The sequence below is a fragment of the Gymnoscopelus microlampas genome (assembly GCF_963454915.1).
Source record: "Gymnoscopelus microlampas genome assembly, chromosome: 11".
NCBI classification, from domain to species: Eukaryota; Metazoa; Chordata; class Actinopteri; order Myctophiformes; family Myctophidae; genus Gymnoscopelus; species Gymnoscopelus microlampas.
The window spans coordinates 5,560,595-5,611,730 of NC_139948.1; the positions used below are offsets into that span (position 1 = coordinate 5,560,595).

General features: G+C 41.2%; 1 protein-coding gene across 1 annotated transcript; it reads left to right on the forward strand.

Annotated features, from left to right (window-relative positions):
• Window positions 1-9,102: 9,102 nt before the first annotated feature.
• On the forward strand, window positions 9,103-43,512 carry LOC311055170 (sodium- and chloride-dependent GABA transporter 2-like). Its single transcript, XM_084071262.1, has 14 exons — window positions 9,103-9,228; window positions 9,319-9,453; window positions 15,109-15,249; window positions 18,879-18,966; window positions 19,367-19,499; window positions 19,592-19,726; window positions 19,837-19,940; window positions 20,184-20,308; window positions 20,555-20,667; window positions 24,536-24,673; window positions 28,699-28,801; window positions 28,904-29,004; window positions 29,938-30,108; window positions 43,203-43,512. The coding sequence occupies exons 1-14, from the start codon at window positions 9,108-9,110 to the stop codon at window positions 43,359-43,361; spliced, it is 1,767 nt and encodes a 588-aa protein (XP_083927388.1). The 5' UTR covers window positions 9,103-9,107; the 3' UTR covers window positions 43,362-43,512.
• Window positions 43,513-51,136: the final 7,624 nt, after the last annotated feature.

Sequence of the window (51,136 nt, forward strand, 5' to 3'; positions counted from 1 at the left end):
GAATACCGAATGGCCGAAAAGGATTCATTTATTTAAATATATCAATTTGTTTAAACATTTTTGTACCATTATTATTGTAGAGCTACGTGATTATGACAAAACGTATCATCACTAAGGGGTCCATATTGAGATCAGTTATTGCAGCTGGGCTTGGAGAGATGCAGTGTGTAGTCTTCCATACGACTGTGTGTTACCGAGAGAGACCCTGCTGATGTATACTTTCCCCTACAACGGTGTTTTGCTGATTCAGTTTGTGCTGTAGCCTATGTGTAGTATGACTTCTGAACGTTTTTTAGCAGGTCTAGGAACCAATATGCAGAACCAAAATTATATTATTTTTATGGGTACCCGGTAACCGCCATTTTTTATTTGGTTCCTACTTGGAACCGAATTTCAGTACCCAACCCTAAGTATACATGTATGCAAATGATGTGTATAAAAACTCATGTCATCCTTTTTTCCTTGAGACTGCTTTTAGCTTCGGATATTCATACTTGATTTACATTGTTGTGTGAGGTCCCCATGCAATAGACTCGCTGACCCTCTCCACTGCAGCGTCGTCAATCTGGATGGGGGAGTGTAATCTAGTGGCCTCCTGTAGTCTACGATAAGCTCATCGTCATTTGTGATCAGACTTATCACTGTGTTGTCATCAGCAAACTTGACCACTTGGTTGGAACTGTAAAGGGCAGGGCACCTGTCATTTAGACCAGTTACTCTGCCCTTGTTCACCAAGGAATCACTATTGATTATTTCCCAAACTTCCAGATGCAAGCCTAAACACTGAACTGTAGGCTCTACTGGCTGTATAGTAATAAGTGGCTGATATCATTTTCCATGGACAGTTACCTTGCAACAGTCAGCTCTCTGTGAAGTTATGACACTGAATCAACATCATCATCATCATCATCATCAATATTTTTCATCATTTTTAAATTTTATTTCACTGTTAAATACAGAGAAACATCAAATAAGTAAAAAGAGGGGATGGTTATGAACTGAACATCCATGTGGTCATGACCATGTTTTAATTCAAGCCACCAGGATGCCCCAGTATATTATAATAGTTACACTTTTAATATAGACACTGTCAAACAGAGCTCTCAGACAGTTACATTATGTATCAGTTGTCTGGTTAACTGTCTTACATATAATAGTCCACATCTTAAAATCTAAATTGAAAAGATGTATTAGTTATTATTCTAGTGGGAGAATTGCGTCCCCCATCCTTTTACACTGAACTACAGTACAGTGATATGCATACATAGTATCTTAACAATGCTCACACATCACTAATGATGTACTCACATGCTAACGTGAGCTTTGTATGCTAACGTTTATAAACATTGCCTATGGAGCTTGGTCTTGTGTTTCACTGTACTGTATGTAGCAGTGTGAGCTTAAGTTGTGATTTAAATAGCAGATTGGTCTACTTGTGTGGTGACAGACATACAGATAGATACACAGACAGACAGACAGACAGACAGACAGACAGACAGTGAAAATGAGACCGTCTGGCCCCTTTGACACCATGCTTGAAAAACTGTGTCTATCACAAGTTGCTGGACTGGAAGATCTGCATCATCAATGCTGTACATATCCATGTCATCTATTTTTTAATTTTCTTATTATTATTTTTGGTGGCTTTTTCTGCCTGTTATTGATACATAAAGTAGGCTGACACAAAGGTGACACACAGCAAAGGTCACCGGGATCGGGAGTCGAACCCGCGGCACGCTGTCAAACTGGATTACCAGCGTATGTGGTATGCGCCTGCACCGCTAGGCCAGCGGCACCCCATTGTCATCTATTTTAACCACACATTGTACATGTACACCAGAAAGGCTACAATGGTAATAATGTACATTACCAAGAACAAAATATCTATGTATGTGGCCAGTGCAGTGTAGTATCCACACTTCTTCTTGTCTTGTCCTGTCCTAGCAGCAGAGAAGCAGTCCTGACGAGCCTCTTTCACCTCCTTTAGGATCAGTTTCAGCAGCAGAGCATGACTCACTGTTCTGTCTTCACCATTCTCACCATCTGCACCAGGTTCTGAAAGGATAAAATAATTTATCCAAAATGTATAATCTATTAAGATGATATATCTATGAATTAATCGCAGATGAACAAACAACCATTGTTGTCTGTAGTTTTTATCCAAAATTTGTTTTGATGGAGTGACATGAAGCGAGTATCTTTTTAGAGTGTGTGAAATACCTTTGTGAAGGTCAGTTTCTTCCAGAGTCTCCTCAGAGGCGTTGGTGGCGTTCAGAGCATCCTGACTGACGTAACCATCCATGTCCACCAGGAAGTTTACCATAATGGTCTTCAGGAGACTTACGGTCATCAAGGTGAAGATGACAAGGCAGTACAGAGCTACAATAAGAGCAGAGTGACACCATCATTGATAGTGAGGGGAACAAAGGACAATGCATGGCTTTATTCCCCAGTGTATTCTGTAGACCAAGGTGTGAAAGGTTCCCTCACCTATCCTAGGCACGTTTTCAGTGGTGGAGGGCAGAATGTCTCTGAGAATCATCAGTAAGAAAGAGACAGTGGAGACAGAGGACAGCACAAGGGTGACTTTGAAGCCCAATTTGTCTCCTCTGGCATTGCTGATGTAGGAGGAAGCCACGTCCAGAATCAGGAAGTAGGTGAGAGGCAGTATGACGCTCGTTACATACAGCATTGGTCTCCTAGCTATGGTGATCTGGATTTGTAAGGTCACAGAGATGAGGCAAGAAAACATATTGAATTTGTTACACATACACGCACGCACGCACGCACGCACGCACGCACGCACACATGTTTTGTGTGTGTGTGTGTGTGTGTGTGTGTAGCAAATTCAATATGAATATATATATATATATATATATATATATGTATATATGTATATATGTATATATATATATATATATATATATATATATATATATATATATATATATATATATATATATATATATCATTGTAATACCTCATAAGTAAGCCTTGTATAACCTGTTGCAACTTCAAAGGTAATATAACTTGTATTAATGGTAATCTTCTTGAGATCCCATTCCCCTTTGGTAAGTATATGTTCTGTTGACATCTGGGTAAGTTCAGAGCCATTAGAGAATTGATCCAATATTATGCCTCGGTCTGAGAAGATGAAAACAATTTCAAAATAAAAAAAACAATGACCTAATTAAGTATTGATCAGTATTGAAACAAACATGCGTGCATGCACACACAATCTTTAGCAGTGTTAGCATGACTTACCTGAGTGGATAATGGATATAAAGGTGATGCTACATTTTTGAGTATCAAAAGGGAAGTCCATAGGATCCATCTGACACATGGTGGTCAATCGGCGAAATTGCGTTGCTTGTATCCCACCATTGGGATACACAATGACATATGGATCATTGATAGTAGCCCCACGGTCAGATACACTGATAGGGCAGAAGTGAGATTATGTTATTTTACATTTAACACTCATACAAGCACACACATGCTCAGACCATGTGAGACATCCCTTTTGACTAATATACACTGCTCAAAAAAATAAAGGGAACACTTTGATCCCTTAATTCTTTTGATTTTTTTTGTTAGCAGTATGTACACAGTTCATGAAAAAACTCAAAAGGATTAAGGGATCAAAGTGTTCCCTTTATTTTTTTGAGCAGTATACATTATTGGAAGTAGAGTGTCATTGCAAATTACCCTGCAGTGACAATGGACAATAAAAAAATAAGTAAGTAACATGCTGATTTTGACATACTCCTCAATGATAGCTATATCTGGGAACCACAGCATGTCTCTTGGGACGATAAGATGATCTATTCCACAAAACTCATTTGGATCCCAGGAGAGGAATTCATTGTTCCAGCCCTGTGTATAGAAAGGATTAGTTTAGTTTAGTCTCTAAATTAGGCAACAGGAATTATCCAAACAATAATTATGAGGTAGCACAATCATAACACCAACTTGGTGATATTTCTAGCAATGACCGTGACAGTTTAAACACTATCTATCGTAATACCATCAACAGGTGTTTCATTAGTGTCTCAATTCTCACCATCATTATCCGGGAATTGCAGGTGAGGGTTTGAGACATCGCATTCTGCACAGAGTTATTTTAGAAGGAACAGTGAAAGTGACGTTTTACAATAAAGTGGCACAAAATCGTCATGCAGTTTAATCAAAATCATAAAGGGTCCTTACCGCCTCCATGCCATTTATCATAAACTCTATCCTAACAAGGGTGGGTGTTGTCCAGTTTCTCACAGGCCGAACATTTGCGTGCACATCACTTTTGCTTGTCAGGTTTAAATGATCCAGTAGACCAAAGTATGAACAGTCAACCCTCTGACTATTAGAAACACCAGCTATGGACAAGGAACAAGACGCACAATTATAGAGCACATCCACAAAATGACTGGCAAAATAGATAATAGTCAACTGGTGACCTGTGACTACTGTGAGAACTGCCTCAGTCAAGCATCATCCAGATGAACCATTAACTCACAGCAGCAGTATAATACATAGTAAGCTAACTTAAACAAATAACTTCTGAAACTGTATTTAATAAGAACCAACTAACTAATTTAATCAACTCACCCATCAGGACGAGGAAAGCTACTGCCTGTGGAAACAGCATCGCAGTGTGCCTGTGCAGAGGACTGGCCACATGTTACTATATGTAAGTGGACCGTCAAGATTGGCACATGTCCAAACAAAAAAAAAAAACTTGTAACAATAGGACAGTGTGTGTACAAAAGCAAAAACATGTTATAAAGGTTAACCTGGGAACCTGATGAATCTGCCAGCTGGCTGTGCCAGGCAAAATAAAGGTATCAGTCATGATCTGAAATTCGGCCCTGACATTTTGGCCCAGACCGGCCCACAACAACCAGCACACAGATAGCAGATACTATACCGCCCGCTCCGTCGAGGCACACACAAACACACAAGCCCTATAATACCATCACTTTTACTGAAAAACCTCCCTCCATGTTCTGGAGTCTTGAGTAAAATAAATGATAACTATGCAAATGATCATTGCGATGCACCAACTGCACAACCTATAAATATGATTGTTGACCTACAGTACTCACTATCATACAGAACTACACAACCCATGAATATGATAGCTGGCCTACAGTACTCACAAACAAGGTGAGTGTGTTGCTCATATAAGGATGCTGGCTAAAGCACATCATGGCTCTGGCAGCAAGCTACCTTACTCTGGGGAGATCATCTCCACTGGAGATGACGTATTACAAACCAGAAGTAGAGGGCTATTATGAATGGGTGAAATATGCACATGATTTCATGCACAAATAAGTCTGGTATGGAATCAGAACTTTGACTAGTTAGCTAAATAGAAAACAAGGGTTGGCTAATGATCTGATCTGTTAAAGGCTAGATCTATAGGCTGTAAGAGGATGGCATAACAGCCAGGAAATGCTTAACTTATACTTGAAGGCTGTAATGTGCGACTGCGTACAGTGTGTATGCAAATACGTTGTTTTATTGTAACCGCAAAGTCATTTAGTGTATTTAACTCATTCACTGACATTGACGTGTTTGATGTGTTTTTTCCCAAAGGCCCAGACTGTCTTTGACGGGTTTGACGGGTTTTGTTGTTTTCCGTGTTTTTTCCACTAGATGGCGCTGTTCGCTGACACATGAGTGACTATTTCATCCTCAGACACACAGGAGATCACTTGATCGAAAGATTTCCTCCTCCATTCACTCCCTTGTTAATCGATTTGGAAAAAAGCCTATATCTCGCCTCTCTGCATTGTTTTTTTTTTTTTTGTATAAAACAGGGCTTAAAATTTCGGACTAGCCTTTTTATTACCTTTATATGATATTATTATATCCTATGACGAGTGGTACAGTAGAAAAATGTCATAACTCCATCCCGAGTCCACCGCAGCTAAAAACCAGAGCGGACGGTCCATGCGCTAGATCACATACTTTTTTTTGTTGATATCTGACGTTCATAATGACAGAAACCTCGCCACAGTGTTTTTGTCCCAAATGGGCCGTCGTAGTGTTTACGAGTGGACTTGATGAAATCACGGGTGAAATCTCATATTGCGAGACTAGACTTCCGGAGGGGCGCATTGAACACAAACACTGTGGAGAATGTTCTGTCAATATGAATGTCAGATATAAAAAATAAATTAATACTCAGGTTTTTAGCTGCGGTGGACTCGGGAGTTATGACATTTTTCTACTGTACCACTCATCCTAGGATATAACAAAATCATAGAAGGGTAAGAAAAAGGCTAGTCTGAAATTCTCCTTTGAGTAGTTAATACAATCAACTAATCAATCAATTAGGTTGCAGCTTGTGTATGCTCCTAGCAGCAACAATGCCCCCATGGAAAGATGCCACATTTGTCGTGCAAACATTGCAATAAGGGAAGTATAAGCTGGTGTTCTGCTAACACCAAATATTGTGTAATCTGTGTAATGAAACACCAGCTTCCACTTGCCCTTTTTGCACGGGCCTTATATCCTGAAGGGGCGAACGTGGCATCTTTCCATGGGGGCAGTGTTGCTGCTTGGAGCATACACAAACTCAAGTTCAAGGTCAAGTTTATTGTGTCCTATGCAGATGGTTCACGGGCCAGGTTCCGGTCCTCAGGCCGTATGTTGCCCACGTGTGTTCTAAAGGCTGCAGGCCAAGGTCAGATGTACCACATCAGCTTAACCTGCTTGACTTAAAAAAAATGTTTCTATTCTACGATTAGAAACATGATTGCCTAAGGAAATGTTATTAGTTTTAGTCTTTGTCAATAGCCAATATGTTTCTTGTGAAATGTGAAAATAACCAATCTACCAGATCACAACACACCCGGATGTGACACGTTGTGAGCCGGTAGATTGCCTATTTTCACTTCTTTTCTGAGCTTTTATTAATTTTGCCCTTAGTCTAGGACCTGGCTAAGATATGTATGCACTTAATTTAGGAGAGAATATCTCAACTGTTCTAGGCTAATATGACCCCTGAACAGATCACCTCCAGTGTGTCTGTGGAATTAAGAGACACTATGACATACTGCTTCAGTGAAGACTCAGGGCCAAAACAGTAAGATATAATCCCCCATACAGGTTGGTCAGTAGGACCAGAACTCAATTCTGTTTAAAGAGCAGAGCCACAATCCAGCTGTCTACGCACCACAGATGATGACTCATGGTTCCAGTAAGACAAACCATCCACCGGTTTCCACTGTCCCAGTTGTTTAATCTCCAGTCTACCAGTGCAGCGTCTGGTTCCTCCCACCGACCTGACATCATCAGGCTCCGTACAGAAACAATAGAATGTGCTGCTGAAAATAAATATTAATTTGTTCGTAAAATAATAATCCAAAAGTGTAATTTAGCTTTTTCCTGAGCAGGTGAGTCCAACAGTCTCTTCAGGTGAGCAGGTGTTTCTAGTTGAGTCTGAGGTTCCATAGTCCTGGAGAACAGACTCATTGCCTTCACATTGGAACTCTTCCGCCCAGAGCCCCAAAATTGAGCAATGATTATCGAAAGAGTGGGCAAAACCAAACCTATATTAAATTGTTCATAGGGTCAATACGAGTAAATAAATATATGATAACTTTTCCACAGGAGTAGCTTTTTCATGGTTATCATATCACACATTTTGTTATTTTCCCCATACGTACATGACAGGTGAAAAAATTACAAAATGTAAAAAAGAGTTATCATAATGAAACTTCCTGAGTTGATTACTTACATGAAGACAATGATTTATCGTATTACAAGTTTTCTGAAATCGTATATTTAAATATGCAAATTAGGCATTAGGAAAATATGCCCAAATTTGCATACTTTTCCTGAATCAACATTGGAACATTGGACAAAGCCAGAGTCAACATACTTATTTCATTTTGTTAAGATGTTGGAGTCAAAGGTTTTTAACGATGGAATATTCAATATCTGGCTCAATTTTGGGGCTCAGGCTCATGGACTAAATGCCTAATTTGCATATTTAAATATACAATTTCAGAAAACTTGTAATACGATAAATCATTGTCTTCATGTAAGTAATCAACTCAGGAAGTTTCATTATGATAACTCTTTTTTAAATTTTGTCATTTTTTCACCTGTCATGTACGTATGGGGAAAATAACAAAATGTGTGATAACCATGAAAAAGCTACTCCTGTGGAGAGGTTATCATATATTTTTTACTCGTATTGACCCTATGAACAACTTAATATAGGTTTGGTTTTGCCCACTCTTTCGATAATGAAATCTTGTCTGGCTCATGGACTAACATTGGCACCTTCACTTCGCCATAGAGCACCCCCTGGAGGACTAAAGGAGCCCTACAGCCAAGCTCCCTACAGACCACCTCTGCATCCTGCTGGTCAAAGTCACCTTCACACACTGAGACCCACGACTGATTAGACTCTGGAGAGAGAGAGAGAGAGAGAGATAGAGAAAGAGAGAGGAGCATGATCCCTGTGTGAATTGTGCAGCCGTTCTTTTTTTTTTTAAATCTGTTTTACTCAACATTTTCATAACATTATAGTATGTTATTATTGAGCTTGGCTTCAACTCACTTTGGTTTGTTCGTGTTGGGTTTACATTTTCTGGTCCGTTGAGAACGATAATGATAGCAATTATTCAAAATATACATAAATGTATTATACATGATAAAGATATGATAACTTAGACAGATACGAACGGGATGTGTAGAATGTGTAAGCTACACATTTTAGAGCCTTGTGGTCTCAGACTGTGCCTGTCTTGTCTAGGTCTTGTATTTCTATGTTATGTTCTTCCCCAGGTGTTTCATGTGTAATCAGCCCTCATGTGTTTATTAGCATTGTTCCCCAGACAGTCTTTGTCAGCCTTATCATGTTTGGTGTCACATCATGTTTAGTGTTGTGATTGTGATGTTTTCCCTTGTTATTTTGTAATAAATTACCCAATCTTGGGCTTTTTAAGGCACACTGTAGATCTGATAGACACCAACAATCAGAGAGAAAAACCTGAACAGAGAGAGGGACTATAGGAAAGATATAAACCAAGACCTAGACTACGCTTCTGGAAATGTTGAAAAGATGCACAGTTGAACGGGCAGAAGAGGTAATGATTGAAGAAAGAGGACATTGGGGCAGCAAAGTGGAATTTTTCCTGGCTGTAGCGGGGAATATTGTCGGCCTAGGCAATGTGTGGCGATTCCCATACCTCTGCTACAAAAATGGAGGAGGTAAGTCTGTTGAGAACTCATTTGCTAACAGTTTTTAAATGTTTAACCCTTCATTATTCATTCAAGGTAGCACTGCTTTGTGTATTTCAGGAGCATTTCTGTTGCCATACCTGATATTTGTGGCAACATGTGGTGTACCCCTGTTCCTTCTGGAGACCTCCATGGGCCAGTTCACCCAGGAGGGGGGTGTCACTTGCTGGAGGAAGTTGTGTCCACTGGCAGAAGGTAATTCATAACGCGTGCAATACGTTAGTCCGACAGCGCATTCCTCCGACAGCGCATGCCTCCGACGTTTTCAATACTAACCCTATACCAAACCCGCACCCTAACACTAACCGCACGCGGATGCCACATAGTCGGAGAAACGGGATGTCGGATTATCGTATGCCTCCCATTCATAACGATAGCAGCACCAATTCGGGACATCTACTGTGGTTTTCCACAGTCAAGATGAAAAGGGCTTTGATGGTGGCATTGGTGGTGGTCAAGGCATTAACACATTGACTGCCAGAGTGAAAACCTCGTTCATAGCTGCCCTTGCCAGCTATTTTGAGTATTCTGACCAATCTTCGCAGGCCCACAGAATACTTTGTGCTAGGACTATGAACACTTGGAATATCTCAAATCGAAGAATAGAATTTTTTAGCTAGAGCTAGTTGAATACAGCTTGTTTTCACCAAAAAAAGCTCTTTTTCTCTAGAAAGAGAGTTATGGCCATTTTAGTGAAATGGACACATGCAGGCAGAAAAAGGCAGGCATACCTATGATGTATAGGCATGCCTATACATCATTACAGTGCAGACTGGATGTATGGAGACAAATTGTAGTACAGTGAACACATGGAAAGTTAACTGGTGACTGGTGTCATCACTAGGGCAATGTTTGTGTGTGTGTGTGTGTGTGTGTGTGTGTGTGTGTGTGTGTGTGTGTGTGTGTGTGTGTGTGTGTGTGTGTGTGTGTGTGTGTGTGTGTGTGTGTGTGTGTGTGTGTGTGTGTGTGTGTGTGACACAGACAGACTGGCTGTGTCACACACACACACAGCAAATGTGAATATAGAGATGAATTACCTTCCCCAGGACATGCAGATGATCCTCCTGCTTTTGCTGCCGTCTTTCTCCGCAACACTCTCCCCTTCTTCTTACCTCCCCTGCCTGTGATCATAGAAAAACATCAAATAATGTGTGAATACATGGAAAGTGAACTGGTGTCATCACTAGGACAATGTTATAGTGTAAGTGCAATACATTTCTGTGTGTGTGTGTCACAGACAAGACTGTCTGTGACACACACACACACACACACACACACACACACACACACACACACACACACACACACACACACACACACACACACACACACACACACACACACACACACACAGCAAATGTGAATATAGAGATGAATTACCTTCACCAAGACATGCAGATGCTCGTCCTGCTTTTGCTGCCGTCTTTCTCCTCAAAACTCTCCCCTTCTTACCTCCTCTGCCTGTGATCATATAAAAACATCAAATAATGTGTGAATACATGGAAAGTGAACAGGTGTCATCACTAGGACAATGTTATAGTGTAATACATTTCTCTGTGTGTGTGTGTGTGTGTGTGTGTGTGTGTGTGTGTGTGTGTGTGTGTGTGTGTGTGTGTGTGTGTGTGTGTGTGTGTGTGTGTGTGTGTGTGTGTGTGTGTGTGTGTGTGAGACAGACAAGACTGTCTGTGTGACACACACACACACACACACACACACACACACACACACACACACACACACACACACACACACACACACACACACACACACACACACACACACACACACACACACACACACACACACAGCAAATGTGAATATAGAGATGAATTACCTTCCCCAAGACATGCAGATGCTCGTCCTGCTTTTGCTGCCGTCTTTCTCCTCAAAACTCTCTCCTTCTCCTTACCTCCCCTGCCTGTGATCATAGTAAAACATCAGATAATGTGAGAAATATAATGTACAATTATGTTCACAGTCAGCATGTCTCAAACACTTTGTCTATGACACCAATCCATTGGGGTCCTAGATATTCCATTCAACATATAAACATATGGTGCAAATGTGAAGGTAGAAATGAGTTACCTTTGCCAAAAAAGACAGATGGTCTTGCATCCTTTGCCCTGCCTGCCCTTTCTTCATCTTCATCTGAAACCAAATATCAAATACTTTAGTAAACAGGATCAAAACGCTGAATGTTGTTTACATGACCTGTCCCTTAGTCGCCTTTGAAGATTTTGACAAATGACAGTGGATCAGAGGTGGGGGCTTCTAGTGCACCTGGCCACCCCAAAACCAGATCTAAAAGTATATACTCTTCAGTAATTTGAAAATAACATCAAAGGGACTTGAAAATCATTGTTGACATAGCCTTATGATGACCCCATCAAATGATTTGTTGTTATTTACATAACCTGACCTCTCTTCCCTTTGAAGTATGCTGTGTGTGTGTGTGTGTGTGTGTGTGTGTGTGAGTGAGAGAGACAGTCTGTCTGTCTGTCTGACACACACACACACACACACACACACACACACACACACACACACACACACACACACACACACACACACACACACACACACACACACACACACACACACACACACACACAAAAATAACATCAAAGGGACTTGAAAATCATTGTTGACATAGCCTTACGACGACCCACAACAAAGGATTTGTTGTTATTTACATGACCTAACCGTTCTTCCTTCTGAAGTATGCTCCCACACCCCCCCCCCCAAATTAGCCAGATCTACAAGTCTACTGCCCCATGGTGAAGTCATAAGCTTCATCGTAATAAAATATATCACATGCATAGATTCAGAATACATAATATTCATTCATAAAATACTTTCTACATAAGTAAAAGATGATAAAAAAAAAGACTCGTCTTTTTTTTTTTTACACACACGCATCGCCATGCATTGTGAGCTTGTAGATCGGCTATATTCACTTCATCAAAATATGAAATAGCGCCATATCAATATAAAAACTATGTTGTGATGATAAAAACAAGTCTTACCACTGGTAAACGATGTCCGACTCTTCGTTGGGCTTGGCTGCCAGCCAAGAGACCCGACATCGTCGTCGCTAAAACTACTGTCTTCCCCATCGGAGGTATCGCCTGGGCGAACCCACGCTGCCTTCGGTCTCTCGCTCCGTCGCACCCCGGCCGGGGTATCGATCTCGGGTACTGGTGGTACATCATCCGGTACCGGTGGTACGGGTACATCCTCCGGTATGTCCAGTACCTCTTTTTTCAAGTCCTCTGGTACCTTCAAGTACTCAAATATATGCGGAGGAGCCTCAGGTCGTGGCTCTAATGGCGGGGCAGCGGGTGATGATGACCGGCGCTGTACCCTCACGTCCTCCGGTACAACAAGCTTAGGTCGTGGCTCTAATGGCGGGGCAGCGGGTGATGATGACCGGCGCTGTACCTTCACGTCCTCCGGTACAACGAGCTTAGGTCGCGGCTCTAATGGCGGGGCAGCGGGTGATGATGACCGGCGCTGTACCCTCACGTCCTCTGGTACAACGAGCTTAGGTCGTGGCTCTAATGGCGGGGCAGCGGGTGATGATGACCGGCGCTGTACCTTCACGTCCTCCGGTACAACGAGCTTAGGTCGCGGCTCTAATGGCGGGGCAGCGGGTGATGATGACCGGCGCTGTACCTTCAAGTCCTCCGGTACGACGAGCTTAGGTCCCGGGGGTAATGGCAGCGGTGCTTGCGGGAGTTGGAGCGGTCGCTGGGGCGCTGTAAAGGACATGCAGTCCTCCAACGTCCGTTGACCCTGGTCCCTCTGGGGCTCTGCATGTTTAGACTTTCTGCTCCGTTTCCCTACCATCTTTCCTACGATCTCCCCTTACACTCACCTAAATCTCTCGCACCTCACCGCCCTATACCTCCAGGCTCTCGGCTCCGTCCACCAGACGAGACCACCACCTCCTCCCCTCTCCTCCCCCCCTCACCTAAACCTTCCGACACCCCGGGTCCACCACCTCTCCTCTCCCTCAACTGTTTTTACAATTAGTTCAACTAAAATAAAGAAACTCACTAGAACTAAACTAAACTCAAAATAACTCACTTTCTCTCTCTTTCTCTCTCGATCACGCTCTGTCTCCGTCTGTCTCCGTCGTTACTCTCTGTCGTTACTCTCTGTCTTGTGTTTGTTTGTTGAATGCTCTAGGCAGCAGCTGGTACTACAGCTTGTTTTTGTATTTTTTTGGTCTGATCACATGACTTTTCCGCTCACATGACTTGTCTTTCCATGCAGCAGTATGATATGAAGACACAGGTTGCATAAGACCACAATACATCTTAAACCACAATAAAGACCATAGATCGCATTATTAGATCGCATTAATGCGTAATTGGCAGGCAATGTGTTAAGGTGATGTTTTTGTCTTTAGGTCACAGTGGCTATAGTAAATCCCAAAAATCACAACTCACTTCACCCTTTAATCAGCCAATTGGATTTACAGAATGGAATAGGACATGAAAAATGAAGCTTGGTCTCATGCTAGGGGAGCTGGTCAATTATAGGGAACGGGCGTAGTGACGTCAGAGTTAAGATTCACTATTAAATCTGCCCACTTTTGATACCATCTTGGTAGGTGACCAGTTTGACCAGCGCTGCAACGTCAGCCTGTAGTATGTTTCTCGTCTAGCAGCAAATACCCGTTGCTGCGTTGTCGGATGCAAGTGTTCCGATGTTGGAGTTAAAATGTACACAATTCCAACTTGGAAGCAAAACTACTGGGATCAGATGTCGGAGATATCAAATAAATGTCAGCTGACGAAATAACATAACCTTCAACAACATTCCCAAACACATATACAGATGTGCCATTTCAAAACTTCAAATGTCCTGCCATCACCAAGACAGTAAATTTTCAGGGGATTCCCAGGGCAATAAGAGGGACAAAGAAGGGCATTTAAAATGCTGAATTATTTTGATGATCACTGCTTTTATGATGCTAATTAATTTGAGCAACTGGTCAAGGACCTCTTCAAATCACCTTTCGCCTCATAATGAGTCTGACACCTTCTTCAACACACATTCTTTTGTTCTCATGTATATGGATGTCTGTTGAAGGGGAAAACGGGGGTGTGTAGTGACAACTTATTTTCAGGGGCAAAACAGTGCCTTTTTAAGGGCAGAACAGGGAGGAAAAAATGCCTTTTCAGGGCACTTTCAGGGAAAGAACAGTAACGTGTGAAGTTTTGAAGTGGCACATCTGTAAGCTCTCTGCCTGTGCTCAAACAAGCATGACAGCACACAATCAACATATAAACATCTGTTGTGTTGATCAGACCGGAGTTTGACCAGTGGAAAAAGTACTCAAATGTTTTACTTAAAAAGTATCAATACTGCAATGTAGAAATACTCTGTGTAACAAGTAGTAAGTACTACAGTAAAAGTACTTTTGGTAGATAGGGTACCACAAGTAAAAATAATCTTTATGTAGAATGTCCCGTTTCACAAGGTATCATATTATGTATAAAATGTAGCTTGTAGATCGGCTATTTTCAAATAGCCAAAGTTTAAATGGGGTGAAGTGGTTAAAGGGGTTCTAGGCAACTTCAGAGAAGGTAACTTAAAGCCTTAAATTTAGGCTTCAAGTTACCTAGAATCCCTTTAATGCAGTATAATAATTAAAATCTACAAAGTAACTAGTAACTCTCAATGCTGTTGTGGGCTGCTTCCTTATTGGGCTGCTGTTTGTTTTGTCTGATTTGCCACTAGTATAATTTAGTTGTGTTATATCTTATGGCCTACCTACCAACTCCATTTAGTGTATGTGCAAAGCTGACCAATCAAAATTATTTACATTTTACCCAACAGGTATAGGGTATGCAGGGCAGCTGATTCTTTTCTACACCGCTATGTATTATATTATTATTTTGGCCTGGGGGTTGTTCTACCTCATCTCATCCTTCAACTCCCAGCTCCCTTGGGCTAGTTGTAACAACCTCTGGAACACAGGTAAGACATCGTACAGTCTATTTGACCTAACATAGTCTCAATTTTGTACAAAATTTAAGGCTATGCATAGCCCCATATAACATTTAACATACATATCACTTGAAAGCCTATCTGATCAGATAGTCTACATCCCTTTCCATTTTAAGCCATGCTGCTAATGTAACTATTCAATAATCCCATGCTTTTGTAGCAGAGTGGCTCACAACCTCAGCCTGATGGCCTGAAAATGTAATCTCCTCCGAGCTATAAGGAATTCCCTTTGGCTAAGATGTTGGCTTTCCACACGGGAGACTCGGGTTCGAATTCCGGCCGTTACATTGGTGCCGTGACCCGAATCGGGTTTCCCCCTGGGAGGAGGTCAAAAGGGGGGAGAGTGTAGCAGAGTGGCTCACAACCTCAGCCTGATCAAATATCTCCCTCGAGTTATAAGGAATGCCTTTTGGGCTTAGTGGTTAAGATATTGGCTTTCATTGCGAGAGACCCGGGTCCAAATCCTGAACGTTACACTTTAAAACCAAACAAGAAAAAAATCAGGATCCGTAATCGTCGTGTTTGTGGGAGCAGGTCATAATTAGTAGAATGGTTACACACTAATTAAATAATTATTACTGGTAATTACTGACGTAAAATAACACATTGATTAAAAACACATTCAATCAGTCCATCCATCCATCCATCTTCAACCGCTTATCCGGAGTTGGCTCGCGGGGGCAACAGTTCCAGCAGAGAGCTCCAGCCTTCCCTCTCCTGAGCCACTTCTTCCTGGGGGATCCCGAGGCGTTCCCAGGCCAGTGTGGAGATGTAATCCCCCCATCTGGTCCTTGGTCTGCCCGGGGTCTCTTCCCAGTGGGACGTGCAGCGAGGACCTCCCTAGGGGGACGCTCGGGAGGCATCCTTACTAGATGCCCGAACCACCTAAGCTGGCTCCTTTCCAAGTGAAGGAGCAGTGGCTCTACTCCGAGTCTCTCTCGGGTGACTGAACTTCTCACCCTATCTCTCTTTTTTTTTAATTACATTTTTATCACACGATTTTGTAACCCATTTTTTCACCCAGTGCCAATTGTCTAAGTAATCCGTGGCGCTACACTCCCTCTGCCAGTCTAGGGAGAGCCTAGTGCCGAACTCATGCCTCCTTCAATGCATGAGAGCTAGCAAGCCGCTTCTTATCACCTGACAGGGGGGAGGTTCCCTGGTTAGACGTAGCGCGTGGAAGGAACACGTTATTCCAACCAGTTCCTTTCCCCTCCATTAGTCGCCCCAGCCGACCAGGGGGAGGCAGTATAGAGACCAGGATTACTGCATGTTTTTATGAGTGTACCTACCCTAGGAGACACGGGGAGAACATGCAAACTCCACACAGAAAGGCCCTTTCACCAACCCCACCTAGGGTATGGGCACTGATGACGCGGAGGAGAGAACACGCCCCCAGTGCCCACAGCGTCCCCGGCGGGAATAAAACCCAGGACCTTCTAGCTGTGAGGCGACAGCGCTAGCGACTGCGCCACCGTGCTCCCTACCACCCTATCTCTAAGGAAGATGCCAGCAACCCGTCTGAGAAAACTCATTTTGGTCGCTTGTATCCGCAACCTTATTCTTTCGGTCATCATGACCCACACTTCATGACCATAGGTTAGAGTAGGAACAAAGATTGCTCGGTAGACCGAGAGCTTTGCCTTCTGGTTCAGTTCTCTTTTCGTCACCATAGTGCAGTACAGCGACTGCAATACTGCTCCTGCTGCTCCAATTCTCCGGCTGATCTCCTGCTCCGTCCTCCCCTCACTCGTGAACAAGACCTCGAGATACTTAAACTCCTTCACCTGGGGCAAAGCCTCATTCACTACCCCCGGACTCCACAATCCATCGGTTTCCTGCTGAGAACCATGGCCTCAGATTTGGAGATGCTGATCCTCATCCAAGACGCCGTACACTTGACTGCCAATCGATCCAGTGAGAGCTGAAGGTCTCGGACCGATGGTGCCACGGGACCACATCATCCGCAAAAAGCAGTGAAGCAACCCTTAGCTCACCGAACCGTATACCCTCTCCGGCACGACTTTGCCTCGAGATCCTGTCCATGAATATCACAAACAGGATAGGTGACAAGGCGCAGCCATGGCGGAGGCCAACTCCCACCGGAAAAGAATACGACTTACTACCGAGCACATGGACACAGCTCTTGCTTTGGGCGTACCGAGAATGGATGACCCTCAACAAGGTCCCCCTCACCACATATTCCTGCAGCACCTTCCACAGAAACCCCCGGGGGACCCGGTCATATGCCTTCTCCAAATCCACAAAACACATGTAGACAGGATATGTATACTCCCAGGCCCTCTCCAGGATCCTTGCCAGAGTAAAGAGCTGGTCAGTTGTTCCACGACCTGGATGGAATCCACATTGCTCCTTTTGAATCTGAGGGTGGATTCAGACTGGGATTCAGATTGATTCGAACCGTTCCCGAGTACGATTGGCCTCTCCCAGCTGGCCAGCATTCACATTGGCCAAGATTCTTCCGTACCCGAGTACACTTCATTCAACAGTAATGGTAAATATGTTCCTCATGGGGGCGCTGTGGACTATGGGGCTTTAGGAGATAGAGAATGTCATTCACAGAAGAAGAGTCACTTGTCAGAGTTTAGAGTGTTTGACAGTGTTCCTGATGTTGTCTTGAGTTATAATATTAACAGAACAACAATACACAACCAAAGCAGTGTGTGCACCGGTCTTTGAAACCTCGCAATGTAACATTGTCTGTAATTATTATATGACAGTGATGTCACTGACACATCCATGGTATTCTAGCAGTGACGTCAGAGACTAATCCTTGGTATTTATCCTAGCGGCAGCTTTCGCTACACATGTGTATTTTTTTTTGTTTTTTCACGGCTCGTGCTACTCAAACACTAGCGGGATTATTATTTCTTGTCAACATTCAAGTACAACTATGAGACGGTATAACCCAGGTAAAATAATGTGTCATTATAACGATATATACATTATATATGATTAGCAGTCCACTTCCCTCTGTTGGTACGGATGGATTCACATTGCAGCGTTCCGTACTCGAGTATGCATGATCCGGATCCGAGACTACCTCCCCAGGCGGTCCCAGGTACGGTACGGTGATCCGTTCCGGGAATGGTACGCAACATTCACACTACATACACAACATCTGCTAAGTGGTCCAGGGTGCGCACCCGGGACCATAGTCTCAGGTTCGACTATCGGCCGGACCCTGCTTTCCAGTACCTTAGCGTAAACTTTCCCAGGGAGGCTGAGTAATGTGATACCTCTGTAATTGGCACACACGCTCTGGTCCCCCTTTTTGAAAAGTGCAGGGACCACCGCCCCGGTCTGCCACTCCCTCGGCACTGTCCCAGACTTCCAAGCAATGTTGAAAAGACGTATCAACCAAGACAGCCCCTCAACATTCAACCAGTGAACTGCTCAAATCCTGTAATGTCTGTGATTAACACATTAATCAAATCTCTTCAAATCCTCTTGAAAACGTGATTGAATTTCACTTTCATTAAAAGTGCATTATGAATAACATAATTTAAATGATTATTAATACTATTATCATCATTGTTATGATAACCAAGTTAAATATGTTCTCTCTACTCCATCAGATAATTGTGTAAACTTCTCATCACAAAATGGTTTCAACAAATGGGCTAACCAGACCAACACCACCTCTGCTGCCACAGAATTCTGGGAGTATGTTTATAAGAGATGATTATAGATACTTTGCATTCTGTTCCTGCTCCCTAAATCTGTTTACAGGCCAGGCCAGGGTTGCACACTGTGATAAAGAGCTGTATTTTTATATTGCAACATTACTAAATATGAAAAGTAACTTACTGTATGCTGCTATTAGAAATGAATAATGTATGCTAATACATACAACATGCACTTTAATATGGAGGATTTTTGAAGAGTATACATTTGTGACTGAGATAAATTACTGGTGAAATCACACATGTAAAACTGACATTGATGGAAGTATCAATAGGAAACTAGTCTATTGGTATTAGTAAAGGTTTTCATATATCAGCCATTTCAGCCAGACACTAAAATAAATGCATCCCTGCTTTGTACAATCTGTCTTTCTGTCCAGGCGACGAGTGCTGGCTATCTCAGGAGGCATCGAAGAGGTGGGCAGCATCAGATGGGAGATTGTGTTATGCCTCATTGCTATGTGGATAATCTGCTACTTTTGTATTTGGAAAGGAGTCAGGTCAACTGGAAAGGTATTTGTGCACAAATATAATTAAGTCTTTCTACCACTGTAGTAAGTCAAAATAAAAAACAATTAGATGCAATGACAACCTATCATTTCCAGGTGGTATATTTCACCGCTACCTTCCCCTATGCAATGTTATTGATTCTTCTGATCCGTGGACTCACTCTACCGGGGGCGCTACAAGGCATTGTGTACTACCTCCTTCCTGAACCCTCACATCTCACCAACCCACAGGTAGCACATTATGATAAAAAATGCAAACATTATAGGCTGATTTCAGTCCATGAGAGGTTAACTGAATGGCTTTATGCATGCATCTCTCATTGTTACTTTTGTAAGAACAGGTGTGGATGGAAGCTGTTGGCCAGGTCTTCTTCTCTTACACTATAGGGGTGGGTTCCTTAACTGTTCTAGGGAGCTACAACAAGTACAACAACAACTGCTACAGGCAAGTCTGTTCAAAATGCATTGTGTGTTGCGTTGGTTACTTGGTATCCATAGCAATAAGCGAAATGGGTGGCTGTGAACACATAACCTATATCTGGATCTATGCTGGTCCATAACAAATATGCCTACTTGTTGTAAAAACTGTGCTAATGACCAAATGTAAGATATTCAGAATACAGCTGTTTTGAATTATTGTGATGTCAAATCTGAAGCTAAAGACTATGATTTGTATTATGTTTTGCAGAGACTGCCTATATCTGTGTTTGCTGAACAGTGCCACTAGCATAGTAGCTGGATTTGCCGTCTTCTCAGTGCTGGGATTCATGGCTCACGAGCAGGGTGTTCCCATTGATGAAGTGGCAGAGTCAGGTAGCCTACTGCAAGTCACACAATGTCTACATAAATTACACAAAGATCCATTCCGAAGTCATACAGACTTCCAGACACAAAAATAGTCACACACGCATTGATTATTCAAGCAACGACTCGTAAGCAGCAAGTAAGCTAGCAGCAGAAGGTCATGAAAGATCTCAGACTCATACACCGGCTCATGGTTGGATAAAATTGTGCAATGACAAATGGTGATGATCTGCAGTGTTATGTTTCTGTTTTCAGGTCCAGGGCTGGCCTTCATTGCATACCCTCAGGCAGTAGCCATGATGCCCCTACCTCAGCTATGGGCTGTCTGTTTCTTTTTCATGATCGTTCTCTTGGGTCTGGATACACAGGTGATATACAAATGGGAGACTATTTGATACTGAAATATATTTGGGTCAAAGTGGTTGCTGTGAAATCACTTTTACTATATACAATTAGAACTGCTCTTTTGTGGTTTTGGGCTAGTGACTTTTGTTGTTGTTGTGAAATACCCCTTTATGTTGTATGTCAGTAATTAGAAAAGGACGCACCATTAATAAGCCCAACCTATAGAGCCAAAATGTTTTACATATATTTTATATATATTACATATTACATTTACGTTTCGCGTAGGGCACCTGGCATGCCTCACTACACCGTTCCCACCTCGCAACATAATTAATTCTACTCACCAAATGTCGGACACAACGGAAGTGGAAGCAGCTTCCTACCGCTTACCGTGCGTACCACCGAGGCCAACACAACACGACGGCCCGCCATTGAAAATCCCCAAAACAACAAGAGCACGTTGCTCTGCTCTGCTCCACACACCAGGCTAGGTTCATGACACCAAAGGATTAGCCAGTGATGTCATCATTACTGGTCAACACACCAGGCTAGGTTCATGACAGCAAAGGATTCGACAGTGATGTCATCATTATGCAACCCGGAAGTACACATCGCCGGCATTGGGATGCCAGGTTGGGATGCCACGCCAGAAACAAGCAAGAACCTGCATGATTTTTTTTTTTTTATTTATTTATTTATTTATTTTTTTTACCGTTTGGAGATTTTCATCCGACGACTTTGGCGCGGACCACCAGGGGGTCCGCGGACCCCCTGAAACATAAAAAATATTATTTCTTCCCAATTTTTTTTCTCAATTTTTTTACTTTTACATTACAACTTTTTTTTTTTTTTTTTTTTTTTCCCAAATGTTCATCCCATATATACACGCGCCCACGCTGGGCCCCGTGCGCGGCTAGGGGTTTCGGGCGGCCGTAGGCCGCCCGGACCTCTAGTATATATATATATATCACGCATATCACCATAAGGTACATTTGGGTGTCCTCACCACAATCACTCAAATATCATGAAAATGGAACAAAATAATCAAACTCTGAGGTCTTATTATGAATGGCCAAACATTTACACACTTATCAGTACAATGATGAGTCTCTGGAAATGTGTTTCCTTCATTTTATACAGATCTGTAATATTGGATGTATATGGTTTTGGCATGTCCCACACACCACTCTGCTAACTACAGTGTGTCTAATAAGTGGTTAATTTTTTGATTTTTCTTTTTCTTTTTACATAGTTTGATTGTCCACAACACCTTATTTGATAAAACAAGTCATTTTGATCTTAAATCATATGATATAGTCTGTTTTCATAATCATATTGAACATTTTTTGTGTGTCCCTGACATTGCTGTCCACCATGTCATTTGGGGGTAAACTGGCCCTTTAAGAAACTTACTTAAGTTTAAGTTCCCTTGTTGTCTTCTTCCTGTCTTACTTCAATGGAGGCTGAAGCTGTGGCAAGTTGCCAGTAAATATTTACACTTATATATATTGTATTTTTCATAGTTTATGTGTGTAGTTGTATGTTGTCAAGCTTAGCATGTCCACTCTGTCATACTGAAATATCAATGAATATAAAAACTTTTCTGAAATTTGAAATATATCTGTTAAAAAGTATAGAGTCACCTTGCTAACTGAGCTAAGTTGCTAACAGAAGGTCCAGCATGTGCCAATTAAATCCTAAAACTGACCCAAAAGTTCCATCCTGTCATTGTCCACCCTTTGGATTTTTCCTGACAGGGTGGACATATTTTACTGTTGACATATATTACAGTTAATTCATAAAAAGTGTGGGAGCTTGACCAACATGCATTTCTAACTGTACAACATCCACTTAATACAATGAGTAAAAAGTTAAATGGAAAATCACAGTTAAAAAAAAAAAAAAAGCTAAGTCCCAAATGTACCTTACTAGAAGTTCGGGCCGCTACGCGGCCCGAACGTCTAGCGTGACGCGTCGTTCACTTTGCAGTGCCACCTTACAGGCACCTCACAGTGTGAGAGAGAGTTTTGTGCTCTCCTAAATCCACGGCAGGCTTTGAAAGTACCCACTTCAGAAAGAGGTGACGTGCATCACCTCTCCAATGACCAAAACCCACTATGGAAGCCGTCGAACTGGTGCGATCTGACGGCATCCTAGAATTTATAGGTAGGATGTGATGTCATGCGTGATGTCATGCTGTCGTGAGATTACGTCACACTGGCGTTGTGTCCATATTTGGAGTGATGCACCGTCTCATCGTGATGTCAGATTACGTCACACTGGCGTGCATCGTGATGTCAGATTACGTCACACTGGCGTGATGTCAGATTACGTCACACTGGCCACATACAACGTTCGTACATACTGACAACCGACATGGCGCAGGATTCAAATTGTATATATATAGATGGTGATATTGACTCCGCATTACATTAAATTACATTACATTACAGTCATTTAGCAGACGCTTTTATCCAAAGCGACTTACAAGAAGTGCATTCAACATAGGTAGGGAACAAAACTACTAATCACCAGAAGCATTAAGTGCATTTCCCGCAAAAACAAGCAACCAAGAGTATACCTAGCGCTAAGGTAAAAGTGCAATATATCAGCTACCTACTTTCTTAAACAGATGAGACAAAATAGCAAAATCAAATGAGCACGAGCTAAAACAATAAGTGTATCGCAATTTTCTCTTGGCCGGGGGAGTTTTTAGGCTTTTGCTCATCGGGCAGAGGCTCTAAGCCACTACTGCTACATTGAGCTATTAACCCTAATGATTTTGTTGACCCTGCACTCAAATATCGGAGTGTTGAGAAGGCAAAAGCAGGACAGCCAGGCAGGTAGTGTTCAAAACAATCAAATAGCCATATAGCGCCTTTGAGTTTTGTTTTTATCAATCTGGGAACCCAGAACCAACTGAAAAGGAAAAACAGCGACCTCTGATGTTTGACACTATGTCAGTTGGCTCTGGGACAATGACGACGCAGCACACGTGCGCAAGGAAACCGGGGTTTTGGTCTGCCTTCAGCGCATCACTTCCGGTGGTGTGACTATGTTTTCATTCCCACTAACAATATTTCTACACGGAACACTAACACCATTTCTCCCAGAGAACATGGATTGTTTTGTTTCTACACTTGTTTCTATGATGAAAGTAAGTTAAAATGTGAATATCTTTCCGTGGTTTTGTCTGCTCCGCGGACGCTATTGTTAAATTAGTTTCGGATAGTTTCGAGGGGGGAAGGATCGACGGACGCGCGAATCCGGCCCACTACATTTGATTGGGTAAAGCGCGGCCTGCTTCCTGATTTGAAGGCACGCCCACTTGTAGGCCAGTGTGTACACGTTATGACGAACCTTCACGACAGATTCCAACGCAGAGCAGAATCTGTTCTTGAGAGATTATGTTTTTATTAACCTTGATGAACTATTACCCAAAATAAAAACATAGGCCTACATGAGTCCCTCTAGACCTGTGAAGTAATTGCTCCCCTTGTCTGAATTGTCAGATAAATGTATGTCATGATGAGTGATTGGACCAACCAGGAGCTTCTTGCAATTATGTGCCCAATGCAATACATGACAAACTGACCACAATATTTTGGCTATTAATGTCTATACACCATGGCATAGACGGACCATGTCAACCCAGCACCCTTTGAACCTTCATAGCTTTCACCTCTATTTAGTGTCTGTGTGACAAACCTAAGATCAAATAAGTGGGTGTTTGGGTTAGTACATCTAAAGCCTGATGATGCAATGTGTTGTGAGTTTACATTTGCTATTTCTGGTGCGCAAACATGTATACATCAGGCATTAAAGCATTTAATATACCCATTTCATAGTCATTAAAGTTATTCACTCTCATTCTCATTGTGTTTGTTTTAGTTTGTTACAATGGAGGCAGTGATGACATCCATTACAGATATGTTTCCCACAGTGCTGCGTAGGACAGGGCGACGGGAGATCTTCCTTCTCATATTCTGCATGATCTGCTTCTTCTCCCAGCTTCTCATGGTCACTGAGGTCAGTATTTATTTTCTTTTTTCTTACAGATGTGCCACTTCAAAACTTCACACGTTACTGTTCTTTCCCTGAAAGTGCCCTGAAAAAGCATGTTTTCCTCCCTGTTCTGCCCTTAAAAAGGCACTGTTTTGCCCCTGAAAATAAGTTGTCACTACACACCCCCGTTTTTCCCTTCAACAGACATCCATATACATGAGAACAAAATAATGTGTGTTGAAGAAGGTGTCAGACTCATTTTGAGTTGCTCAAATTAATTAGCATCATAAAAGCAGTGATCATCAAAATAATTCAGCATTTGAAATGCCCTTCTTTGTCCCTCTTATTGCCCTGGGAATCCCCTGAAAATGTACTGTCTTGGCGATGGCAGGACATTTGAAGTTTTGAAATGGCACATCTGTATGCATAAAGGCCAATCCGCATCTAATACTACACAACAGCATAGCTTGGCAGGTAACAAGCTAACAATGCCTGCCTGTTGCCAAATCATAGTAGCAAAAAAAATCTAAAAATAAAATAAATAAATGTGCTCAAAGGTGGGAAGGAGAGGTTCATAGCAACATTAAAAGCTTGCACCGTGGGTGACCACTAATGCCGCGTTCGCACCAAAGGACACCTTTATGAAAAAAAACGCCTATAGTCCATTTGAATTGGCGTTTTTTGATCAAACTGGGCGTGTCCAAGGAGCTGTCACTCAAGTCTCCTCAAGTGCGCTTTTTCGAGGCGAGACGAAAACGGGCTGTTTGAACATATGCGCATTATGAAGTCAAAAATGAAAAATAGCAGCTGTAGATGAGAAATAAGTCTATATTTAGTTACTACATAACCTATTTATGGAAAAGAAATCTACAGAATGTTTATAAACAAGCTGCTGAATAACTGAACGGGCCGTCTGGTCGCTACCCCCCCATACTGCTCTCCATGAGCCCGTCATTTGGCAAGGGAGCACCACTCGGTGTTTCCCCATGCTAGAAATGACCAAAGCGAACTTAATAAATCTTAATAAAAAAGCACAAACTACCTACTTCACAAGAATAATGTTGGTGTAATTAGGAGATTCGACAGGGAATCTATATTTTATATACACAAATTAACAAGTTAAAGAAAAAATCCCTCCAAGGCCGGAGCCCGTAGACAGACAGATCTGTCTATGGGCATCCGTTTGATGCTTCGCTATTAGTTGAGCGACATATACACTGACTATTTAGGAAAAAGAGAGAGACGTGTGTGTGTGTGTGTGTGTGTGTGTGTGTGTGTGTGTGTGTGTGTGTGTGTGTGTGCGTGCGTGCGTGCGTGCGTGCGTGCGTGCGTGCGTGCGTGCGTGCGTGCGTGCGTGCGTGCGTACACACATGCCGTGCTCCTCTCCTTTGCCCGAGGAGAGGGGTCGAAGGACAGCACATACTTGCCAATTCAGAGCTCCTAGACCAGTGGTTCTCAAAGACCCCCAGGTGTCCTTGAGGGGGTACCAGGGGGTCCCCAGCAAAAATGTGGTAATACAGCATCACAATAATTTTAACCTTTTATACTTTGGCTATTCAAAAATAGCAGATACAAGCTCATAGCGCGGCACCGAGTGCCACGCTATGAGCTTGTAGATCTGCTATTTTTGAAAAATCGTGAAAATGTGTGCAAACTTTTGAATATATATTTGTTAAAGAGAACATTTGTAACTCAAATCTTTGCTTCTGGGGGGGTCCCTGAAGCAAAATATTTTAGATGGGGGTCAAATACATATAATTTTGGGGGTCCTTAGCATGGAAAAGTTTGAGAACCACTGTCCAAGACCTAGAGTGAGTTTAACAATCTTCAATACTTTAATATGCACAGCTACTAACTAAAAACATTCATATAAATTTGCGAATGATGTGTGGAAAAAGCACCAGAGAACCTGCTGCCTGCACCAGCTTGAAAATAGCAGATCTACAAGTTGCCAGTGGGGAAACGGACCGGCATCTCCTCACGACCGCATCGCGACCACCGGGCGGGTGACTGGAGCTGTGTTTAAACTTCTGTTCTCAATTATTTTGTTTAGTTTGTTGTCTGTCTATAGATGTACATCTGATAGATTAAAAACTTTAATATTTTGTTATTGTGGGCGTGTGTCGGCGTTCAATGGTTAGGGGGACAGTGACAGAGCTAAAGTAACTAAGTACATATACTTAAGTTATTTTTTACTTTACTGGAGTATTTCCAATTTTCAATACTTTTACTTCTACTCCACTACATCCCAGAGGCAAATATTGTACTTATACTCCACTACAATGATTTGACAACTTAGTTACTAGTACTACTACTACTATGTGGATTTTGATACAAAACCACTTCATCAACCCTATATACATTTCGGAAATTTGAGAATTGCAGATCTACAAGCTCACAATGTTTAATGTGCACAACAACAACAACAACAACAACAACAACAACAACAACAACAACAATAATTATAATAATAGGCCTATCTGATATGTATATATATATATTATAATAAACTATCTATCTATCATATGCATAGGCCTATATTCTAATCTATGTGATCTATCCATCTATCGTTCAACTTTTGCAATGAGATGAAGCGATTCGATATCTGAACGCAACAAACCAATTAAAAACTACTATTTTTCGTGGGCAACATATATGGTATAAATAAATAAAGGGGTTTTAAGACTCATGTCATAGCAAGGCCCTCATTGGAAACAAGACCGCAAGGACTTTCATGAACGGACCTGTTAGACAAATTATTTGAAATGTAACTGTGCTGTTTTACATATTTTGCCTAATAAAATATTCAATCAATCAAAGCGACAACATGGATCATCAGTGGATCAGACGATGACCGCAGAATGAGTACTTTTACTTTTGGTACTTTTTTAAGTACATTGTGATGCCAATACTTTTGTATTACCAGACTTTTACTTGGAGTGTTTCTATATTGCAGTATTGATACAGTACTTTTACTTAAGTAAAAAAAAAAAGTACTTTTCCCACCACTGACACACACACACACACACACACACACACACACACACACACACACACACACACACACACACACACACACACACACACACACACACACACACACACTGCGTCGGCGGGGAGAGCTCCTCTTGCTCGCCGAGAGCAGAGCAGGTCAGAGTTATCTGTTGTGATTTGTCGGTGTCTCGGTGATAAAGGTTATTATTAATTCATGACAGTATGTAGTAACTTTAATATTAGTTTTGTGTGGGTGTATGTAGTCCAATTCGGCCTCCGGTTTTCATCTACCCCGCTCCGCCCGGTAAAAACCGAGCGGAAAACCGGGCTGTGGTCCACTGTGGAGACCACAGCGGACCGTGTGACCTCTCCGCCCCCAGCAGGCTCTCCTTTCCCCGGGGTGAGCTGGTAGAGCGAGGGGCCTGCCTCACGGAACATAACCAATTTTAACTGCTTTCACGACTTGTTGGTCACATATCCTTTTATTTCCGACCATATCTATGCAATGTTCTTGCCAAATCACCATTAATATTACATATACAGCCTTTATTTAAAAAAAATGATTTTTCTTTCGGAAACCGCATCTCCGTGCCTGCTGCGAGCAGCGGGCTGACTTTTTTTATTTGGCTGAATGAGCAAGTCCCCGCCTACTCAGATCATGCTGTGCTCTGATTGGCTAGAATTGCGCTTCAAAACGCCTACAGTTTCGCCTACAGTTACAGTTTCTAGGCTTCAAAAAGAAAAGCTTCAAAGCTCGGGTCTGGGGAGAAAATAAGCATGCTTTTACATTTAGGCGTTTAAACGCTCATGAAAAAAATTAAAACGCCAATTTGCATAGAGATAACATTGAAAATAGAAGCCAATTCATTGTTCAGCTTCACGTCGGTGTGAACGCGAAAGAAAACTTAAGCTCAGATTCTCAATTGCACCCTGGGAAAATATCTAGGTTAGGTTCAGGTGTGACCCCATGGGTGTGACCTATTGTTTGAAAACCAAACAACAGAAAATAAACTTTGTTGCAAATTGCAATCACACCTCATGTCTCTTGCCGACAGGGGGGGATGTATGTGTTCCAGCTATTTGACTACTATGCCTGCAATGGAGCCTGCCTTCTCTTTCTTGCTGTGTTTGAGTCCCTGGCTTTGGGCTGGGTATTTGGTGGGTATTCTATTTCAGAAATAGTAAAAAGTCATTCACAAGCAATCGCAGTGTCCAAACATGTCAACAGCTAACCTCTGTCTGTACCAAATTCTGAATCAGGAGCAGATCGTATGTGTGGCATCATACATGACATGACAGGCGTGCGGCCTAATCCCATGTTCAAACTCTGCTGGCTCTATCTCACCCCCTTGGTCTCACTGGTGAGTTGAAGCAACATTATTATCCACATTCAGATAATTGTATTCACCTCATGTCTCAGAAACAGAAATATTCCCTGAGTAGATGGCTTGAATGAAAACCAATAGCCTGCTTTTTTTTTTTTAAATGTCAATGTTGGAAATGCCCCATATCCATAGTTTAGGCCACCAAATGGAGCAATCTAAAACAATTCACAGCATTTGAATTTAAATTACTAAAGTCAGACAACAAAATAAGCAAGGGATAATGCATGGGGGGGTGGTCATTATTGACATTTAAAGCCCAACAGGGTGATTATGCACCGAAGCGCTTATTGCACGGCTACTTAAAAAATACATAAATTGACCCAAAAGTAACAACAAAACGAAGTATTTCATTGCTTACGGCAATGAAAGTATTCCATAAGTATTGGGCTGGGCGGACAAGTTCGCCTCGGAAAACAAATGACAGCATTCCATAAAGGTAACGGGAAGACTCACCCCAAAACACACTCGCCCCCATTCTATATACCGCCGATTTGCCTGTAATACCGCCGGATTTGCCCCGGGGGTACTCCCCCGTTGTTGCGCCACGATAAACAAGAAAGTGTAGTGGATCAAATAGAATCACTTTTTGGTTATTGCATCGTCTATTTCTCACTTCAAATGTTTTCAAAAACATTCTTGAGAGCAACGTTTAGTTGTTAATAACATTGTTTGTTTGTTTACATGGCTGTCATGTTGGATAAAGCATAAAACCATGCAGCGCAGGTTGACATGAGCAGGTTTTCTGAGTCTCTGATTAGACAGCGGTCCGTTATAGAGCTCATCGTCATTATCCAGAAATATTGACAGATGACTGACCAGAATCAGAATCAAGCATTCAACCAAGCTGTGTAACAAATATCCATAACATTTATATGCACAAAAGCTTTTTTGTTTCCTTTCTCCCCTCAGCTATGTTTCATAGGTTCCTTAGTGGAGTACCAGCCCCTAACTTACAACCGTTGGTATATCTATCCAGAATGGGCCAACGTTATGGGCTGGCTGTTGGCGCTCTCCTCCATTGTACTTGTACCTGGGTGGGCACTGATGAAACTGACCACTGGGCCAGGGACCCTCCGCCAGGTGAGAGTAGGCTACAGCAGGTGGTAATATTTTGGAATAATTAATTTGAGACATATACTGTTACTGGGGATTATGTTCTGTTGGTGGAAATGTACCCATGCAGTCCCCACACTGATTCAACTCGGCAACATTACCATTTTGTCTTATTTGTGCCTATCCTGCTAACTAAAGTCTTCAGAATGAATGTGATATGGTGATGAGGGCCTAAAGAATTGTTGCTAACATGGTGCCTCATCTTAAGTCCATAATTGTATGCCTAACTACCAACATCTCTCATCTCATCTCAACAGCAGTTTCCTTGTAAACACTATCACTACTACTAATAGGAAACAATTCACAAATATCAGCAACTGTCAGTTTTGATACTCTTTAAAGGGAAAATCCACCCTAAAACAGAATTGGCATTCTGCTATTCCAATGATATTGGCCAGCTAAGTTAATATTTACAAACAGACAACATGTCTCCCTATAAGATGGAAATCAAAGGATGATTTGAATTCAATGTCAGAGAGAGAGAGAGAGAGAGAGAGAGAGAGAGAGAGAGAGAGAGAGAGAGAGAGAGAGAGAGCTCCTCAGAGAGACAGATACGCGAACAGCGTTTTCCTAGGGAGTTGAAGGCAAGGGGGGGAGGGGGAGATTTTAGTGCTGAGATTCAAGGGGGCGGGGAAGGGGGTTGGGATTCTAGTGCTAGGATACTCTCAGCAGGAGGAGCGATGTTCTCACTAATGCTACTATGCAACCCAGAAATATATAGCTTATAAGCTTATAAGGATTTGTTATGTAAGGAATTTGTAATCTGTAAGGAAATGTAAATATGGCCATCACTCATGATACAATTTCTCTTTCATAACAGATACCAAATAATGTGCCAAATAATTCCCTACAACAAAACACCAATAGAGTAAAAAATAAAAAAAAAACGTTTCAGTCATTCAGTCCGACTTCACTGTAGCCTATTAGTAGCCTATTCATAAATTATATTTGTACTTAGGCTGTCGTGAAAGTTTATAATATTTAGAGAAATGTAGTTGTAGTAGTGGTTGTGAATCAGAAAACTGGACATTTAGGGCTCTATTCTGCAGCCCACTAAACCCCTAAACGTTACCCTAAACCTGTTAAATACGGATAATGGAGCTGCACTGCCCCAATATGTTATTCTAGCACCTGCTCTACCCATCCCCCATTATGCCGACTCCGTTATTTGCGCGTGGAGGTGTGCCCGTGGGCGTTGCTATATCCCCCAAGTTGCCATTCTGTAGACACACATGGGTACGGCTTTGGGGGGGGGGATAGTGGATTCTAAAAGCACCCGCCAAGTGCACGCAGACACTGCAATGGCTTTGTGCGTTGGACCATGAGCCGTGTTGCCAGCCTTGGCTAGAAATAAGCAACCACAGGTCTATGAAAACAAAAAGAAGCGATATAAGGCCACATGAGCACTTCAAACTAGCTTTCATAGCCCCTAAATATTTCAGCCTGGCTCGACTAATAATTGACAAATTAGGGCCAGACCAGCCCGTCAGTCAATGTTCTAAAGAAGGATTTTTTTTCATTAAATCTTGGTAATTCGTTAACAGGAGTCATTCTACCCTATTCCAACAGTCTACCTTTTATTTAAAAAACAGCATGGAGCAAATAGGCTATATAACTATATACACTGGCCCTATAACCATTTAAAAAATTAAATTTGGTTATTCTATTAAATATATTTTAGATTGAGATATTTTCGTTTTTTCCATATTGCTGTAATGTCTTAATAAAATCATGCTTTTAACAAGCAAAATAAGCAGTACAAAATATGGTTAAGTAAGATAAGTTTGGATTACTTTGTTTGATGGGAAAGAGTTGCATGGAGAAATCACATCCAATGTTACCTCATACTGCCCGCTGCCTGCTATTCTGATCCATTCTATATGTCATGTTGGTTTAAACTTGAAAGAGTGCTGCGCAGTGACAGAAAACAGCTGGCTGAGGCTGATTGATTGATTTGACCTACTTTTGCGTTTTGGTGATTATTAGCTGCTTAGCAGCTGTGTAAGAATAGTATTAAATATTTTAAATCATCATAACCTTTATTTCAACTCGGAATACAGTTGAGGGCCAGACCCTCATTTTCAATGTAGCCGAGATACAACAATTTTATCCACAGAGATACAAATATACAATTCCATATCAAGTATATTAATTTAAATAACAGAAGACAAAGAATACTCAAAATATACTCAAAATATTTACCAGAACTAAAACTGATACATAGAAAATTAAATAAAGCAGTTAAAGTCTGAAATAAAAGTGTTGGAAACCATTGCCCTAAATTGACCCAAGGAAGGCAGTGATCTAATTTTTAGGGACTTCTGGAGCTCATTCCAAGTAGATGGAGCACTAACAGAAAATGCTGCTTTGCCTAGGTCTGAATGAGCAAAAGGAACCTTAAGTGTTAGGAAATCACTTGAGCGGGTCTGGTAGGAGCTAGGGTTCTGCTCCAACATACCACAAATATAAGGCGGGAGCATACCTGAGATGGCTTTAAAAATGAAGAGATACCAGTGTTGATCACGCCTTTCCGAGAGAGAGGATAAGCTAGCATTCCTATACAGGGTACAGTGATGGGTGCCGTAACTGTCACCAGTTATCCATCTTAAGGCAGAGTGGTATACTGTATCAAGGCGCTTTAAAATTGATGGCGCAGCAGTCCTATAAATAGTGTCCCCATAATCCAGGACAGACAGAAAAGTGGCTTCAATAATGTTTCTTTTACACGAAACCGGAAAGCATGTTTTATTTCTATAAAGAAAGCCCATTTTTTGTCTAAGTTTTGTGACCAGGTTGTCAACATGAAGTTTAAATGATAATTTTTCATCGAGCCATATTCCAAGGTACTTATATTCTGAGACTCTCTCAATTGGAGAGCCACTTGAAGAGATTATGTCTAAGTTCTCATGGTTGGAGTTTCTAGCCCTGGTGAATATCATAAACTTAGTTTTCTTTGAGTTCAAAACCAGCCTAAGCTCAACCAGGGCTTCCTGGAGGACATTGAAGGCAAGCTGCAGCTTCCTATTGGCAAGCTGGGCTGTCTTGGCAATACAATATATGACCGTGTCATCCGCATAGAGATGTGCATAGCAGTCATTAAGGGAAGAAATGATATTATTGATATATAAAGTAAAAAGAACGGGGCCTAAGATGGAGCCTTGGGGGACACCCATGGAGACCGGACGGAACTCAGACTGAGTGCTCCCAGATTTTACAGATTGGTGTCTATTGAGTAAATAATTTTGAAACCAGTTGGAGGCTAACTCGCTAAAACCAATGTTGTGCAGTTTCTGTAGTAGAATATTGTGGTTGACGGTGTCGAAAGCCTTGGATAAATCTACAAAGAGCGCGGTGCAATGCAGTTTATTGTCCAGTGCAGATAAAATGGTGTTGGTGACTAGAGTAACGGCTGTTATAGTGCTATGGTTGGCTCTGAAACCAGATTGATTTATATCTAAAATTGAGAAGTGTGAGAGAAATGATTTCAGCTGTGAGTTAACGAGGGATTCCAAGATTTTCGCAAGACAGGGTAATTTTGATATTGGTCTGTAATTATTTAGATCTTGCTTATCTCCGCCTTTGTGCAGTGGCAGGATATGAGCTAGTTTCCAGGTATATGGGAAGCAACTGGTTCTGACAGAAAGATTAAAGATATGTGTAATGTGTGGTACGATAAGAGGTGCTGCTGTTAATAAAAAGAATGGATCTAATTTATCCTCTCCAGTCGAGGTTTTAAGATTAATTTTAAGCAGAGCTTCCAAAACAACGGAGGTAGAGAATGGCTGAATGGAAAACGGATCTGTCGTGTTATTACTAGAGTTGCTAAAATTAGTGGAGAGTGGAGGTCCATTGTAAGTGTTGTTGAATAGGTGCCCAGCCTCTGCAAAATGCAAATTAAAAGCAGAACAAACTTCCAAGGAGTCTGATATTACACCGTTATTGACAGTGACTTGCGCAGGAAGTGCGGAAGAGGAGTTATTATTGAGTGAATTCACTGCTTTCCAGAATTTTATTGGATTTCCCTGTGCACATGTAATTAAATTTAAAAAATAATTTGACTTAGCCTGTCTTAGAGAGGAGGTGCACTTATTCCTAATTTGTCTAAAGCAGGCCCAATGAGCTTGGTCACCCGAGCGCCTAGCACGCGACCATGCTCTGTTCCTCTCATTAAAAAGAGCAGCTAGAGCAGGTGAGAACCAGGGGGTAATTTTATCCTTAATTCTCATCCTCTTAAATGGAGCATGAGCATCCACAATAGAGACAAAGGTGTGTGCAAAAAATTCTAGTGCCAAATCAACATCCGAAAAAGTGGAAGTTAAAAACAGGTTGCTATTTAAAATGTCAGATAAGAATGCGTCCTCATTAAAATGCTTAAAATTTCTCTTTAAGATCACCTGAGATTTTGTTCGTAGCAAACGGGCATCTCTTATGCAACCAACTGGGCAATGGTCGCTAACACCCAGCTCGAAAACCCCACAAGCGGAGAATTTGTCAGCTCTATTAGTAAAAATAAGGTCAATCAGGGTAGATTTTGAGCTGTCAAGCAGATTTGGCCTAGTGGTTTCAAGGACTAGCTGTGATAAATTTAGGTCACTGGCAACCTCCTTGAGGTGCACAGAAGCTATACCCAGCCAGTTTTGGTTTATGTCCCCCAAAACCAGAAGCTCCTCATCAGAGTGCATGGAGAGCATGCTGGCAAGGGTGTCAATGGTACCTGGGTCTGCAGACGGGGGTCTGTAGATACCCACAACAATGAGTGAAGATGTTCCATACTGAACCTTTAAAGAAAGCCATTCAAAGCACCTGGGATGAGAGACAGCTTTTAAAACAGTGGAAGAGAGATTAGATTTTGTGTAGATACACACCCCACCGCATCTACCGAGTCTGTCTGCTCTAAATAAATTATAATTTAAGAGAGCCACTTTGGAGTCACAAGTACTCTTTTTGAGCCAAGTCTCACTTAGAACCAGGATGTCAGGGTTAGTCTGTTTGACCAGTAAAATTATAAAATCAAAGTTGTGAACTAGACTCCTAATATTTAGATGTATTATCCCAAGCCCTTTTCGATTCTTAAAAGTCAATTTGGTAAATGGTGTGACTGGTGTGACTGGATTGGGAATGGAAATGTTTATAGATGGCTGCAGGGGAATTTCAATTCGATTGGAGACCACACTGTGAAGATTACTGTGACTAGATGGTTGTCTAGTAGTAATAACTACAGGAATGGACATGGGAAAGAATGGAGATTGAGAGTGTGATAGACAGGTGGAATTCGGGGGGGCAGAGATATGACATAAAACGGCAGGATCCACATGGTTGGGACTAGAAACTGCAGAGGGAGGTATAAAGGTTGGATCATGCCGTGCTACATATCAATTAAAAGCAAAAGCAATGTATTTTATACAATTGACACGTAATTGTAAAGTGCCCTTAGTGTTTAGGTGCACTCCATCATTCTTAAAGACGCACTGAAGTGACATTTTCGGTCATTTTATTTTGAAGGTTCAGCCTGAAACATCGGCTCAACGACTCTAATCCAATCAGAAGGTCCCATCCCTTCAGGCTATGGGACGTTGGATCTCAATCACTTCAGCCGTGGGCAACACGGCTAGTGTTTGTTTACAAGTGAGAGAGAGACGGCCAGTGAAGCGCGTTTGCTACTACCTGGCTTATTTCTAACCTATAATGTTTTCAGATACATATTTTAGTGTGCAGATGAAGTTTAAAATGAGTAATACACTCATCTTCAATGAGATTCAAAACGGAGTATCTCTGTAATTAAAATCAGCTGTGTTTGAAGAACGTGCAGCTATGGGAATCAAACAGGTGCATGTAATCAAGATTCATTTATATTCACGAAGGTCGAGTTATGTCATCACGCAGCACGTTTTCGTTTACAGGAAGTAATTAAGATTGCCTTTTTAGGGACTTTAGATGTAAAAATACACAAAAATGTTTATTTTTTATTTTTTTTGGCATCTATTGTTAGGTATGCCCATATGATGACCACGGATATGCTCTAAAAGTGTGAAAAACATATTTTTCATTTCACTACACCTTTAAAAAGATTAGCAATACGCCAAAAGTGGTCATAGTTGGAGATGAAATCATAGCCTAAAGCATCGCAAAAATGTTTAAGCCACAGATGAAAACTAAAAAGACGGCTAAAGTGTTCAGATTTCATGGAGAGCGTTGGAATGGGTCCCGAAACAATGCATCGCTTCCCCAGGCTGTCCACTAAGGAGCACAACATCTCCATGTCAGTCCTCATCTTTGTTGACTGTCTAGCCATGACGTCATTCGTAGCCACGTGAGTGATAATGATAGAGACCGTCGGATGTAAATCAATAACAGCTGGTAATAGTGCAATCAGATCCATTATCTTTCCCCCGGAGAGACAGTAGGTGACAGCACCTGGGAGGATTAAATGCCTAACCAAAGAATCTCCTATTATTAAAATGTCAGGCTTGCTGTTGAGCTTGGTGTTATTATAGCAAGCCAGCTTCTTGGAGAAGCGGGCTAACACGCTATCATGGTTAGCGATAGCACTGGAGCCGCTAGCAATAACATTAGCCCCAGTACCGGCATTCCTGTTAGCAATAGCATTAGCATTAGCGTTAGCATCAACATCTACAACAGTAGCAGTGGAGGTATCTACATTAGTATTGGCGATTTGAAATTCCATGGATTCAATCGGTGCAACAACAGATATTTGATTTGCAACAATTTCCACGGTAGAGCTGGAAATGAGCGGAATGTCAGCCACAGGCTGCAGAGTGGAAAGACACGGCCGTTTATCCCCTGGAGGAGCCGGGGACGACGGTGGCGAGCCCATGGGGGGAGAGGGACTTGCGGGGCGTTTTCTACCGACAGCCCGCTGAGAGGCGGGTGTGGAGCTTTTCCTATTGATTGACCCCCGGATAGGGTCCACTCGCAGAGCCAAAGGAGTTATCGGCGAGGGGACAGACTTATTGGGAATCTTTGACAGAGGAGAGAAGATGTTGGAGACTGGAAAGGATAGGTTCAAACTTGCGTCAAAGAGGGGAAGAAGAGGAGCTGGAACTACGCCTTTCCTGCGGCGGCCTTTCCTGACAACAGTAGCCCAGGATAAGGGGCTAGGTGATGATCCATCAACCGGGCCAGGCTGGATGGTAGTTGCGGCGGCGGATGAGGATTGCTGGCTCCCTCCAGGCTCGGCTCTGGCCAGGCAGGCGTACAGTGCTTTCATATACTCTTGGGGATCTGAATATGAAGAGTTGCTTATTGTGAACACAATACGCTACAAATTAATTAATATATGAATTTATTTGGATACAAAAAACGGGTCGGGTCCCGTTGGGTTTGGGCTAAAATTTTAAGCACTTACATTTGATCAGATGATCGGATCATCTAGTGTGATTTTCATTTTGGCTGCTGTCTCGTTAAACCCATGCTGCCGGTATTATATTATTATTATATTCCCCACGTAAACGCTACGTTCATGTTTACTGCATTAAAGGTTCTCAATCTTTTCAGGCCATCGACCCCCCAAAATAACCATATTTGAACTGGGGACCCCCCCATTTTGTTTGACTCGGTTCCACAGATGAATATTGAAAATAGCAGATCTACAAGCTCGCCAGGCGTTGGGTGCTCCATTGTGGTCTCGACCCACAGGTTGAGAACCACTGCATTAAAAGCTCCAAGCATATTACATGTCTAGTATTGTTGACACGTAATGTAATGTTTTTACATTACATCCGTGGCGCGCGCACGCCTCATGCGCTGCTCTATCGCGCCTCATTGTTTATGCTGCCCAAAATAACAGATCTGTAAGCTGTCGACACGACATGACGCAGCGCGTTGATACCTTGTATGTCTGTTATTTTGGGTAGGTAGGCGACGCACAAACGCATCGCAGCAATGTGTCTGGGTTTGAGAGGCTATGATTGATGTAAACTTAAAGTGTAGCTCTGTTCGGGATTATTGAACAAAGGTGGATGATGAAAGAAAACGGGACAATATGGATGTAGCCTAAGTTTACTGCGTCACTTCAGAGGAAACTATGGAGCTACTTTAGAGATGTTTACACACCCCTGGAATCCATTAGATTGGTGGAAATAGAACAATAACAGCCAACGTGAGTACATAAAGACCTTTCCTAAAACTGGCCAATTTATTATACCCATATGCTACTGTATGTCTGTGTACCACCGCCCAGCCCTGTGGTCGACCAGCTGGAGGTCCATGGCTGCTTGTATAGGAGCGTTGTCGCAACATGATGTAATTAATCATTTGGGAGCAGCCGGTGTGTACCAATAGTATAAATATTTTTAAATGGCTTTCATATACTATTCCGGATCTGTCTAATATGAGTTAATTATTGTGAACACAATAGGCTACAAATTAATATAAAAATGTATTTGGATAAAATAAAAAATAAAAAAGGAAAGCCAGCCCAATGTGGCTTATAATAATCAGACCAGGCAACAGTGCAGACAGGGAGATAGGCTAGAGCACATATTGGATCCGGGATGACGGCTAGCGCAGTCTTCTCTTAAAGGCAATGGCTTCTGGCACAGTGATTGGTTTTATCAATGTAATGCCCAAACCACACCTACAGTATGCATAATGTAAGGGGTAGCTCAGGTGTTTGGCGGGTGAGGGAGGTGGCACAGAATACCGAATTTTGCGGGGGAACGCCTCTTGCCTATAGTCCTAAATCAGTAATTAGCGGTTTAAGCAAACTCGCCCCTGAATAGAGCGGTTAGTCTGAATGTTTCCTTTATCCTCATCTTGCGCTAATGCACGCAACTGTTTCGCCAGGTTTTATTTTTGTTGTTTCTCATAAGAGTGCATCTGTTGTCCGTCAACACAGCCAGGCTGTCTCAGAGGAGGATTACCCAACGGGCCGACTGGGCCCAGGCCCAGGGGCCCCTGAGCTAGGGGGGCCCCTGAGCTTGAGCCTTTTTTTTTTTTTAATAAAAACAAATGTTAACATATTTTTTTAACAATTTTAACATAAAAAAACCTAATAATTTCCCTTATTAACCGCAATATAACCGAACAATTTCTTTGTATTTAAGTTATAGGTAAAACATGCATTATATTAGCCTATCTGCCGCCGTGCACAGACGTTTTTAACCGAAAAAAACCCTATTAATTTCCATTATTAACCGAGATTTAACCGCAAAAATTTCGCGCGCGCGGGGGTGGGTGCGTGCACGCGCGCTGCGCGCGCGTGCACCCACGGAAGGGGGCGGGGGGGCCTTTTGCGTGTCTTGGCCCAGGGGCCCGTTTCTTCCTAATCCGCCTATGGGCTCTCTCCCCATCCGCACCCCCGCCCCCTTGCCTTCAACTCTCAGGGCAAATCTTTTTTTTGTAATAGAGAGGAATGGTCACATATTTCCACCTATAAACATGTTGTTGACCAATGCTGACAGTTGATCAGCAGGTGATTTCATGAATAGACAATATGTTGGACTAATTAAATAAATACATGCATTTAATTTAATTGTGTTATTTAATGTGGGATTATTACAGAATCCCACATTTCCCAAGCACACCTCAGGGGCTGCCGGACTAATAGGCCAGTCGGTCACAGGCCTATGTTGATCAACTACTCACTCATATTATATGAGGGAATATAGTTGGGACAAATGCGTATTTGGTGTATAGGCCAGTATATACATATATATAAATATTTAAGGTTTTGAGGCCTATCAGGCTCGAAGCCTTATTGCATTCCTTGGCTTTCGTGTTCTTCCGCCGTTTTTTCAGTTCTGGCCTAACCGCAAGGTCACTTTTTACGAAACTCTGCAATATGGTAGAGGGCTATGCCAAACGGCGAAGACCCGAAACTCTAAACCATTGGCCAAAGGGTGCCGCTGTAGCACTCAATTGAAAATGCCAACTTTGAACAGGTACAACTCATGCCCTATTTGACCTACAGCCATGAAACTTCGATACACACATGCGTCTCCTCATGCCTAACAACTTTCACACTCTGACTTTTGACCTCTGACCTTTAGATCTCCCACCATTTTGAATGATATGAAAAGCAGTTAAAATCAAACTCCTCCTGGGATTTTTGAGCAATCTGCACGAAACGTTTTACACATGAACTTTGTACCTATACCAACAGATTTATGGGAGTGGATATTTTCTAAGTGAAAACGTTAAGCTTTTATTAACCAATGAATATTGCAGTTTTATGACAATTATTCATCTCTCTCTCTCTCTCTCTCTCTCTGTCTCTCTCTCTCTCTCTCTCTCTCTCTAACTGCCTCTATTTCTCTCTGTCTCTCTAACTGTCAGAACATAATTCATATTATATATACTTGATGTTATATCATATTATATACAATAAAACAACATATAACATTATAATAATATATTATTATATTTATAAATATATATTAATATAATAGATTACATCATTAATACACTATTTATTATATTATAATATATAATATACATTATAATACATAATATTATACAACATTATAATTTATTACACTAATTAATATAATATATTTCTGCTGTCCAGCAGCAACCAGCTAACTCCAAAACACATTTTTTTCAGGAAATGAAGAAAACCTTATATTTATACAACAAAGCAATACTGCCTCATCAAATTTGGTGATAGATTGGGAAATCATATGCAATAATGCAATAATTAAAAAGAAGACACAACACGACTGGTTTTAATAGGTTATTATATTACAATTAACTTTGCACAAAATATGGAAGAGATATGAGGCTGTACAAACAAAAATCTAAAGCGACCATTTGTCTGTAATAAATAGTCTCTTCTGGCTTCGATAGCACAAAATGCATGATATAAAGTGGTTTGTTCTACAGTCTGCACCAGTTGAATTGTTATCAAGGAGCCAGGGGGTGACCTTCGTCTGGATGTCTTCAAAACCATCTCCTATGGTTCCCGGCAAAGGTCTTTCAAGCAATCATTCCAGAATGCTCAGGCAATCGTAGATAGCAGGTTTTCCGGAATCCACAACAATACAGTTCTCATCGATGTTAGTCAAAACCAGGTCCATGGCCAGACAGTATTTCAACTATCGTGTACTGACTGCAGTAAAGTCCATGGACACACTGTGCTTGTGTGTCAGTGCGTGGCAAATGGTGGTGGCCTTTTATGTATGTAATTGACTGTTAAACACAATACTATATATATATATATATATATATATATATATAAATATATATATAAATATATATCCTATACAATAAAATCATAAATCATAAATAGATATGAAAAAATATCCATCAGTTGGTATAGTGACTTTATATATTGTCAGATACCTGCATGTGTCATTATATTATCACCACTTTACCCAAATCCAGCTCAAGTGGAGTTAGGAGTTTTGTCCAAACACAAATCCAGTGCAAGTGGAGTTAGGAGTCCGAACAGCTGACAATAGCTCCAATCGCTGAGGGAGAGGTTTCAAATGGGGCCAAATACCTAAAAGCTAACAATGGGTCTCCAAGCTCACAATGCATCACAATGTGTGAATTAATGCCCTGATGCTTCATGACACTTATTATATAGGCCTACAATAATAGACAGGACATTACATATTACAAGAACGTCTGCAAAGAGGGGTTCACAGAGTTGGAGTTCCTGTTTCTAAAATGTTGTTGATATTTAGTATGAGTTATTGGTTGATATATTGATTCTTGTACCACACCTCCTCAAGTCCATCTGTGATTATTACCAAGATGTTTTAGTGTACCAATTCTTAATAATTAAATATTGAAATATTACAGAATCCCAATCACTTGTAATGTAAACATTACAAATGTAATAACAAATTCTAAACAACTTGTTATCAGGTAACAACTACATATTCTTGTAACTCATGTCTTGCATTACCAATACTGGCCAAATCAATCAACTACATGGCAGAAAACACAAGCATCACACATCCCACTATCCCCTATATGCCTGACCTCGAAAAAAAAAAAAAAAGCCTCCCACAGACATACAGCCAGGGACTGACCTGTTTCACACTGTCGCCAGTCTATACTTGACATCTATGTCATACCTTCTTGTTCATAAGATGGTGGATGTTGCAGGTCCCTGCACTACAATACAGAGTTTTGCACTAGAACAGAAAAAGATATCACTGTATACGGTCTGTCTCAAAAATGCGATGCTGATACCTGTGTTGTTTCAATCTCGAAGACAATGGCAGATATGACCACGACCCCAAATGCCCATACGTTTGTCTCAAACATGTTGGAGCTGCTCCATTTTCAGTGAATAATGGAACAACTTATTAACCTACACTCCTTGAATAGCACCAACACTGTAGTATTGATTTTACTGTAAAGTATGTCAGCACTTTTTTCATTTGAGAATACATCACTTTTGTGCTAGGACAATGCTATCTGACAAGCATACATAGCCTCAATGCTACCTAATTAATAGATGAAGGATGATCGTTTCATGAGGCTATATATTGTGATTTGATCGATTCAAGATGTGGATTTATAACCAGTGTAGTAGCCTACACACCACTGAACAGCTCCTTGCCTTCGGCATATGCAGACAGTATCAAAAGAATCTTCCCAGACTTTGGATGCAGTCCAGAATTGCATTAGCCAGATTTGCAGTCTGTTTGTAGATATAGAGTGGATTTTCCCTTTAGTTTACACTAGAAATGTCTAGTACTGGTAATCCGGCATGTTTAATCCAATGTCTACAACTCACAGTATAATTGACACTACTGCTGACCAGTGCCCAAAGCATAATGTGACTTGTTTGATTTGTGTGGAAGCCACTGGATTCCATTGATTTCAGTAAGCCTGCAGTATGAAAATATACTTGCAGACTTAAAACCGAAGCACATATTGAGTTGAAAAGTTGAAAAAGATTGGAAAGTTGTACAGATTGATATTATACGAACAAAAGTCAATGCCTTATTAGCCACATAATGTTTATATCATAATTATTCAGGTAAGTTTGTTCATGTTAAATGACTTACGAATGAATGTAAATTCCCCAAATGTGACATTTCATGGGATAATGGGTTATGTAATTATTTCTCTCTACTCATTAGCGCCTCCATTTGTTATGTGAGCCAGCCGACCTGCTGACCCAGAAGACAAATGCTCTGCTGCACCACATGACCTCAGAAGCAGAGATGGAAGCGAGAGATGTAAAGGGAGAAGCTGATGAAAGTCTTGTGATTCCTGTGTGTACAGCAATCCTGGATTAATTGTTTAATGATTGTCGCTGTGCCATGTGCCAAAGCAATTTCCATGTATAACTCCATAATGGCAGTAAGGTGATTCTGATGAAAAGGTTAACTTGACCTAGAAGCCACAGTACTTCTTTTGGCTGTAATATCATTTTATGAGATTATATTTTATTTTTCAAGGATTAAAGCAACCTCTTTTTGAGCAGATCAATTGTAATGTTATTTGACTCTCAGCAACTGATTGTCATCTGTTAGGCCTATTGCTCACAATCAAGTAATTCATAAATTAATTAGAAAACTCACAACTTTATTTAGAGAATCTTCCTTCAAATCCATACTTATCAGGATTATGTATGAGAATGTTTTATCATATTGAATAAAGGTAGCATACATTCAGTACAGACAAAAACACCAGTGTTGGAAAGTAACTACAGTAACTTAACAAAAAAAGAAATATTACCCTTTTCCAGTAACTAGTAATATAAGTAATTACTTTCACGCTTTGAGTAATACATATTACAGTTACTCTAGGAGCCAAATGGGGGTTTTCTATTTGTATTTGCGCACTTTATTGGGTGATGGGCGTTAGGTTTGATGGATGTAATGATAATGATAATGAATTTATTTATATAGCGCTTTTCCAAACAAGGTTACAAAGTGCTTTACATATAAATGGCAGCATAATAACCACATAGGTTAAAACAACATACATAAAAGCAACACATATAATCAATTACAACAAATAAAACAGTTAATGATGAGAAAGAGCAAATTATAAGCCAAAAGCAGAAGGCGCAACAGCTACGAAAAGGCCTTAACATAAAGGTGGGTTTTTAGAAGTGATTTAAAAGAAGACACGGAACTTGCAAACCTCAGCTCTATGGGCAGGGCATTCCACAGCGTGGGCGCCCGGAATGCAAAAGCCCGATCGCCCCGGGTGACGAAATTAGACGTAGGGACTGTAAGGAGAGCCTTACCCGTGGATCTAAGGCGGCGCCCAGGTTCATGGGGGGCCTGCAAGTTTTTGATGTAGCTGGGGGCCAGTCCCTGCCGGGCTTTAAAGGTTATCAGTAAAATCTATTCTGAATCTAACAGGTAACCAGTGAAGTGCAGCTAGGATGGGTGTAATGTGATCGTGTTTCTTAGTGTTTGTTAATAATCTTGCAGCTGAATTCTGAACCAGTTGGAGGCGGGAAATGTTTTTTTTACAGAGGCCAGAGTATCTGGCCTCTGTATCAAATGTAGGTACCGCAATGGCACCTTGATGGTGGTAGTGTCTCTGTGGGTGGCCTCCAGCGGCTACAAGTAATTGTCCTCACCTGCTCACCTTAAGGCTGGTTTGACCGTGGGGTGAGCTGGGAGAGGTATATTTTGTTGACCTCATTTAGAATTTTGCTCACTGTTTAAATTATTTCTTTGCACATATTTATTGCATATATTTATTGGAAACTTGTATTATAACATTTGGTGAAATAAAACATTTTAAACTTGGGATTTTGTTTGGACGTGAGTATTTTAAAGTCATGCACACAGGCAGTTTAGCGGGGAACAATAGGGTTAGGCTATTTACATTAGTTTCCTGTCAATTTATTAACACTGTGAATTTCATTATTCTTCACATCTTACATTTATATTTTACACAAATAGGCTGCTACTACTAGGGCTGTGTATGCTGATTTATGATTTGGGTGTGACTGGGTTTTGTATAGCTTTTTGATCATTCATTTAATGCTAAATGGATTCAAGTTCATCAAGGCCCCATTCTAAGGTCAGTATAAATGAACAGAAAAGACAATCAAAGTTCACTGCCAAAGCATTAGTAAATACAATGGAACATCTTCAAAAGGAATGAAAAGCTAAGGTTAGCAAAATTGAAGCAGTTGTAAAAGTAATTAACGAGCTTTTGCAAAGTGCTGACGATTCTCGAACCGTTCAAGCTCATCTTCACAATGTATCTGCACTGTACGATGAAGCAAGTCAGCTTCATGGCTCAGTCATTCCATTTCTTCCTCCAGACGAACAAGAAAGGAGGCAAAATATTTGGTTTTCAAAACGACACAAAAACCTTAAAGTTGAATTCATTGAAATTACAAATAAATGGGTTTCAGACATAAATGGCCAAATTCAAAGTACAGTTCAATTACATGAAGATGTTACTTCTGCTTCACCTCAGTCACACCCACCTCATGTTGAAACACCTAATGCAGTGAATAATGACGACGTTACTTGCACTGGGTGAACATGATAATGGTAGGGCATTCCTAAGGCTTACCCCCTGATACTTTAGGGAGTATGTGTTGGGTATGCTGCCCTGAATCATTAATGTAACACCTCAAACATATCTCCCACATACCCAGGTAAAGGTATACATCTCTGAGCCATTCATATGCATGTACCCCCTGTGGTGTCTGCCAGCAAGGACCTCACACACCTCCATTACAGTCCTACTGAGCGTGTGCAGAAAACCCTCCCACCCCTCCCACCCCAACCACTTCTGTTTCAGAATATCCTGAGGATGAGGTGGGAACCTCTGTTGTAGATGATGTTAACCTAGACGACAGTATTTCTAATGTTGCAGCATCACGATACAAATGCTGATGGCTATTAAAGAATGTTTCCACTTTACTTAAAGGTCTCTACGTCAAGCTATAGAGTATTATAGTATGATACAAATGCTAATGATTATTAATAGATGTTGCCACTTTACTTAAAGGTCATTACGTTGTACTTTAGGGTATTATAGTATGATACAAGTGCTAATGACCATTAAATAATGTTTCCACTTTACTCAAAGGTCGTCGTGCAATAGGGTATTATAGTATGATACAAGTGCTAAAGACCATTAAAGAATGTTGTCATTTTACGTAAAGGCCAAAAAGTCATGCAATACAGTATTATAGTGTGATGCAATGTCTAATAACGCATGAATATGTGGCCATTATAAAGTTCTCAAAGTCATGTTATAGCATATTATTGATGTTTATAAGACGTTATTCCATTTAATAAACATGTTGGTTATAATGCGTTATGACAAATGACTCGGGCCTTCTCTCCACTGGCGTCCTCCCTCAGCCCCCCCACGGACGGGTCCTCTCACAGGCGGACAGGCCACACCCCGCCTAATCTCTCAAGACAGATTCAGAGCTCCGCGGCTGAATCTGTCAAGAACGTGTTTAGTTAGGAATGTTAGGAATGTAAACAAAGACACGTGGACTGGAAGTGGAGGGCTGAGGGCGGACCTAACGGCCAACATCCTGTTATCCACATTTTATTCGGAGGTCCCCCCAGAGTCAAATTCAAAGGAAAACAACAGCAGACGGTGCTGTTTTTTCCTTTTTTTTTGGACTATTGGTTCCCAGATTGCACTCCGCCTGGTGCAACCATTTACCCGGCTGGGGTGTCCATGTCCTCGATGGCCCGACTCCGGCCCCCGTCCGTGGTGGCTCACCTTCCCTCCAGCCAGGTCTCCGTCCTCTGCCCTCGGTTTTTCTCCACAGCTTTCTTTTCTCTGCACTGCTCTGTCCCACTCTGTACTGCAGCTTGCATTTTAAAGGCTGCACCCAATTAACCAGGTGCAGGTCATTTCCTAATGAACTCTATGGACACTGCAAAACCAACCCTGTCACATATACATGATTAGAACATGCTTAAACATTCGACAATTAAAGTGATATACTTTAGTTAAAATAAGTGTTAAATAGCTGGAGTGCTAGAGTGTTTGTTCAGTAAAGGGAGTCTCCCATGTCTCTCCAGCTCTTTATTAAACAGAAAATGCATTTTCAGTGCTCTCTCCTGATTGGCTTAAATGTTGTCACCTACCTGAAAATTAACTATATTCTGTTTACTAAAGAGCTGAGAGACCCCTGTGACACAACAAACGCTTTATAGCAATGATTACTATCGGAATATAGTACTTTAACCTATTTAACAAAAATATATATATACCAAAACATATCACTTACACTACCTTTAAGGTCTAATATTTCTACAATTGCTACAAAACCATTTTGGGGCATAAACAAGAAGTTGAAGGATACATTTAAGTCTGATAAGATGATGTGGGAGGAGTGGGCGTCTAAAAGTGACCAACCACTGGTCTCAGATGCAGAGCGAGACGAGAGAAAAAAAATACAAACAGTACTCAAGGAGTTGCCCATGTCTAAAATAATAACTTTTGCCCATTGCACTGTATGTAACAGTGACTTCTCTCAGCTCACGGAGGCCTAATGACTGCAAAAGGCACGTTAAGGTATGTTAAGCTGGCAGCATTGTTGATGAAGCTCAGCTAAAACACTTATGTCCTCTTTGTAGCTTTGATTGAATACTTTATCAACAGTTTGCAAAAAAAAGCACAGCGCAACTGCTGCTGCTGTTGCCAATATATTATCTACATCAATTTTGATGAGAGAGATCAAAGCTAAAAACATGGGGCGAATGCATTCAAATAGCCTAGTGAAATTGGAAGATCTACAAGCTCACGAGGGGTGTGAGCTTGCCTTGTAGATCTGCTCATGGCTTTAATAGCTACACTAATGATGCCCAAATAACTAATACTCCAGGCTGAAAGAGTTTAAAGTGACTGTATGTGTATAGATAAATATCTGTTTAAGTGCTTGTAGATGCACTAGTTTTTAAGATAACTGACTCAGTGTATATCAGGGGTCTTCAACAGGTGGTCCGGGACCCCTAGGGGGTCCTCAGAGTTACTACAGGGGGTCCACCAAATCTATTTGTGATGGGATTTTTTTTGTACTTTAAAGGGATATTTCACTTTCAAAAAAACTTTTGGTCATTTTATCGTCTACTCAGGCCTTTGTGAGCCCCCCATACAGTTTTTAAGTTGCTCGATTCAGTATTTAGATATTTGATATTCATTTTATCAGACACGCCCCCTTCCCATACAAACCCATTGTGACTTCAAACTCACCCTGCCCTCCTAATGCATGAGGGGGCCGTGTTTTTCCGATTAATTTTTTCATTCATTTTATTTTAATTACATTTTTTTAATTTTCCAAAAATAATATTAAAAATAAATGAAAAAAGTAATTGAAAAAACACGGCCCCTCACGTATTAGGGGGGCGGTATGAGTTGGGTGAACCAAGGATGGTTGTTTTTGATGAATCTAACATGGTTAAAATGGAGTTTGAAGTTACAATGGGTTTGTATAGGAAGGAGGCGTGTCTGATAATATGAATATCAAATATCTAAATACTGAATCGAGCAACTAAAAAACTGTCTGGGGGCTCACAAAAGCCTGAGTAGACGATAAAATGACCCAAAGTTTTTTTGAAAGTGAAATATCCCTTTAACCACTTGAACCCTAGCATCCCTTTTCTGAGGAGAACTTTTGCCAAAAAATAGCAGATCTACAAGCTCACAACGCCTCGCGCTGTGAGGTCTTGTAGATCGCCTGAGCTTGTAGATCTTGTAGATCGGCTATTTTTTGGCAAAGAGGTGTTTGGTGTACAGGGAAAAAAGAGCAGACCAAGTAAACAAAAACAGTTAAATCTGAAACACAATTTGTATACAATATAGAGGGGGTCCCTGCTTCATCTCTTTCTCAGCTAGGGGGTCCTTGGCCTGAAAACGTTGAAGACCCCTGGTGTATATTGATCAAATAAGAGAGATGGAGTGCAACTTGGGAGAGATAGATAAAGATCTATTTATGTGCTTGTACTGTAGATTTATATTGGTCAAATAGAGATGGTAAAATCAGGCAAACATAAGAATGAAATAACATTAAAAAAAATGTTTAATTGAAGAAAAAAACAAATTAAAACCGGAAAAAAAGTACTTAAAATCTACTTAAAATCAGGCAAAAATAAGAATGTACAATTAAAGAATAACCCAAATTAAAACCAAAAAAAAGTACCAAAAACCAGCGCGCGCACGGGTTGTGCACACACATGCCCGCACGCGTATGTGTACCTACCGCAAATGATTTTCTCCAGGGTGGGATGTCTGATATAGTATCTTAAAAATGCCCAGGGATCACTACGTACTCACATGCTAACGTGAGCTTTGTATGCTAACATTGATAAACATTGCCTATGGAGCTTGGCCTTGTGTTTCACTGTAAGTAACAGTGTGAGATGAGTTATGATTTAAGTAGCAGATTGAGCTGAGTGTGATTGGTCTACTTTTGTGGGGACATACATACAGATACATAAACTATGTCTATCACAAGTTGCTGGACTGGAATAAATCATAAATGCTGTACATAATGCTGTACATATCTTCCATATACAGTATGTGATTGTTAGATACGGTTAGATACACTGATAGGGCAGAAGAGAGATTATGTTATGTTTCATGTAACACCATTTGTAAAGTGGTCAGCAATAATATGAATGCAGTACTATTCAATAGCTAAAATTGAGTAAATGTTTGAAAGCGGATGTGCAATTTGGGAGCAGTAGAGGCTTCCCATGATAGCAGCTAATGTAACGTTGAGTGTGTGAACATAGGATTTCACCAGCAATATGTTTGTAATGAAGTAAAGATATCAGTGTCTGTACTGTTGTACAATGTCTTTGTGTATGCCTAGCCTGCACACTACTAATACAAGCACACACATGCTTCAGGCCATGTGAGACATCCCTTTTGACTTATATACATTATTGTAAGTAGAGTGTCATTGCAAATTACCCTGCGGTGACAATGGACAACAAACAAATAAGTTCAACAAACGAGGATTTATTTGCAGTAACATGCTGATTTTGACATACTCCTCATTGATAGCTATATCTGGGAACCAAAGTAGGTCTCTTGGGACGACAAGATAATCTATTCCACAAAACTCATTTGGATCCCAGGAGAGGAATTCACTTGTCCAGCCCTATGTACAGAAAGGATTAGTTTAGTTTAGTCTCTAACTTAGGCAACAGGAATTATCCAAACAATAATTATGAGGTGGCACAATCATAACACCAACTTGGTGATATTTCTAGCAATGACCGTGACAGTTTAAACACTTTCGAATATCGTATTTCATTAGTGTCTCAATTCTCACCATCATGATCCGGTAATGGCAGGTGAGGGTTTGATGCATCGCATTCTGCACAGACTTATTTTAGAAGGCACAGTGAAAATGACGTTTTACGATCAAGTTGCACAAAATCTTCATGCAGTTTAATCAATATCATAAAGGGTCCTTACCGCCTCCATGCCATTGATCATAAACTCCACCGTAACAAGGGTGGGTGTTGTCCAGTTTTTCACAGGCTGAACATTTGCGTGCATATCACTTTTGCTTGTCAGGTTCAGGTGATCCAGCAGACCAGAGTATGAACAGTCCACCCCCTGACTATAACAAACACCAGCTACAGACAAGGAACAAGACTCACAATTATAGAGCACATCCACAAAATGACTGGCAAAATAGTTTACAGTCAACCGGTGATCTCTGACTACTGTGAGAACTGCCTCAGTCAAGCATTAGCCAGATAGCCATGAACTCACAGCAGCAGTGTAGCCTAATACATAAGTTAACTTAAACAAATAACTTCTGAAACTGTATTTAATAATAACCAACTAACGCATTTAAGAACTCACCCATCAAGACGAGGAAAGCTACTGCCTGTGGAAACAGTATTGCACTGTACCTGTGCAGAGGGCTGGCCACATGTTACTATATGTAGGTGGACCGTCAAGATCGGCACACATCCAAACACTTGTAACAATAGGACAGTGTTTGTACACAAGCAAAAACATGTAGGCATAATAAAGGTTAACCTGGGAACCAGGTGTGCCAGGCAAAATAAAGGTATCAGTCATCATCTAATTAATGAGG

Excerpts from the sequence above, each read along its gene's own strand:
- LOC311055170 (XM_084071262.1), top strand. The coding sequence starts at position 9,108 with ATGATTGAAGAAAGAGGACATTGGGGCAGCAAAGTGGAATTTTTCCTG. Across the intron at positions 19,500-19,591 it reads GAGTCAGGTCAACTGGAAAG|GTGGTATATTTCACCGCTAC; the intron begins GTATTTGTGCAC and ends TATCATTTCCAG. Across the intron at positions 20,309-20,554 it reads TGATGAAGTGGCAGAGTCAG|GTCCAGGGCTGGCCTTCATT; the intron begins GTAGCCTACTGC and ends TTCTGTTTTCAG.